This window comes from Lactuca sativa, chromosome 9 (assembly GCF_002870075.4).
Source record: "Lactuca sativa cultivar Salinas chromosome 9, Lsat_Salinas_v11, whole genome shotgun sequence".
NCBI lineage: Eukaryota > Viridiplantae > Streptophyta > Magnoliopsida > Asterales > Asteraceae > Lactuca > Lactuca sativa.
This window is the reverse complement of record NC_056631.2, coordinates 32,612,866-32,684,658: the sequence shown is the minus strand read 5'-3', so window position 1 is coordinate 32,684,658 and position 71,793 is coordinate 32,612,866. Positions and strand designations below refer to the sequence as shown.

The window sequence follows — 71,793 nt, the reverse complement described above, 5'->3', positions numbered from 1 at the left end:
ACCCGGATAAAAAAGTAACAACCCTCGGTGACCCCACTTTAGCCAACAAAATTGTTTGTCTACAAACTCATTAGATGTATTGGTTCCATGTTCCTTATGCTTTGACCTCGGTAGTAAAGCAACAACCTACTTCAAAAGAATTATCATATTAAGAAAATTAAAACATGTGAATTTATATTCTATCTACCATAATATATATATATATATATATATATATATATATATATATATATATATATATATATATATATATATATATTTATAAATATGTTGCTATTATAAGTACAAAGATATAAGTCGCCTCCTCCTCAAGAGTTTAGAACTTTTAAATCAATAGAGCAAATCCTATAGACCTATAATTGAACTTTTTCTACGGATATTTAAATCGAATAATTGAACTTTTCTTTTTTTGGTGAAAGAAAATTAATAACACTTGTCTCTATCACAATCTTGCAAAAGATGCAAAAACATATGTACTTACTTATACGCCATGATAATACTTCATCGTCGATAGAGATTAGAGAGCAAAATACAACACAAATGTAAAAAAAGAAGAAAGAAAGCGATGCATCCATGTCTAACAATATAATCACCAATAATCACTACACGAACATTTCCCATCTTCAAACCGATGAAATCTATTATTATCCCTAACAATAATCACTCTACCACAACATTTTGACATAAACTTTATTGCAGTGTGACAATCACCACAAATCCTCAAATTCTTCATAACCCTAATAGGTCTTTTGTCCTTAAATGTAATTAAAGCAAATGCAATTGCTAATCTTTCACTATGATATCTAATCGCCATACTTTTCTCTTCACCACCAACTTCTCTCAACACATAACTCGTATCAGCAACATAACCAGCTTCCACCATCTCATCTTCTAAATCCTCCAACTTTTCATAAATCTCTTTTGATCTTAAATGTCGCCTGTCCCCTGCAGCAAAAGTATGGACCATATTACCCTCCTCAACCCAGCTTAAACCAGTTTCCTTTTTTACCCCTGTGTCCCTTAACATCTTTCTGGCTCTTGCAGCCTCTTCATATCTTCCAACAGAAGCATAAGCATTAGATAATAAAACATGCATGCCTGAACTAACAGGACCTAATTCAAACACTTTGTCAGCAGCATAAGCTGCTAATTCTGTATTTCCATGGAGTCTACATCCGGTCAATAATGCCCCCCATACACATTCTGTGGGTTTGATTGGCATTTCTTTTATAATCGAGAGTGCTTCATCTAGTTTATTAGCTCTTCCAAATATGTCCACCATTGAAGCATAATGCTGATCAGTTGGCTCAATCTTGTAGTGTTTCATTAGGTTGAAATAATACTTGCCCTTTTCCACTAGTCCTGAATGGCTACATGCATAGAGTGTACAAAGAAAAGTTATGAAATTTGGTTTCATGCCACTTGTTTCCATTTCTTGGAATAATTCAAAGGCTTTATTTGTATGTGAATGTTGAGCACATGCTATGAGCATTGCGTTCCACATTCCTAAGTTCTTGACGGGTGTTTCTTGGAAAATCTGATAAGCTGGTTTGATGATTCCACATTTTGAATACATAGAGATTAGAGCACTTCCTATGAAGCTTGATGAATCGAAGCTCAATTTCAAAGATAGCCCATGTAGCTGCTGACCTAGTCCGAGTAGTGTTGTGTTGCCACAAACTCGAATGACACTTGTGAATGTGAAATCGTTAACCTCCAATTTCTCAAATAAAGCTTGCTTGAAAAGCCATAGAGCTTCTTCATGTTCGCCCAACTGCGCATACCCATAAATCATCCCACTCCAAGAAACTACATTTCTCATAGGCATTTCGTCGAACATGTTACGTGCGTCTTCAATCTTCCCACATTTCGCATACATGTCCACCACCGAACTGGCGACGAACACATCAAAACCATACCCAGTTTTCAAGGCAAGACAGTGCACTGACCTCCCGACGTTATAGTTTGAAAGAATAGCAGAGGCTTTCGTGGCACTCGGGAAAATATGGTCATCTGGTCGAACACCATAATCGACCATCTTCTTAAAATACTCAAGTGCAAGAATAGGGAGCTCATTCTGGGCGAAAGAAGAGATAATGGAACTCCAAGTGGTTGATGATTTGATATGGGTTTCGTTGAAAACTCGCTGGGAGTCGATTGGGAGCTGGGTTTTTGAGTAGAAATTAATTAAATAGTGAGAAACGAGTGGGATTATTTGAAAGCCTAATTTGATAATATGACCATGGAGTTGTAGTCCTTTAGGGAGTGTTCTTGATCGGGTTACAGAAAGAAGGAGGTCACATACGTTTCTGTAATTTTGTTCAAATCTCAACTGGATTCCTTCTTGCAGACATCGTTGGGGAATATGAAGCATATTTTAGAGCAGATATTTAAGCGCCACCCAAAAGTTATGCAACATATACAGTTATACACCGACGAAAGATAGTAAAGGATGATTTTACTTTTAATTTGAACAAGAAGGGTCTTTTGAGAAAGGGTAAATGTCACCGTAATCCAACAAATTTTTCGGTTTTGTTTTAAAAGGTCCCTTACATATTTTTTTGGTAGTACAGGTCCTTAAACTTAGAATTGGCTTATTAAAAAAGGTATTGAATTTCATTTTTTCCGGTTTCACCAGTTAAACTTGGATTAAATGGCATTTTTACTTTTGGAGTAATAAAAAAAAGGAATTAAAACTCTCTCTCTCTCTCTCTCTCTCTCTCTCTCGTATCATCAACACGAAGAAGACAGATCGACAGCCACATCCAAATTCCTCTTGTTTCAGTGAATCCGTATCGTGAAGCCAAAATCTAAAACATGCATTCACCGGTATCGAATTCACCTAAATCGGAGGCTTCATCTGAATCTCCGAATCAGAGGTCCATCGACCCCAATTGAAACCCTTCCCTTTGTTGACCGCTTACCGCCTTCTAAGTTTCATCTTCATCGCCTTCTTTGTTTCAGTTCAGATCCATGTAAGTACAAAAGTAAAAGAAGTCGGTGGATCGTTCAGAACCAGACCATTGTTCTAAAGGCGATGTCTCTCCCTCATCTCTTTCTCACTTTCTCCTTCACTACTAGATCACATGAACCCTACCAATTTCAAATAGGATTCAAGCTCATTAGGCCACATCCCTATAAATATCCTTACCTTACCAAAAGACTATGTTGCCACAGTGACCAGAAATCTCTTCATCGATTTCAACCGCCCTTACCAAACTTCAACATTCGTCTCCCTATCTGCACCTTCACCACCTAATCAATCAAGAAACTTACACCCTCAGAAGACAATTTAGCCACTAACAAACATCATCTCCATTATCAAAATTTCTATACTAACTACACACCCTCAGAAGACGTTGCTGTCAATAATGGGGATACACATGACGATATAGTGATAATGAAGGAAAGTACATCGACTGATGCATCAGGTTCCATCGGAGAAGAAACCATAGTTGTTAGAATGGTTGGAATCTTCGGAATGGAAGGACTCATTGAGCTCGCTTGAGAGTCAATACCCATTTCATTGATTCAATGTAAGAGGTTAAGAAGTTGATACTCGTTGAATTGATTCTCTAGTTTGATCCCCAAAGACTCTATCTTCATAGCCACCACTGAGATTTGTTTTTCATAGATCTGATCAGACCCTGAACAATCACCGAACAATCACTTGCAATGGCAGAGTCGATGAGATGGACTGCCGACAAAACCCAAAAAAATCAAAACTTATAGCCATAGAGTGCATCTGTAGAGTCCAGATGAGGTTCCAATCTTAAGTTGTTTGAGGAAGATGGGTGGTTGGATTCTGTGAATGGGGAGAAACAAAAAACTATGTCGAAGAAGAACAAGATGAATGATTTTAGTTTTATTTCTTTTTTTTTTTTAGTTAAAAAATCATAGTCATTAAGGAAACTTGAAATTACAATGTTGATGTGGGTGACACATCAGCTTCAAACGTAGAGGTGGCATAAGCAACCGGTTTTCAACGGTGAAAGGGACCATTTAAACCGGTCAGCACACACTTTGTGACCCTAAAAAGCAAAAAATTAAGTTTAGGGATCATTTAAACCAAAATCAGTAAGTTGGTTGGGCTACAGTGACATTTACCCTTTGAGAAACTAACAGAAACCCTCCGTTATCCAAGAAATGCTCTGTTTCTTTTCTTTTTTACTTTGTCTTGGAATTGAAATTTATAGAATTTAATAGATTGTTGTATTATCCATTAAACATCTATAGTTATATATAACACCATCCACAACCCATTAAACAAGTATTCAATTCTAATCACCATTTTATTTATTATATTGAACCATTCAATTAACATTCAACTCATCATCCATACTTCATTCAACTCTTATTCAAATATTCAATCCTAATCATGCTATTTAACTTTTATACTACTTGTGGATGCTCTCAAGGCACTTTCTTCTAAGGTTTTTCAGAGAAAAGGGGAGGGTATATGAAGTAAAGTTAAATGAAAGAAAGGGCAAAGTGGTGAAAGAGGAAAAGCTATAAATACAGTTATATGGATTTTTCTTAACGGTGAATTATATGGATTTTTCTTAACGGTGAATGCATACATTTATACGGATGACTGTGTGTTTGTTGATTAAACTTCGAACATGGGAAGTTGAGGGACTATTTCGGTAATTTGGGAAAAAGAATAAAAAATATTAATGCTTAAATAAGAAGTTGGTGAGATTAAGATCCTATTGAACTTCTTATCTCCAAGGACACCTAATAGTGAGAAATCTAGAGAGAGAATGGGTGTTGAAGAAACAGAGAGAGGTAGCTTCTTTTACAAAGATGTATTACCATTTGCAGCAATGGTGTTGGTGGAATTGATGGTTGTTAGTGGCAACACACTCTATAAATCAGCATCTGCTAATGGAATCAACTCTTATGTCTTCACCTTCTATGTCTTCTTCATCGGCTTCATTTTCATCTTACCTCTCCCTTTCATCCTCCACAGGTACCTACCCTGCAATTTTCATCCTAGCTTTCTTCATCAAACCATTAATTGATGATCTATTATAATTTGGGGATTTTGAATTTATCAAACTTTAATGAATTTTGTTGCAGAAGAACAAGCGTTCCAGTTCCACCCATCAATTTCTCGATTGTTGGGAAAATATTCATGCTTAGTGTCCTCATGTAAGCTTCTCTGAATTCACAAATCACAGTTCACACCAGCAATTTGGGTATATCGATCTGCTTAATCTTTGTGAGGTAAATTATACAGGTATTTGTCTCAAATTTTCGGATATATTGGTCTGAAATACAGTTCTCCGACTCTATCCTCGATCATGAGCAACCTCTCACCTGCGTTTACCTTCATTCTTGCCTTCTTCTTCAGGTTCTCATCTTCTTCAACAATACATATGAATCGTTTTAAAGGGAAACTAAGAAACGTGATTGATTCTTTATATATGTTATCTGTATTGGTTATAATAGGATGGAATCGATAGATTTCCGAAGCTATACAAGTCAAGCGAAAATCATAGGAACAATAGTGTCGATATCAGGAGCAATTATAGCGACAGTTTACAGTGGTCCTTCAGTTTTATCAAACCCGATTAGCATAAACTGGATTGTCGGAGGAATTTTACTCGCAAGTCAATATTTTTTACTTGCCTTCGCTCTGGTTGCCCAGGTAGCAAACTAAAGGCCATAAATATTCGAAATTGAAGATGAATCTGTACGCGTATGTTGTTAAGAAGTAAGAAAAAGTGATCAGTGTTGAAAATGAAATGATTGCATAAGCAGGCGAAGATAATGAAAGAGTATCCGGTGGACGTGATGGTGGTGTTCGTATTCGGGATAAGCGGATTGTTTGTAGCAGGGGTTGCGGGATTAGTGATGGCACAAGATTTAGATGCTTGGAAACTACAACCTAATCTTCTTTTGGTCACTATACTATATATGGTAAGATACTAAGATCTACTGTGAAATTCACTCTGCAATTCTGCATAGTGAAATTCATCATGGTTTTTTTAGGAAACTTTTTTAAATTTTTTTTCTTTTTTGTGATGTGAATCTTTAAAAACTATTTTCATAACAAAACATAACTTTATATTTGTTAAAACAAAGTCTTAAATTAAAAAATATTGGTTTTTCCCTGTCAATTTTTTTTTTAATTTATAAATATGCCTCATTTTACATTTAAAAAATATCCCCAAATTATAACATGGTAACACATATGCCAGGGGTTTTCTTCTGGATTCTTGAATGTTGTGATACAAATCTGGACGCTGCGATTGAAAGGCCCTGTGTACGTGGCGATGTTCAAGCCGTTAACGATTGTGATAGCGATTGTTATGGGCGTCTTGTTTCTCGGTGATTTGCTACATCTCGGAAGGTTACATTACATAATCACATTACATCCTCTAATTTCCTTTTATTTTTACATAATACAATTCCAATATCATCATATATATTACTTTTTACACAAATAATACTTCATCAACCGATTCTCCAACAACTAAAGTCTAAAACAGACCTGACGTATATATATAAAAAAAAAGTTTAATGAGTTAAAAAGTGAGATATTAAAATATATTATAATTTAAAAAATTATTGATCTTTTTATTTAACTGTATTGTACTATTTATGGCAAAATTTGTCTTTTGTGTGCTTCCCGTCAATTAAATATTAAAAAAAGTTATAAGTAACTAGGGAAAAATCGTATATTGCGAAATTGTTTTTTATATACTGCATATTATTCATATTATTGCAAAAATTATAAAATTTTATGAAAAAAAAAATGAAGTTTTGTTTATCGTGAGGATTTAAAAAAAACAAAAAAAACCATTTTTGCAGCAAAAATCAAGTTTCCTAGTACGGAGATCTAATGTTAAATTTAGAGAGCTTTACAAAAATAATAATAATAATAAATAAATAAATAAAAAGTATAAAAAAAATGAGAAAAACAGGAGTTATCAATTTCGTAGAAAATATTGAATTTTATAACTATTTATGAGAAATATATTAATGGTTAGTCCTTTTTTTTTTTTATAATTTTTTGTACAAACCCTATTCATATTGATTGATTGATTCATATTAAAATAAAACAGTTAAATCAAATTCGGTTTACCTAACACTAATCATCGGTAAAGTCATAATACGCTTTTTTTCTTACAAATCCTATCATATTCAACATTCATACTAATTGATTCATATTAAAATAAAACATTTAAATCATATTCGGTTTCCCTAACACTAAAAGAATCATCGGTAAAGTCATAATACACAACCTTAAAGGCTTAAACTACATCAAACAATCCCTTAAAATATATATTTTATTTTATGAGGGTATTAATTTGGTCTTTAATTATTATTTTCCAGTTTTATATATAATGTAAACTTTAAAAAGGGGACATGATTTTGAGGTTGTACCTAATTAACGGGGATTAAAATAATAAAAATTTAACATATATTATTATTTGAATTGTTGTGGTGTATGATGCAGTGTTATGGGGGGCATTATAATAACAGTAGGGTTTTATGGAGTGGTATGGGGAAAAGCCAAAGAGGAATCTCCATCGTCCATTCAAATCACCGCTCCTTTGCTCCAACCACATCACAATCTTGAACAGGGTCCATGCATTCATTAACTTCTTATTAAAGAAAAAAAATCAAGATTGCAGTGTATATATTTGTAAAATAATTTAGGGTTTAGATTCCAATCCTGTATTCATTTTAAGCCTTTCAGATATAGTTTTTTTTTTTTTTTTTTTTTTTTTTTTTTTTTTTTTTTTTTTGAATTTAGCGTTTAGATTCCAATCCGGGATATATTTTACTAGTTTGTATCCTTTTGTGAGACGAATGTTAAAAATTAACAATTGACATGAAGACCATCTTCAAGCGACCCGGTTTTGTAATTTAATCGATGAAAGATAAATATGTGAAAGGATAATATTTGATTATATAATAGACAAAATTTCACAAATATCTTTATGATTTTCAGTTTGTCTCTAAAATAGTCGTTATAAAATATTTTTTGCATGGATTATCCATATGAAGTAAACTTTGCACAATAATGATCATTTTAGAGAAAACTTTGCATACAAATGGTCATTATAACTACTTGTTGACTAACTTTGTTAAAATTTGTTGTTAAACCATATAAAATTACATTTTTACCCTTACCATTACCCATATGAAATTATATTGTTATAAATCTTATTTAATATTCATTTTTGTCACACAAACACCACCAAATACCACCCACAACCACCATTCCAGCCACCACCAAACACCTTTATTAGCCATAATTATATCACCATATACATCTCACCTGCTCACTCGAAACCAACACCATCAACCACCATATCAACTTCTCTCTACACCACCTAATACCACTACCCTCAGACCTCTGTTACACATGCAATCCGGGAAAAAAAAGGAGAAAAGGATTAAGGAGGTGGTACTATTCAAATTAGAACAAAGAAGAAGAAAGGGGTGAGATTTTCTTTTCTTAATCAAAGAGAGAGAGAGAGAGAGAGAGAGAGAGAGAGAGAGAGAGGGAGAGGTAGAGAGAGAGAGAGAGTTGTGACATGTGTTGGCGTCAATCGAGGGTGAAGACATAAAGAAAATGGGTTCCACCGTTCGGGTGTTGCTAATATCGGACACGCCAAGTCGAAACCCAACTTAAAATTTAGACCAGAAGCAATCACACAACAAAGGGGTTCAATCGAGCCCTAGAATCGTGTGCAATGGGCGAGGGTTTACTCGATTGATCGATGGTGCAATGTATTTTCAACAGGAGGCAACAAAATGGAGAAAATGACCAAGGGACCTGCTTGAAAACCAAAGTTTGCACCGGTAGGGATTTTACTAGTTGAAAAAGTGATATTGCTTTTTGTTCCTCTCTAAGCTCTAGTTGATCTGGAATTTCAAGCCAACTGACTGGTCTCCATGAAGTGTAATGCCATTACATGTCGTGTAAGACCAACACATCGTGTATAACTATGAACACGTCGTGTTCATCAGGCAGTGTCCAAAAACGATTTTCTTCCAGCTTTGAACAATTCATAAATGCATCAAATATAACAGAAAAAACACTATAGGCTATGATACCACTGATGAGTTTTGAGCATTACAACATTCTAATGGTGCACATGCAACCCAAATGTTTTGGATCTAGGTTTTTCTCAAGTTATACATGCAAATCAACTATCCAAAGCAAAACCCTAGATCTAGTATATACAATTCGAAACTCACATATATATTAGGGTTAGAAGATTACCTCACTTGTTATATTGTAATAACAAGAACAATCCTTGCTAGATCTTGACTTTTGAAAGCCTAGTGCCCCAAGTGTTGCACTTCTAATGGAGTCACAAACACTCAAACAACAAGGATGACTTGGAGAGAAGAAAATCGGCTATCCTTAGGGCTTCAATAGCATTGTCCAAAATTCTCATGTAGAGGGGTTCCTTATATAACTGTGTGGGCTGCTAGGGTTTCTGGAGAAAACCCTAATTCGTGCTTAAGGCTTAAGCTGCACATGGACCTTGTAACATCCCAAGATCAGGTATACCTCGTAACCCTTGGTCTTTTGAGTATTTGGCCATTTAGTCCCTTTATGAGAAAAGGTGGTGAATGAGTACGCGAGGCGTACGCAAGTGTACGCTCAACATACTCATATGCGTATTTTTGATGCGGAAGCCACCTAGTACACTGGGCATACTAAGCTCATAGTAAAAATCCTAATTTAGGGTGAGACCCCCCCTATTTAAAGGATTTGATGGCATCATTCCTGGCCACCATTCTCAGTCACCAACCCTCCTAAACCCTAGTTTTCGTTCTTAGAGCTTGTGAGTGAATTAGAGAGCCTTGGGAGCATTCTTGAGTTTCTTTGGAGTGAAGAAAGAGTCTTGAAGAAGAAGGAGTGGGATTTCAGGCCTTGGATCTGGGCTTATCTTAATGTGGAGCTTCATTTTGAGGTATAAAGCTCAGAGCTTTCTCACTCTTTTGGTTTTTGCATCTTAGTAGAGTATTCTAGCGTTTTGTCCCCAAAGTTGGAGACTTTATGTGATATTGTACTCCAAAGACCATGATCCACCCCCTTTGAGTATATTTAGCGGTGTAGAGTCATAAAAATCCTATCTTGGATGTTGGGATCAAGCCATGCATGAGATATGTGCTTTTTGTCATAAGAGGGTGAGTGTTTTGTGTGTTTGGGATCTTTCTAGCAATGCAAAGGCTTAAAGTCCCTGACTTTATGGGTTAAGAGCTATTATAGAGTCTAGATCTGAGATATGAGCCAAGATCTTCACTGTTTAAGACCAAACAAGTGAGAAGGGTGAAACTGGAGCGTACATAGGGCGTAATTCCAGTACGCATAGCGTAGGGGTCGTATATCCCCGATATCTGCATGGCAACCGAGTATGCCTAGCGTAAGAAGTTGGTACGCGCGACGTACTCCCTGTCGTTGAATTTTGGTGGCTTTTAGGGTTTGGGTCAAATTATGGACATTTAGGGCCATTGAGGGGTAAAATGGTCTTTTGTCCTTCTGTGAGATAGTGTAGCCTCTTTAGATCCGTGATTAATTAGGGATAATTGTTGTGTATGTTAGGCGGAGGCTAGACCGGTGGTTTGAGTTCGAGTTTTGTTGACTTCTTGCAAGGTGAGTCTTCTCACTATACTTGCCTTGAGTGGTACCTTGTGTGATTAAGCTGCTTATTGTGATTATTTGTGTATTTGATATACTGCATTATGTCTTTGTGATTTATGCTAAGTATTGTTATTATGAGCTTGCTGAGTTGGGACCGGAGGGTCCCACTGGGACACATTGACCGAAGGGTCTTATTGAGTTACAGCCTAGAGTGGCTAATGAGTTGTATGTGGTATTTTGGGGAGCACACTAAGCCTCGTGCTTACCGTGTTATGTGTTATGTGTTTCAGGTAGTTCCGATGATCGCGGGAAGGCCCCGACTTGATTGTACACATACTCGCATTGTAGATATGTTTTGGAGGATCCTGGTTTATGTGATAAACAACTTCTGATAAATAAATTGTATTAATGTTGATACTTGAGATTTTCGGGAAATATAACATGTGATTTTTATGTTTAAAAATGAAAAATATTTTATGAAAAATTTCGGTGTTACAGACCTCCACTATAGAGCCCTTAGATGAAATATATAGGGATCTCCCTATAGGATTCGTCCACTCCACTCTATGGAGTCTATCAGCTAGTTTTGCAACTACCAATGATTTGCAAAACCGGTCCCTCTATTATTAATCAGTTCCTTTAATCCCAAAAGTAATATCAAATTAACTTCTGATTAATTACTAATTAGTAATATTGTTTCCAAATAATATATTAAATTTGTAATATATTAATAAAATCATTTTTGAGTACCAATTTATTATTCATATAATAAATCGTACTCTCTCTCCTCAAGTCATCCTATCAAGTTGCATGAGTGAAGGCAACCCAAAAAGACCATGCTCATAATCAAATCAAGTACATGTTGGATTAATGTCTAAGTCCATAACTATAATTGGTAAGACTTGGTCCGACCCGACATGGTCCATTTGGGTTGCATGGCATCGGGACAATTGGATAGACATGATGAGGAAAAAGGATACTAGTGATTTTATATTAATATATTATAAGTTCTAATATATTAATATATAATCATATTATTTAATTAGTATTGATCAAGAATTAATTTATAATTAATTAAGTGATCAAAAGGAAATGGACGCTTAGACATATATGTGTGATGGGCCAAGTTCATTTAAGTTGGGCTAAGCTTTCATGGATAGTCCATGAAGTGTTTAACCCATGGATCATAAGAAATGAAAGGTAATGGTATTAGGGTTTAACCCTAATCTCCACACTATATAAAGAGGTCCTTGGTTGGTGAAATTGGCACTAGTGTGGGTACACTAAGAGGGCTAGCCGATTTCACCAGAGAGAATCAAAGTATCCTTATTCTCAAGGTTATTCCAAGAGTTCATGGTGTTGTGTGAACCATTTGAGGTGTCACACTTGGGGCACTAGGCACTCAAGCTTCATGAAGACAAGCTACATTAAACAAAGGTATGTATTCTATCCATTTGATTACCCAAGTATCAATTATTGTATACTAGATAGGGTAATACCTTGGAAAGTTCATAATTGCGTGTATAATAGAGAAAACATAGATCCAAGGTATTTATGGTTACATGTACACTTAGGAGTGTTAGAATGCTCAAAACCCAACAGTGGAATCAGAGCCTAGGCTTGTTTTCTTGTTATACTTGCAAAATTGGCTTAAAATCAAATTTTGGTGCTGTCAACACAGCAGAATCGCCGAGTCCACTGATGGACTCGTCGAGTCCAAGGCAAAAAACATCCAACTCGTCGAGTTTGTTCATGCACTCGACGAGTTGGACCCCCAGACAACATATTTTCAACTTTTAAGGCTGGAATTGGACTAGAATCATTACCCTAAGCTGTTTTTGGGCTTATAAACTTATTTTTGATGTGGTAATGTTCATGCTAATCCAATTTCAAAGATAATTGTCAATAGATTCATGTTTTGTATTAGTTTACAAGTTATGCTAATTACATGAAAAAGTTTGATGTGAATTATCTTTGTTCATATGAGTTGCTTAGATTAATAGATAAGTTAATTGATTATGTGTTTTCAATCCATTTTAATATAAGAGATGATTCTAAAATGTGTTTGTGTAACTTGTCCTCAAGTTACATGAAAAGTCACATTAAAGTTTCTTAAAACTCATAAAAGTTGGCAATGATTACAAAATGAAGAGTCTTGTCCTCATGAAATGGTTTTATGACTCCATAACTTGTCCTCAAGTTATGGAGATTCAAGAGTCACTTCATTAAATCATTAAAATATGTAACCTTAAGTAGTTCCATAAGTTACAAAGAAGAAGAGTTACATTCTTTAATAGTTTAAAGTCTTCCATAACTTGTCCTCAAGTTATGGACCTTGAAGAGTTTTTAATTAAAACTACTTTAAACAGATAAGTTATGAAATTAATTAGTTTTGATTTTTTTCAAAGTTGCCCTCAAGTTTTGGAATTTGAAAAGTTTTCTCTTATGAATACTTTAATTCCAAGTTTAGCACTTATAATTTTAAAAGTTAAAATTCAACCCTTATACTTTATAATATTATAAGTTTATATATATATATATATATATATATATATATATATGTGTGTGTGTGTGTGTGTGTGTAAGAGCAAGTCAGTCTTACCATTAGTAGGCCTCATTCATGAAGCCGGTCTATAAGGGGGATATAAGGTTACTGCCTACAAAATGGCAGTTTAATGGGTGTCCACTCTCACCCACCGCTTCCTTGACTGGTGGAGGGTCGTTAGCCAAACGGGTAGGACAAAGACTAAAAATTCTCCCTTCATTAAAAGTATTAATGATAAATACTAAGTAACTAAACCTTTTATAAATACCCAATCTTAGTTACTTAGGAAAATGTGAATAAGGTGCTAATCCATGAAATTACACTTTGCACTTTGTTTAAGTCGGTTAGTGGAGCATGTGTGGTTAACCGGCACACTAACTTGTATTTAACAAGGTAGGCATTAATGTTTATCATAGTATCGATGGTACGTGTGTGGTTAACCGACACATCGACTGAGGGGTAAATATTAAGGGTACCAAGTATATTTGCATGGTTACTTCACACCTTGTTTTGTGATCCTCGGCATCCTAGTCACAAAACCTGAAGGGCACACTCGAGATTGAAACATGCCATTGAAAATTTCAATGAATCTCAAAAGAATCTAGGAGTTTCAAAACCAATTAAAACCTAATAATACATTTCGTTTATCTTGGTGGAAATTGGTGAATCGTCATTCACCTACCTTCAAAAAAATTTATAGCTTGGATTACGGCATCCCTCTTCCAAGTTATAAAATAGTTTGTTGGGTCCTAACCGTAATATTTCATATTGGGTGTTATATTAAGGTCTTTAGATCAACTATCTCGAATATCTCCCCAAAGATGTCTAGTTCAGACATCTATGATCCTCCCAAATCTCTTGGAACTTCACTTCCTCCACCTCCTCCAATTATTCTCCCTATCCCACAAGTTCAAGGTCACTCTAGCCCTATTGACAAGCAAGGTCTATGTGTGCACACATCTTGGAGATGAAGTCACATATTGACAAGCCGTGAGAGTTGGGTGTCAAAGTCTTGAGAAAGTTGGATGTCCAATCACTTTCTAAGTCACATAGTGAGTTCCTTTGGGACTCCTATGAAACAGACTATGACAAGACCCTTAATGATCTTATATATTTTCTAAGATCAACTTCCCAAAAACTTTATGGACATTGACAATGATGACACTGGAAATCCAGAAAAAGCATTCTCTTCCCAATGGCAGGGATCAACCATAGTAAATTTAGTTGACCAAATGGTAAAGAGAAATGCTAAGTCTGTGATAGTCCCATGTACCATTATCAAAGAGTCCATATGTTAAATTGCCAAAGGAATGGGCATTGATTGTGAAGCTGCTAAATTTACCTAAGGATGTTAAAGTCAATAAGTTTGACTCTACTTCAGGTAAAGTCCACTATCTAACTCTATTAAGTTTCTACTATGAGATTCCTATTACATGATGTGACTGGGTCACATATTGATGTTTTAAGAATCAAAGAGAAAAAGTGGAGAAGGAAGTATATGCTGATTTTGATCGCGAAGATGGATTTCGATCGCATGGTTCGGTGATCAGAATTTTGAGTAGGTGCTTAAGAGTTATGACAACAAGTTTTCATATACATTTACATTGTAAGGATTAGTTTTTTCGCAAAGTTTTAAAATAAAAGAAAAGTTTTTAATTTTATTTATTTTAAAATATCCTTACAATGACATTTGTGGAAAAAAAAAGATGTTGCTTATATGATTCCATTGATATCAATATTGGAAATATGAATTTGATTCTTTCATTTGTGGTAGTGTCTAAATTTACCAAATAAGGAAAGATTCTCATCACCCAAGTTTCAATTGGACCGAAACTTGGAATCATGCAAGTTGTATAGTATGATGAATGAGAACTTTCGAGCATTGGAAAATTAAGACTAACTACTTGTTCGCATGGATGTGTGAGTCAAATGAAAGGACTAAGGGATCGAGTATACATTCTTGTGTACTGGTCAAGTCCACCACAAAAGATATATAAGATTATTCGTCATAATTTACTAAAGCTCAGTAAATATGGTTATACTTACAAGCTTAAGTGTAATTCTGAGACATTGGAAAAGGTTCCAATGTATGGCAGAGCGAATAAGAAGAATCAACTTAGGCAGAAATATAAAAGTTTCTCAAATCTGAAAAGATGAGAGAGTACTTTAGCATAATGTTTTGTGATCATCTTAATGATTTAAAAATCATGTCATAATTAGTCCTCTAAAGTCATCTTAGTGTATTCTTATGACTAAGATGAGGAATCTTGAATTGTTGAAATGACTAAGATGGGTCATGCTTTGTTCCAAAAACAATTCTTAGAGTCATACTCCAAGATTGTAATTTGAGTGACACATCTTAAAGAAGGTTTATTAACACTAGTCAAATGTAAGAGTAAAAGGTTTTCTACTCTTGTACATTTGAAATTGGAAAGTTGTGATGTTTTGGATAAAACAAAGACCAACTTAGGCCAATTGTGTGAAGTGATTGTCTTGATTAGAATCCACACTATCTTTTGAGTATCTGACAAGAAAGTCTTATATGTCAAGAGGAAAGTGGGAGTCTTTAAGATCTAATCAAGAATTAAACCTGAAGTTCATCACTAGCACACGGCTAGAAGTTTATAATCTATCGTGTTGACATATTTTGTGCCCATTCCAGTTAAAGTTGGCTATACATTTGGAGTTCTGAGAGTTGTCAATTGGTTGCACAACTACTTGGAAGCAATGGCAGACCCTTGAGCTGCCAAATTGCAATAATTTAACATTGCACAAGTTTAATCCATATAAGTGTGGATTTGTCAGTAACCTTGTCCTGCGATTATGGTTTTGACAAATTCATATGGGTAGGAAATCATACACCAGAAAAATCTAAGTGTCATAAGGTTTCTCTTCGATTCATGAAAATGATGGTAAGAAAACACTTTCACTATGTAGATTTTAAGTAGATAGCAATCTTTGCATTCTCAAAGTCGTTAGTAGAGCACACTAACATGGACTTATGAGAAATAGCAAAGGTCTAAACAATTGAGACTATGATTACACCATCCCTTTTCATAGTTCTGAAATTGTTTAGACACACCTGTGAGCAATCTAAGAAAAGGTGTGTTATTTTGATAAAGTCTTATCAATGCAATCTTGTATAAGAAATCTGAACTTTGGTAAGAAAGTCAATAAAGTATTGACTTCTAGAAGTCCAGCTGATTTCTGAGTACATGTCAAAGCTAGTGGGAGCATAAGTGTTATGCTAATAATCATCATGTTAAGTATTGCAAGTTAGCAATGTTAATTATAGAAAACAAAAGTTTCAATTCGTTGAAAAAGGTGTTTTGCTATAATTAAGGGAGAGGAAATTATACTTCATGTCAATTCTAAAAGGCTTAAAGTGAGATTTTAAACTTAAATTGAGATTTTAATCATCTTTAGCCAAGAATATATATATGAATTTCATGTTGGATTGGTTCAACATAAGGAAATTCTATATATTGCGTTCTCAAAATTCGATTATGATTACGACATTCCTCTTCATACTCAAATCTTGAGAACCTGGCAAATAAAAAAATATTGTAGTAAAAGACTGGTCTAGAATCATGTCTTTATACGAAACATCATGAATCGTGTCCCATTTACTTTGGGTACGAGATTGATTACATGTGTTATAATATTTATCCTTTCTGAATTTTCCCAATGCCTTGGGGCATTAAGGGGAACAACGTCTAGAATCGGATATGACTAAAGTGATTAAGCAATTGTCGAGGACAATCTAAGGTTTACCAAAGATTGGTTGCTCAAGGACAGTTGGAAGTATACTGTTAATATTGGAAGGACCATATTGACATAGTCTGAAAAGAGGCAACTCATGTTCAGAAGTGGTAGTCAAAATGGGAATATAGAGTTGTCTTCATAGGTGCAAGCAATCTGTGTAAGGTTAAAGAAACTTAATGCAAGAAGCATGTTCAAAGCAATGCGCTTTTAATCTGAGACATCGTTTCCATGGAATTGCTCTCTATTGGGATACTCTGTAATGATTGTTGCCAAGCCTTTGTGGCTTTGTGCATAATCATTACAAGAGGAACAATGCATATAAGTTTAAAATCTAAACAGATTTCGATAGATGATTGGAATTTGGAATTCTTACATTTAAAACAAGGAATTGGGAGTGTGAAAAGAGAATAATTGAAATTATGTTCAATTGATCTAATTCACAAAGAAAAGAATCATAGACAAACATAGAGTTCATACTTGGTGTATGGCAAAACTATTGTTTAGAAAACATAGTGTACATGCTTGGAGCATGGGACACCTAGTGTTTTTTTTAATTCAAGTATAAAGTTGATAAAACTGAAATAATGAATAATGAGTAATCAGTATGGTGATAAATAAAAAGTGTTTTATTTATATTCATAGGTTTTGATACCATATTAGATTCATTTATTCTTGTGTTTCACTTTGCATGTTTTGACTTCCATAATAACTAAGTTATTCTTTCGGAATGATTAAGTTATTCAAACTATCCACAGTCGGTCATATGTTGGAAGTAGATATGAATCAAGACTGTCATGAGTTGGGATTTGTTACATGCATTTCATGCATTCATTTTGTAGTTTTAATCCATAAAAGTACATTGCATTTAGGTTTAAACTCATGCATTTTGCATATTTTCAGGATTTTTCATGATGCAATTCCATTCACACACTTTTGTAATACTTTAGGGACTTTTAGAGGTTGGATCTTGCTTTAGGAGGTTAAAAAGAGTTGATGGCAAAATTTCGGGACTTGCGGATCATTGAGGAGAGATATAAGAGGAAAATGAAGATTTTAGCCATTCAGACATTTACACGGCCATGTAAATGAAAGTCTTGAGTTTACACGAGCCGTGTAAACGTATATTCAATAGCAATGTACTTGAAAGCAGACAGCCAGTTCTTGGGGAAGTTAAGTCGTATTTGGAGAAAGGAGAAGGCGATTTTGGGAGATTTTGGAAGTGGATTAACACTTGAAAACACTTTAATTTGCATTTCGTAAGTCAATTTGAAGATTAAACTTGTTCAAATTTTAGTTTAACTTAAACAGGTGTGGCTGATTTCTTTATCATTTCTGATTCTGGATTCCTAAGTATTTGTTGTTAGGTTGTAATTTGCACTTGACTTATGTTTAATATCTAGTAATCTTTGATTTGATCTTAATAATGTGTTTGATTGGTTATCTTTTTCACTTGATCAATGAATTAGGGTTCTTATCAATCTAGTTAATCAAATTATGAAATTCGTATATGTTTTATGATTTGATGTTAGTAACACACACTTACATGGTTGTAATTAGATCAAAATTAGTGCAATCAAAGATTAAATGTTGATATTCCCAAGCTTAAGAGGAATGTTAAACATTGTTGGTAATTAGTGCAAGAACTTAATGTCATTTAATGATTTGATGCAAGAACTTATTTGAATTGAGTCAATTAAATGAAGTTTTATTTGAAGAACTTGTTTTGAATAAAATACTTTTGCCAATTTGGATATTAGATTGAACATGAGTTATAATCATATTATATCTTTCAACATAATGCATGTATAGGAATCATAATCGGAAATGTACTTCTTTTACTGATATTAATCTTGCTTATCTATGTAGTTTAATTCGAGTTCAAACACAATCCCCCATTTTAATTTTTGTTTGTATGATGTGTGAGAACATGGCTAAATAAGAAGTCCCGTATTCCTGTGGACTGACCATGCTTACTCTATACTATCTCTAGTGTATGAAGTAACAGTGACTTGAATTTTATTGTTATTATTTTATCCCGTTATTTGTTGGTTTGACAACCAAATAGGCTTGTAGAGGTCTAAGATGTTGGACAAGGTGGTGCTACAACACTCATGAGTGCTCATAAGTTCTGAGTATTGGATTCAACCGACGCTCATTGGAATCACTTCATGGATTTTATCATGAGTGATCATGAGACGATAATATCTTATATTCTTCAAACCTAGAGATATGAGTTGTTACTATGAGTTGGTTTTACATTGATTGCACAAAAACGCATTGGTAACTCGATATAATAAAACGTGCCTTTGTGTATGATTCAACAAGTAGTAGAACAAGCCATATGAGTCGAAGTTTATCCATTCCATTTACCTTCGGGATAAAAGCGATATTTATGGGCCCCTCGATGATTTAATGGTGATACATGTGAGTGCTTGGCCAAGCCAGGACTGATTTGATCTGTTCAATCAGTCAGTCATCATGAATCGGAAATCGGGAAACAACAGATGGACAGAGAGAATGATTTATAATCCATGTCTCAGTCCATATGATATCTAGAATGGAGGAATATATGATCCCTTATCTAATGGACAAGTCATTGACAAAGGTCAGAGTTCATCGGCAAGGTGAGAGTTCGACGTAAGCTTTTGAGAGCAACGATTGCCAATCGGTTCTTGAAGTCATACGCAATCATAGTTTTAGACTTATCCAAGTGGGAGACTGTTGGATTAATGTCTAAGTCCACAACTATAATTGGTAAGACTTGACCCGACCCGGCATGGTCCATTTGGGTTGCATGGCATCGGGACAGTTGGATAGACAAGATGAGGAAAAAGGATACTAGTGATTTTATATTAATATATTATAAGTTCTAATATATTGATATATAATCATATTATTTAATTAGTATTGATCAAGAATTAATTTATAATTAATTAAATGATCAAAAGGAACTAATTATATATGGACTCTTAGACATATATGTGTGATGGACCAAGTTCATTTAAGTTGGGCTAAGCTTTCACGGATAGTCCATGGAGTGTTTAACCCATGGATCATAAGAAATGAAAGGTCATGGGTATTAGGGTTTAACCCTAATCTCCACACTATATAAAGAGGTCCTTGGTTGGTGAAATTGACACTATTGTGGGTACACTAAGAGGGCTAGCCGATTTCACTAGAGAGAATCAAAGTATCCTTATTCTCAAGGTTATTCCAAGAGTTCATGGTGTTGTGTGAACCAATTGAGGTGTCACACTTAGGGCACTAGGCACTCAAGCTTCATGAAGACAAGCTACATCAAACAAAGGTATGTATTATATCCATTTGATTACCCAAGTATCAATTATTGTATGCTAGATAGGGTAATACCTTGGAAAGTTCATAATTGCATGTATAATAGAGAAAAAATAGATCCAAGGTATTTAGGGTTGCATGTACACTTAGGAGTGTTAGAATGCTCAAAACCCAACAGTACATACCAAATATAGTTATGGGCTTAGACACTTAATCCAATAGTTGAATCTCGAGCAAACATGACTTGTTTGCATGTCAACACGACATTTTGGATGAGGATTTCCCGATTATCAGGATGATGGAGGAACACGGCATGTCCATGGGGCAACACGACGTGTTTAGTCAACATGGGTTGTTGACTTTGACTTTAACCAGAAGTTTGATCAGGGTTGACCTTGGGATGTTTTGGGCCATGCTTGGGCCTTTTGGATTGTTGAACTGGGCATTAGCTTTAGGGCCAAGTTATAAAGAGGGTAAATAGTTCTTTTACCCTAGTTTGTGATGGGTTTTGAGCAATACATCATTCCTATGGTGTACATGCAAACCCTAATAACTTTGGATCTAGTTTGTCTAATGAACATGCAATTGATTATCCAAAGCCATAGAACCTAGATCTAATAAAATATAACTGAAATTAGGGTTTAGATCTTACCTTTGATTGTTATATAGAAATAACAATCAATCCTTGGCTTCAGAAAGCTTAGTGCCTCATGTGTTGCACCTCTAATGGAGTCACAAACACCACTAAGCAACTTGGATGAAGAAGGAGGAGAGAGGAGACACCAAAAATGGCTGGAACCCCTAAAGGAAGTATTCACCATGTTTTTGGGGCCATAAGGGTTCCTTATATATGCTGGCTATTAGGGTTTACAGCTAGGAAACCCTAATCTGACTGCTTAAGCCCAAAGCAGCCCATGGACTCCCTCTTTAGAAGCCTTGGACGATTTCTAATGGGTTTCCCCATAGAATTCGTCCACTCCAACTTCTATGGAGTCCATTAGCCCATATATGTAATTATCTTATAATTATACAATAAGTCCCTTAAGTTTAATTAATCTCTTTTAGCCACAAAATTAATTCTTAATTAATTCTTGACTAATATTAATTAAATAATATGATTTCTCCTTTAATATATTATTCTCATAATATATTAATAAATCATAATTAAACCTTTCTCTCCTTAATTCATCCTACATATTGCTATAGTAAAGGCAACCCAAAAGGACCATGCTCATAATCGGGTCAAGTACATACCAAAATAGTTATGGACTTAGACACTAATCCAACAGTTTGGACACTTAGTGTGAGTCAGATCCGATTATTGATGATTGATTAACTTGTGATTGATAGCAGGGATTCTTGCGGGCCAGCAGCCAGAGATTCTTTCTGTGAGATTCAATAGTGCGAGGTGAGTGTCCTCACCATGCTTATCCATTCGAAGGCACCAATGCCAACCCATGGTTTTCTATGTAGGGTGCTAGATGTTTGTGTGACTCTTGCATGTGTATGTGCTTGTATACTTACTGGGCATGGCCCAATGGTTATTCTGTATCTGGTTATGCATATATGATTTGTATGTGGGCGAGGCCCGATGATTGTACATTATGCTATTATCTTTGTGATTTTTGCATATGTTTGAATGGTTATATGATTATATGGTTATGTGAGTGTGGGCGGGGCCTGTATCTCAGTGGGTAGGGCCTGTTATGCAAGAGTGGGCGGGGCCCGTATCTCTGTGGGCGGGGATCGATATGCGAGTGTAGGCGGGGCACGTATCTTAGTGGGCGGGGCTCATTATGTGCTTAGTTATGTATGGTATGAGGTATCTTGGGGAATTCACTAAGCTTTGTGCTTACGGTTTTCAGTTTATGTTTCAGGTACTTCGGTTTTCAAATGGAAGAGCTCGGGATGATTGTAGAGCACACATCACATGTTTCCGCATTCTGTGATTTACTCTGATTTGATGATGTTTTGATAAATCTCAATTAACTTAGTTTTATGGAAATGATATATATTAACGATTTATTAATCTAAAAACGAAAATTTTGTGACATTATTTTTGGGACGTTTCGTTCACCCCCTCCCGAGTCTATTTCAACTCAATCAATATTTTTCAACTATACGGGTCTATTTCATCCTCAGGTCTATTGCACCCCACATACATATAGAAAATAGGCATACAACAAGAGTCACAAAGACAACAAGCACATACAACTATAGTGTCCTACAATATAGTGAACAAACTCACCTCGATCTGCTGATAAACAAATAGATGCTCAAGTTACTGAACAAAAGAATCCCTGTACTAACTAATCAAATAAAACCATAATTAATAATTCGGTTATAAACCTTAACCGTGAATCTGATTCATTAAACCTGACTCTTAGGGTAAAAGACCATTTTACTCTTTCCCCTTAACTGACCCAAATAACCGTGGCCCAATCCAAAAGCACCCGAAACCCAAAATGGCCCAAAACATTCTAAACCCATTGTTAAGAGTACGCTGAGCATATCCAACTTGTATGCCATGCATACTCACACTGACCAGGACACGAGATTCGAACCCAGTACGCACAGCGTACTCAGAAGTATGCCTAGCGTACTAGTCTGTGAATAATTCCTTATATAGATGGCTTAATCCATTAAGACCCTAACGTCCAAACTTTAGATCTACTCCAAAACAAGGTCTTAATCCATAAATTCGGAAGCTTTAATCTTTTGCATGGCTTAATAAGTCACAATACCCTATTTTAACATTCTAACCCCATGAATGAACATCAACCCTAGCATGGTTGAGTTAAATCCATCAAGATACCATTTTTATACACAAAGGACCTCAGAAACACTAAGATCTACCATCTTAAGCTTTTGGAGTAGCTTATACTCACATGAAACAACTCAATGGACCAAAACATGCCAAGAACCCTAAGCTAACTATATATAAGAGATGAATCAACAAGGTTGAAACTTTGTACCTTATGAGACTCGCCAAGATGATGAAGATTATGGATCTTCAAGATCCACTCCAACCAATGCTTGATCACCAAGTTCTTTCTTCTTCAAGATGCACAAAACACCAAGAGTTTACCACAAAAGCTCAAGAATACACAAGGAAAAGCTAGGGTTTCGTGGGGAGTCTTTAGAAGGAAGGAGGCTGATAAGGGGAAGCCTCAAGGTCCATAATGACACTTAAATAGGGGCCAAACCCTAAAAATAAGGGTTTATGGTTTGCTCACGTACGCCCGACGTACGTATGGGTACGCCCAGGGTACGCGTCAACCCCGCGCCTAACTTAAGGGAGTATGCCGAACGTACTCCAAGTTACGCCCAACGTAACAAGGAACAAAATGCAAGATTTTAAGACTTAATCAAGGTATTGAAGAGGACCTAAAACTCGAGCGTTACATAAAGCTTGGCAGTTGTAGATCTCTACTTTCATTTACCTTTTGGACCTTTGTATGTCATAAAGTTACAAGATTTATTGCATTTCATCCTTGGATCTAGGTGTATTTAGTGTTTTGGTCCATTTTATTGAGTTTTGATCCCATTTGAGGTTTGTTCCATAGAGTTTGGAGAACTCTTGATCTTTTTAGTAATGTTTGAGTTCATATCTGGTCACTTGGTGGAATAGAGAGAGCATTCAATATCTCTCTTTACTTTATGAATGTAGAAAAGTGTGTTTTGGACAACTTATGATCTAAGATTTTAGATCTTTGCTTGTTTGGAGCTTCTTAATGGATAAAGTTATAAACTTCATCCGTTTAGACATTAAGTTGAGAAAGATGCATTTTGTTCCCTTTGTGACTTAATGTTTAGAGCTTGGTTGTTTGGACCATCCTAATGGATAAAATTAGAAACTTTATCCATTATGAAGCTATTAAGTACTAGATTTGATGTTATGAGCATTGGTCTTTAGGAATTGAGTTCTTAAAGAAGAAAAAGGGGTATTCTTCCAGAGACCACAACGTGGCCAAGGAAGGCCCACGATGTGGTGGTGCTCTAAATTTTGATTGTTTTGTCTTGTAGTCCCCACAACGTGGCAGAAGCTTGGCCACGTCGTGGTGACCGGATGAGTGACCTTTAACCGTTAATTTTGAATCTGACCATTGACTTTGGACCAAGCTGGCAACCCAAAAAGAACTTTGTTTTTAACTATAAGAATATATCAATTTGGTAACTGTCTTAGACACATTATTCAATAATAGCAACATGTGTTTGTGTAATCGAAGTTCTTGATTTCTTGCGTATCACAATACCGCCACCGTCACTGTTTTCCATGTATTTGGGTTTCCGTCGATGGTTTCCAACGATTGAGCAAACCTTCGACTGTGGGTGGTTTAATGTGGAAGGATGAAGATCAATATCTAGGGTGGTGGTGATGGCGGAAGCATGTGGTAGTCACTAGTATGATGGTGGGGTTGGGGCAATGGAATCAATTAGAGAAATAAACATATTTTATCAGATTCCCATATGTAACAACAATTTAAGAGAAAGAGACAAAAAAAAATTTCACATACGGCTGAAGCTTAGGTTTGAGCTGTGATTGAAGAGAGAGGGAGAAAGAGAGAGAGAGAGAGAGAGAGAGAGAGAGAGAGAGAGAGAGAGGTGGGGTTTAATTATTTTTTAATTATTAAAATAGATAAGGGTATTGCAGTAATTTTAATTTTCAGAGAGATCAAAACCACATAAAAACATGGTCAAGAGGATATGAAAAAAAAAATTAAGTTTGGAAAAAATCCAAAAGAAAATACATATTATATGGACAATTTTGTCTTCAATTAAATGTTGTATAGTAACCCTTTTATATAAAATATTACGTGATCTTTATTAACTGGGTAAATTAAGAATATGGAAAGTGTACTTGGATTTGGATCGGACGATAATTAATGGCCGAAACCGTCATTTAGTTGGAGACATTTATTCATGGGATTTGTTGATGACGTGCAATCTAAAAACTTCCATATATAAAATCACTCCATTTATTATTCCTATTTAACACTCCTCACTCACCACATCCCTTCTGTGCCCATCAACACTCACCGTCTTGTTCTGGAACTTCACCATTGACGACCATCTTCTTTTTCTTCTTCTTCTCCTTCTGCAACTTCTTTTGTTTCCATGGATGTCGATCTTGATACGCTTCCCCCAATCTTGTTGTACCTCGATGACACCCCTATACGTGCCTATATTTTCTACCATATTGATTTTGTAGAACTTGAAGACCATTCTGTACCCGATCATGATACTGTCCTTCGAGGCTTGCAAAATTATCATCCTATTCACTACCCGTATGAATGGTTACTATATGAAAACGGGGCTGTTATTGTTAACTATGACGACATCAATGAGTATTATATTCGTCAACCACAATCATCTTCCTCCACCGCTGCCTTCCAAACCATGTCTGAAACTGAAAGACATATCGACGAGTATGATGAAGTTTCTTTTATACAAGTAGCCATCAACGAGAGCTTTGAACAAGCAGCAAATAACGTGCCATGCAGTGGATTGACCAAGAAACTCATCTCCGAGAACCTACAAGTAACCAAGTATTGTGAAGAAGAAGAAGAGGAAGAAGGTGAGCTTTGTGTAGTATGCCAAGTTGAATTCGAGAGCAATGAGAGAGTAGCGGTGCTTCCATGCAAACATCGATATCACCCAAGATGCATCACACAATGGTTGGTTCGGCAAAATGTGTGCCCTGTTTGTAAGGGTCAAGGTTTATCTGTATAGAGATTTTTTTTCTTGACATAGGGATTGTTTGGAATATATTACAAATTTAGGGTTATGACTAACATTAAATTGATTATTTTTGCAAATATTTTGAATATATAGGCCTGAGCCTAATTGCTGTTTTGAATATTTTTTCACATACTTTACCATTCGAATTTTGACGACTCCATGACAATTTTCTTATTTTCTAAACACTATTAATTATTTTCTAGGAAGATATATTGCTCGTCTTCTTTAGCATTAAACTTCTCAATGTGCTCTCCGTCCCTTTTAGAGCATAACCAACTTCATAAAAATAGTTTATAATATTTTGATTCTTAATTAGAATATGGGATGTCGGTGTTGGAGGCACATCAGTTCGCCACCTAAATCGTGGCCCACACTGTCCTGGTCTACGGTTTTCATCGTGGTAGAGTCAAACTCTATTATTCTTTAGCAAGTCTATCTTCTCATTTATTCCACTTTCTTTCTTCCAAATGGCTACTTTCATTTAATTTTTAATTATTTTTTTCAAAGTTTATGTTCTATAAATACTCACAACCCTTATTATTTTACCCGCTCTTTCTTCTCATTTAAAAATGTCTTCATCTTCGTCCTCTGAAGAATTTCAAATTATAATTGAAGTTGTTATCGGGGTTTGTAAAATATTGCAGTAAACGTACAACATTTTAAACAATGACGAAGCCGAAAGTTCGCATCGAAAGTTCTAAGTTTTTATTTGGTGACCACTCTTTTTGTGTGGCACAAAACCATGAATCATGGTAAAATTGAGATGACAATGAGATGAATATGACACTTATATAACATATAACACAATGATAGGATCTTTAAAAAATTGTCTTAAATTCAGAGAGAATAGTGGGGGCTATAAAATCTTTGATATATGTGTGGATTAAACATGGGGAGCCAATTATAGTATAGATTAGAGAGTATGGAACTCTTCCCTTTTATTCTATTGATGTATTATAACTATATTCTCTACTAGACGCTTGCTAGTGGGGTTATCCTTCCTAATAAATGAATTTTGTCACATGTCACTTTCTTATTAACTTGGACAAATGATATTTTTTGGTATTTTTGGTTAAATGTTTTTTCCATTTGTCATTTTTATTTATTTTTTTAATCTTTTTTAAATAACACATCATATTTACACCTCAATTAATAATTACCTTAATTGAAAATAACCAATAAATTACATATTATTATTTATATATGTTTCCTTTTATATTTAAATTTTAAAATTTAAATTTCAAATCTAAAATTTCAAATTTAAATAAAATTTTATTTAAACTTTTATATTTAATTTTTGTTTTTATCAAACTCGTATAACATACGGGTCTCACACCTAATTTTCATTAATATATATATCACATATTGCCGGTTCAAAAGAAAACTTATAACACTTATAACAGAAGAAAAAGTATAATAAATGTGACATCACACGCTCGAGCATACATTTTCACATCTTATATTTCAGTAATGTTGTTTTTAATGTAGTTCAATAATTTAACATACCCTGTTTAAAGTTGCCTAGAATTTTGTTGTAATCCCCTTGTCATGGCTCTTTGTAGTTCTTGTATATAGTAATTCAAATTTTTAATTTTTGAATGGACTTTTAAATGATTCAATTAATTTTAATGTTGTTTGCCTTTTAAAAAGTTGTTAAATAATTTTTAACGATGAAAAAGAAAACATTATGCAAAATGTATGCTTAGTATATAAAGTCAACCTCGATATTTATATATTTTTTATGGAAATGGAGGAAGAATAGAAAAGAAGGTCAAGCCAGCAGAGGGAACGGCGGAAAAACACTTCCCACCTTTGTGTGGGACCAGAGGATGCGGGTTTCCTCCCTCGACCTTGCTTCAACCGTTTAATGCATTCACCACCTCTCTAACGGCTTTAAACGTTAAGATTTTTTATTTTTTTAAACAATTATGAATACTAACATAAACCTCTCAATTTATCACACCAGAAACTTCTTCTAACTCTTTCATTATCTCATTTTAAACACCATATGGATCCACAACGAGTTAAAGGTAAATTCAATCTATGCTAATAAAAAACTATTAACATATTTTAAATAATTGTGTTGAATACTAAGATGTAAACATTAACAATTATTTAAAGTAAAGTTTCGAAATAAATGTTAATCATAAATTTCCAAAGACTTTTTTAATACAACATTATATGTCTTATTACAAAGTTTAGCGTTACTGTTTAAAACTTATTTTTTTATTAAGTAAACCTTTTGTTTGTAGAAAGTCTTGATAAACTTTATATTAGTAGCCTTAGGTGCCATCTTTCAGAAATTTAAAATCTTCTAAAATATTTAAACAAATACATCTCTATTAATTAAATAATTTACCCCTCAAGAATGTACATATGTACACTTATAAAAACTTAACTATACATGCGTATAGCATATCCTTATGCCACGTATAATATATCTCCAAATTTCCATTAGAACGTTTATTTTGAATAAGTCATCAAGTCTCTTTTAAAATATATATATAGTTATAATTGATGTGTAACACTCGATTCAATGTACTTTTCATTTGACCCTTGGTGTGTAAATGTTTTGCAGATTTGATTCCTAGGGGGCAATTTTTCCAATTCTAAAAAAGCTAGAGTACGTTGGACGTACTCCTCGTACGCTAGGCGTATGCACTTAGAGGGCAAACCCTAAATTTTAGGGTTTTGACCCTATTTAAACAACATTATGACCCACGACCCTCTCATTCCTCAGCCTCCATTGCCCTTTTGGTCCTATTTCGAAACCCTCGCCATTCTTGAAGAGATTTGACCTTCTTGTGTGTGTTTCTAGTGTGTGGTGGTGGGATTTGAAGAAGAAGAGCTTAGAAAAAGGAGCTTTGTCCAAAGGAGAGTTGTAGATCTAGATTTCTTTCATCATTTCCAACTTCATTGAGGTATAAAATTTTGAACTTGCTCCTTGTTTGCTTAGATCTAGTCTTTATGAAGTTTTGGTCCCATTTTGGTCATATAATGAAATCTAGTGGATTCCTTCCACTCTAGAAGTTAGGGGTTGCTTCTCTTGATGTTTCTGAGGTCCTTAGTCCATAAAGTTAGCATCTTGATGGTTGTGGATCAACCATGCATGTGTTTAGGTCATTATGGTGAAAGTAGAATGCTAAAAGTGAGGTTTGGGTCCTTTTGAGCCACACAAAGGCTCAATAAAGACGTTTTTAATAAGACTTGGATATGAAGTTTAGGCTTTTGGTTGCAAGTATTAAGCACTTAATGGGCACGTACGCTAGGCGTACTTATGTCTATGATGCGTGTATGCTGCCTGATCCCCGATCTTGCACACTTAGTAGAATGTTGGGTGTACCTAGCTCGTACGCAACGCATAGTGATTATTGTGTGTAGGGCGTAAGCCTGAGTACGCAAGGTGTACTCAGCTACCGTTGACTTCGGTTGACTTTCTTAGTTTGGGCCACTTTTGGGATAGAAGAGTTTTGGGGCCCATTGGGCCATTAGCCTTCTGATTTTTGGGTCATTGCTAGGCCTAGGGCCTTCTTGGATTTAGGCCCATGATGGGTTTTGGGCCCATTTAGGAAGTTGGTCCATATTGGGCTTTTTGGTGCTTTTGGAATGTGCCTCGGATTTAGGCCAAGTGAAGAAAGGGTAAAATGGACTTTTACCCTAAGTGTTGGATATCAGAATAGGATTCTAGTATGAGTGGTGGACCAATTATTAATTGGGTATTATTTGATGATGTTAGCGAGGGGATTTCCCAGATCAACAGTCTGAGCTTTTATCTGAGATATTCAGCAGCTTGAGGTGGGTTTCCTCACTGTGCTTGGTGGGTCGAAGACACCAATGTCGGCCCATGGTATACAATGATTAGGATGCTAGTTGTCTTCGTGACTCTTGCATGTATGATATTTGATACGTATATCGGGTGGGGCCTGATGAGTATATTGTTTGTTATTTGTCTTTGTGATTCTTACATGTGTTTATATGTATACCGGGCGGGGCCTGATGAATGTGATGAGGCAGGGCCCATCTCATATTTCTAACAGATCTATTCCGAGCGGGGCTCGATGCTAGGTAGGGCCCGTTATATGTTTGATATCTATGGTATGTGGTGTTTTGGAGAACTCACTAAACTTCGTGCTTACAGTTTTTAGTTTATGTTTCAGATACTTCCGGATCCAAGAGGAATAGCTCGGGTTGATCGCATCGCGCACACCACATTGTTCTGCATTTTTTTGATGTATTCGAATGTTTTGGTTATAGTTTGATATTATTATGGTTTTATGAACATGTTTTGAAAGATTGTTTTATTATTCTAAAAATTGAAGTTTTTAGCCTTAATTTTTGAGACGTTACAAAATGTGTATATAGACATAATTTTATGAAATAAATTGAGGAAAAAATGTTTTTTTAGAAAGTCTTAATAAGCTTTGTTATGTTTATCGCCAAAAATGTATTGTTATTACATTATGAAAGAAAGTTAATTGTAGAACGACTTATTAAGTTTATATTAGTAGTATTAAATGACATTTTATAAAAACTGAAAAACACCACATAATGATGAGTGGAAAATAAGTAAATCAAAATTACAAGAAAATGATATGTCAACATGAAGGATAATATGACAAGCGGCAAAATGATCTTTATTTATTAAGTTAGAAGAGAAAATGACATCATTTTTTAATTTAATGGTTTAAAAGGTAAAAAAATCATTTAAATCAAGGTTGTTAAGATCGGAATCTTATATATGATTGTTTTCTGTTTCGCAAGATCGTGATCGTAAGATTGAATCAGATCATAAGATCGCACAAAAAACATTTTAAAACATAAAAATATGCATTCATCTATCAATTGACCATCTAGTTAACAATAAATATTTTAAAACATAAAAAAAACCATTTTTAATACGTTATTTTACAATAAACAATTTAAAATGGGTATTCTACGTAGTTAGTCTAAAAAATATTTGATATATATATATATATATATATATATATATATATATATATATATATATATATATATATATATATATATATTGTAAATTATTGAATGACACCAATAATTGGTGAATTGGTAAAAGATATCATGTCATACTATTTATATTAGGTATGATAGGTAGTATATATATAACATGCTCTTGTAAGAAGAATGGTAGACAATTTTCACGAAAGATAAAATATCTGATATCTTTCTAAATCTTCTCCATCAAGTTTCTTTAAGTATGTTATTTTAGTTTATTTTTAACATATCTTAATCACGTTGAATTTATAACACGTTATCAGCACGAAAGCTCTTATCAAGGTTATTAAACAAGTGAAAATCACATCTATCTTAATCAAGGTATGTATTACTTAGTAAAAACAATATTAATTATAAAAACCTCCATCATCTTAAATTAACAATAATACTAATGAATTAATAAAATTATACATTATGGACATTATGGACTACTAACCATTTTTTTATTTTCTTATACTAACATTTCTTTATGTACTCTAATTTTTATGCATACTGACATTTACATTATGCAACTAATTTTTATTTATGCAAACTAACATTTACATTATGCAACTAACTTTTATTTATGCAAACTAACATTTACATTATGCAACTAACTTTTATTTATGCATACTAACATTTAAATTATATTTATACATGTCAATGTTTATTTATATTTTAGATACTCTTATTAATTTTATTTAAACATTTACTAATATTTATTTATGTTTCTAATTATTAAAATTATACCAAGTAAGGTTATTTATTGGTTATAAGTGTTATTAGATGATTTATAGAATACATATACACACAACGAATAATATATATATGTAACGGTTATAAACAGCAAAAACAACGGCTATATTCTTTTTTTTTTTACTATAAATAAACATCTTTACCCTGTTTATTTTACCCACAACAAATATTTTCTCTTTTCTATCAAACAAATCAATTTCAAGAAATCAAGCTTCAAGATGATTCACCCTTTTGTGATAATCATGACTATGATAGTCATGTTACTTCTCATCCCAATTCTTAACATCGAAGATAATATGGAATTTCATCTACTTTTAGGCTTGTATACAATGTTAGCTTTACCGCTTCTTTTTTGTGTAATATTTATTGAAATAAATGGATTTTAATTTTAATTTTTTTTTATTTTGTTTAAAATTTATAGTTACATTATGTCCAACATTGCAAAGCTCGAGTTTGCAGCACTTGAAGTTAGTGGGAAAAACTATGTGCCATGGATGATAGATGTAAAAATGCATCTTGAGTCCATGGGAATCTCAAATACTATATACGAATTTAATAATTGCTTGGCACAAGACAAAGCAAAAGCACAAGTTTTCCTTCGTAAGCATATTGATGAAATGTTGAGATTTGAATATCTTGATGTTACTGATCCAAGTATTCTCTGGAATCTTTTGAAAGAAAGATTTGACCATCAAAAGGAAGTTATACTTCCAAATGCTAGAGATGAATGGAGAACACTGAGGTTTCAAGACTTCAAGAAAGTGAATGAATACAACTCAGCTTTGTTCAGAATATGTTCACAACTCAAGTATTGTGGACAAGAAGTTACTGATGAAGATATGCTGGAGAAAACTTACTCCACATTTCATGCAACAAACATTACCTTGATGCAACAATATCGAATGCAAAAGTTCACAAGATATTCTGAACTAAATGCATGCCTGCTTGTTGCAGAGCAAAACAACGAGCTCTTGATGAAAAACCATGAATCTCGTCCAACAGAATCAGTAGCACTTCCTGAAGCAAATGCTACAAATACTGATGGTAATCAAAACAATACACGTGGACGAGGGCGCGGTCGTGGCCGAGGTCGAGGACGAGGTTGTGGCTATTTTAATCGAAACCAAAGCCATAATCAGAACCATAATTCTGGTCGTGGACAAGGTAATAATCGTGGTCGTGGCCAGAAAAGGAATAATTACCAAAATTCACAAAGAAACAATGTCCACACACAAGATAAGGCCAGAGTGGCAAGGCATGACACTGGGACATCACAAAAATCTGATGGTTCATGTTATAGATGTGGTAGCACAGGCCATTGGTCAAGGACCTGTCGCACACCTGCACATCTTTGTCAACTTTATCAAGAGTCCATTAAAGGAAAAGGAAAAGAAGCAAACCTCATTGATAATGTTGAATTCACTCCGCTAAATGTTGCTGATTTCTGCAATGACATGGAAGACATAAACTAAAAAGAAAATCTATTATTGTTCTAGTAAAACTGTTTTTCCTTCGTTTGTTTGGTTTTTTTTGTGTAATGCTTTTCCTTCAATAAATGAACTTTCTTTTTAATAATAATTATTATTATGTTTATTCACTTATTATTCCTTTCATATGTGAAGTTTAATATGAATCCAACTGGAGCGCAACACCAAGAAAAGATTGGAGATCTTTGTATAGCAGATAGTGGTAGTACACATACTATTCTGAAATCAAAGAAATATTTTTCAAAATTAGTATCAACAAAAACAATCATACATACAATATCAGGTCCTGCAGACATGATAGAGGGAACCGGGAAAGCCCATTTTATATTACCAAATGGTACAAGCTTTTGTATAGAAAATGCCTTATTTTCTCCAAAGTCTAATAGAAACTTATTAAGTTTCAATGATATATATTTCAAAGGATATGACACAAAGACTGTGACCATTGAAAATAAGAAATATATGTACATTATAGACAAAAATCGTGTGCTTGAAAAACTACCAACACTTGATTCTGGTCTGCATTATACATATATACATATGATTGAATCAAATATGGTAATCGAAAGAAAACATTGTGATCCTGGGACATTCGGTTTATGGCATGATAGGTTGGGCCACCCAGGATTAACAATGATGCGAAGGATAATTGAGAATACACATGGGCATCCATTGAAGGACCAAAAGTTCCCTCAATCCAATAGCATAAAACCATGTACATCTTGTTCCCTTGGAAAGTTAATTATAAAACACTCTCCAATGAAAGTTGAAAGGGAATCGCCTAGATTTCTAGAAAGAATTCAAGGTGATATATGTGGACCGATTCACCCTCCATCTGGACCATTTAGATACTTTATGGTCTTAATAGATGCATCCAGCAAATGGTCTCATGTTTGCCTATTATCAACTCGTAATATGGCATTTGCAAAGTTTCTTGCCCAAATTATTAAATTAAGGGCACATTTCCCTGATTATACTATCAAAAGAGTGAGACTTGATAATGCTGGTGAATTTACTTCACAAGCATTTAATGAATATTGTATGTCTGTCGGAATTGTTGTTGAGCATCCAGTTGCTCATGTACACACACAGAATGGTTTAGCTGAATCACTAATTAAACGTCTCCAGCTAATAGCTAGACCATTGATAATGAGGACTAAACTTCCTGTTTCTGTTTGGGGCCATGCAATCTTACATGCTGGATCATTGATACGCATGAGACCAAGTTCATATCATGTATATTCTCCACTACAACTTGCTTTCGGTCAAGAACCAAATATATCCCATTTGCGAATTTTTGGGTGTGCAGTATATGTCCCTATTGCACCACCTCAACGGACAAAAATGGGTCCTCAAAGAAGGTTGGGAATATATGTTGGTTATGAGTCAGTCTCTATTATAAGATATCTTGAACCATTAACAGGTGATGTTTTCACAGCACGCCTAGCAGATTGTCAATTTGATGAGGCAAATTTCCCATCATTAGGTGGAGAAAAGAAGATTATGGAAAAGGATGTGTCATGGCATGAGCCTTCTTTATCATATCTTGACCCTCGCACAAGGCAATGTGACATGGAAGTTCAAAAGATAATGCATTTCCAAGAAATGGCAAATCAATTACCTGATGCATTTACTGACACAAAAAGGGTGACTAAATCATATATACCAGCTGTCAATGTTCCAGCTCGAATTGACATTCCACAAGGACAATCTGATGATAAAGTCACTCAAGAGTCTAAAACACGCCTGAAGCGTGGAAGGCCATTTGGTTCTAAGGATAAGAACCCACGAAAAAGAAGAGGAGTAGAAAATGCACTAGATCATGAGGAAAGTGTTCCTGGAGAAACACGAATTATTCAAATTCCCCCAGGAAAAGAGAATGATGCACAAAATTATGGTCAACCAAATAGAATATGTGACCAAAATGAAACTGATAGTATAAGTGCAATATTTTCTTATTCAGTTGCATGTGATATTATGAATGATGATCCTGAACCACAATCTGTCATTGAATGTCAAAGAAGAAATGATTGGGCTAAATGGAAGGAAGCTATGCAAGTTGAATTAAATTCTCTTAACAAGAGAAAGGTTTTTGGGAACATTATCCTCACACCAGAAGTTGTGAAACCATTAGGATATAGATGGATCTTCGTACGAAAAAGAAATGAGAAAGACGAAATTGTAAGATACAAGGCCAGACTTGTTGCTCAAGGTTTCTCTCAAAGACCTGGAATTGATTATGAAGAAACTTATTCACCGGTAATGGATGCAACCACTTTCAGATATTTAATCAGTTTGGCAGTATCTAAAAATTTAGAGATGCGTCTTATGGATGTTGTTACAGCTTACCTGTATGGATCACTTGATAGTGATATCTATATGAAAATCCCTGAAGGATTTAAAATGCCTGAAGCGTTAAGTACAAACCCCAAAGAAATGTATTCTATAAAATTACAAAGATCTTTGTATGGTTTAAAGCAATCTGGGCGCATGTGGTACAATCGTTTAAGCGATTATCTGACAAGTAAAGGTTATAAAAATAACACTATTTGTCCATGTGTATTTATTAAGAAAACAACATCTGGATATGTGATCATAGCAGTCTATGTTGATGATCTGAACATCATTGGAACGAATAAAGAAATCCTTGAAGTGATTGAACTTTTAAAGAAAGAATTTGAAATGAAAGATCTTGGAAAAACCAAATATTGTCTTGGTTTACAGATTGAGCATATGCCTAACGGAATACTTGTGCATCAATCAAATTTCACAGAAAGGGTCTTGAAACGTTTCAATATGGACAATGCAAATCCTTTAAGCACTCCAATGGTTGTTAGATCATTAAATATTGACAAGGATCCATTTCGTCCATGCGAAGAAAATGAAGAAGTCCTTGGTTCAGAAGTGCCATATCTAAATGCAATTGGAGCTCTTATGTATCTTACTAATTGTACTAGACCTGACATTTCTTTCGCTGTAAACTTGCTAGCAAGATTTAGTTCAGCCCCAACAAAAAGACATTGGAATGGAATCAAACATATTTTTCGATACCTTCGAGGAACTAGTGATTTAGGGTTATTTTACCCTAACAATTCAAAACAAGGCTTAATTGGTTATGCAGATGCAGGTTATTTGTCCGATCCTCATAAAGCTAGATCTCAAACTGGATACGTATTCATGAATGGAGGTACTGCAATTTCCTGGCGTTCTCAAAAGCAAACACTTGTTGCCACATCCTCAAATCATGCTGAAGTGATTGCACTAAATGAAGCTAGTAGAGAATGTACATGGTTGAGATCGATGACACAACTAGTTTTAACTTCATGTGGACTTGAAAAAGACATAGGTCCAACTTTGATATATGAAGATAACTCAGCATGCGTCACTCAAATGAAAGAAGGATATATCAAGAGCGACAGGACAAAACATATACCTCCAAAGTTTTTTGAGTACACTCAAGAGCTTATAAAGAATCATCAAGTTGAAATCAAATATGTTCAATCCAGCAACAATGTAGCAGACCTTTTTACGAAGGCACTTCCTACTGCAACCTTCAGGAAACATGTACATGGCATTGGAATGCGACATGTGCATAGAATATAATGTAACAGATGTCTAAATAAGGGGAAGTCAACTATACACTGCACTCTTTTTTCCTTCGCTAAAGTTTTTTTTCCCACTGGGTTTTCTTTAGCAAGGTTTTTAATGAGGCAGTACTTCAAAACTGAACTCTAAATTAGAAATGGTGTCATCCAAGGGGGAGTGTTGTAAATTATTGAATGACACCAATAATTGGTGAATTGGTAAAAGATATCATGTCATACTATTTATATTACGTATGATAGGTAGTTTTGTTGTATATATATAACATGCTCTTGTAAAAAGAATGGTAGACAATTTTCACGAAAGATAAAATATCTGATATCTTTCTAAATCTTCTCCATCAAGTTTCTTTAAGTATGTTATTTTAGTTTATTTTTAACATATCTTAATCACGTTGAATTTATAACAATATATATATATATATATATATATATATATATATATATATATATATATATATATATATATATATATATATAAAAGTTTATAGTGTTTTGGTGCCAGTAACTCTTTATATTATATAATAAAAAAAAGATTTCAATATTTTTTTATTAAAAATTAAAATGTATATTTTCCTTTCAAAAAATTAAATATCCTTATATTTTTATTTTTATATATCTTTCTAACCATCTAAAATTATTAAGATATAAATTAAAATATTATTAATTATACAAAAGAAGAGCATGTCACAATTGTATAAGGTACAGGGTCAAAAGAAAAGGAGTAAATTACACAAATGGTCCCTATGGTTTGGGGTAATTTGCGTGTTTGGTCCCTAATTTATTTTTTTAACGCGTTTGGTCCCTACTGTTTATTTTTGTTACACACTCGGTCCCTATCTTACCTAAAAATACTATTATTTAAATATGAAAAAATAACGAGGTAGATAAGGTAAGGTGAGGGGGGTGAGGTTGAGAATATGTTTATTTAAATATATTAAAAAAATCAATGACAAAATAGTCTTTTTATGTAAGACAGGGACCAAGGACGTAACACAAATAAACAGTAGAGACCTTCCGAGTTAAAAAAAACAAGTGAGAAACCAAACACTTAAATTACCTAAACCATAGTAACCACTCGTCTAATTTACTCAAAGAAAACAAAGAAGAAAAAAAACGTATCTAATTTCTCTTTTCTGTTTATGTTTTCAATATTTGACTGGATCCGAACAAAATGTCAACAAAACAAGTAGTATTTTGATGTTTGCTCTGGTTTGAACTTGGAAACGCCCAATAAAAACGAGAATTATTAAAATCCTGAAGGCTTACCACAGAAGCATCTCCTGTCTGTATTCACTGTTCGCTTCCTAGTAGCAACCCTAAATTCTCGATCTTCCTTCGTTACACTACCAGAAAGAATAAACCTTTGGATGATGGTTTCTTGACTGTGGGGGTATCTTATCTTTCAATAATCTCCAATGCAAAATAGGTTACATTTCTAACCCTATCGATATTCCCTGCAATTGCTCCATTATTCTTTTATCTTATTAATTTTAGAATCGAATTCATGTTTTTGTTAGATTCATATGATTTCTGTATGGCTTCATGTGCTATTTGCTTTTGTTTTGCTAAATTGTTCCTGCGCAACACTTTTCTGTAAGTTACATGTTGCTGATTAGGATTAGCTCTCCTAGGATTTTGTTGGATAATTATAGGATCGCATTATTGTTTTCGACATATATTGGAAGCAACTTTTGTAAATTATTGACGATTTATGTGAATCATCTATCTTTTTTGCCTTGCAATGATTGTTCCAGCAGAATGGATTTTTTTTTAACTGTTAATTATTACTTCATATATGCTCCGAAACAATTAAACCCCATAGGGAATGAATGACTATCCAAGAAATTCTGTTACCTTAATGCATGAAACAAGCTCAACAAGTAGGCAAAATAGTGATATACATGTAAAAGAATTCATGTAAACATGAATTTGTTACCTTAATGGATGTTTGGGGAAACTTTTGCAGTTATGGTGTAGAACTCAGTCATCCAATCATAGAGAAAGAACACACCATTGAAACTTTGAAACAGTGATTTTCATGTCCACCAAGTCTTCAATTGCATCAGTAATGGCATGGAATTGGGTTGTTCAATCCCTTGCAATGTTTAAGCAAGTCGATCCATCTATTTTAATTGGTATGGTTTTTATCTCCTTCCATATGTTCTCTAGACTTCTCCTGTAATATATTCATCAAAAAAATGGATTTAGTATAATAGTCATACTTCAATGTTTTAGGTGTGGTAAAAAAGGCTCTTGCAATTTCTGATGATTTAGGAAAAGATTCAAGGGAGGTGGTCTCCTTGAGAATGTTAGAGAGCATGTTTACTCATGGCAATGAAGCTACAATTGATACTCATTCTACTCAAAATGCTAAAATCTCTTTCGATCCATCAGAGCAATGTGAAGATGTTTTGCACAGGATATTAGAGGAGGTAATGTGACTATTTTTTAGAAAAGTAAAAACAAGTCTAATAAAATAATTTCTCTTGGAAACTATATATTCAACTTATTTTATCATATCATAAATGTAACAGACATCTGAACCGATGACAGAGTCAGAAAGGCAAAAATGGAATGTTCATCCTTTTGTAATTCATAAAAGGGCTTCTCTCCCCAAAAGCCCCTTGGAAAAGGTCGGAAATAGTTTCTTTTTTTATGCATTTTGTCATAAATTATCAAAAAAGTTTATCTTATGTATAATTAAACAGCTTAAAGAAGAAATTCTTGAAGGCAGTCATCCGCTTCTTGCATCATTGAAAAAGAGGAGTTATTTAGAAAACATAAATATACCTGAAAATAGTCTAAATACATTCCCTGAGGTCAATGTCCATTTTAATGACCAAACTACAGTATCTAAAGATGATTTGGCATCAATGAATCTTAGAAACGAAAACAACAAATTACCAAAAAGCCCGTTGCAGAATCCTGATGATGTAGACAATGCCACTAGAGGAAATACAGAGCATATTCAAAGAAAAGAAAATGAAATACCTAAAGAACCCCCTGCAAAAGGCTTAGAGGAGAACACATTGATGGATCACAATGACCAGACTCCATCAAAGAATCTTGAACAGAATTGTGATGATCTAAATGCTGACCATGGTCAACAAGAGTTGACCGATGAGAAATGTGATGATGAAATGACTAACATTGCTGCCATGAAAGAAGCTTTCTTGAACTCTCAACATACACTGAGTCAAGATTCCATGGCTACAATTGACTCTACTGAAATATGTCTTTGTATGAAGTGTAACAATGGTGGTGAGTTGTTAGTTTGTAGTTCTGACACCTGTCAGTTAAGAGTTCACGAGAGCTGTTTGGGATCTACTACTACCACACTTGACAAAAATGGAAAGTTTTTATGCCCATTTTGTGCATATTCTCATGCAATATCAATGTATCTTGAAGCTAAGAAAAAAACTTCCTTGGCTAGAAAAGACTTACAAGCCTTTATGAGTTCAGCAGTCAAACATAGACCAAATAAGTCAACACAAACTGAAGCTCTGGGTCAAAAAGTCAAAGGGAATGTCAATGGGCATACTGTGAGGAGAGATACAGAAGATCGCACACCAAATGAGCATAAACAGAAATGCAATGAAAACGAAAGCCATGTGTCAAAAACTCACTCAAGAAGATGCCGTGACCAAAAACCACAGTAGTAAGTTTTTCACCTTGAAAATTTGCAAAAAATAGCATCCTACTTTACTATTTTGTAGATTAGATTGACTTTGTGGTTGACTTTTATGAACCTTGATTCTAATTTGTAGCACATCTCCAACAATTCCTTTAATACGGCGAAACAAACTCCAATGGACAATGTCAGAGGTGGAGATATTAAAGGTTTTTTTTTTAAACAAAAGAATATTATAAAACTTTAATCAGAGTTTATTTAGTTGATGTGATTTTTTTAAAAAACTTTTATCAGGAAGGGGTGCAGAGATTTTCGAGTAATAATAATAGCAAAGGATTTCCATGGAAGGATATTTTGGATTTTGGAGGGGATGTGTTCCACAAAAGTCGTACTACAATTGACTTAAAAGATAAATGGAGAAACTTATGCAAAGGAAGCCCTGCCAAAAAGAAGCAAAGACTGTAAAATTGTGCAAAGCTCAGGGGTTGCTAGAAGAATAATATTTTTTGTAGCAGACTATATGTAAATATTTTTTTGGGTCTTTTTTGTTTGTTGTGAAAGATTGTGCTGTATGTTGTAAATATGATGAGACATGTGATGTATAGATCCACTTGAATAGTTTATTTAGGGGAGTATTGATTGGTAAAAAAAATGGTAATGTTAGTTAATTTAATTTGTGCATGGAAATGCATGGGAAAAAAGTGATGTGGATTGGGATTGAAACCGTGAGTGGTCAGGGGAACATGTGAATCACTAGAGCTCGTGATTCTTTCCAATGTTTTGAGGTGCTTCTTCTACATCATATATACATATTATTATTCTCTCGATAGATATACATAGTGTGTGTTGTGTGTGTGTGAGATAGCGAATGAAGTCCACAAGTAGAGTATCCAATGACACAGCTGAGTGAGTATGCATTCATTCATACGAGACAAATTAGTCAACTACTTGCCTAACTTCATTCAAGTCCTAGACATGCCCTTGAGGTTCCCAAAAATGAACACAATAAATTTTTATTTTTCGTACACAGACGAAAGATCAAAGAATGAATTCATGTTCCATTTGATACCATTTTTTCGGTGGGAGTAAAAATGTTGAATTTGTTTTATTAGCATTGATCCGAGTTGGTTTATGTATATTAATTGAAATATTATAATCAATAAAGGCTGACTCATAAACTAGTAACAAAAACAAAGTGGATAACTTGATATACAAATGTAATAACCAAGGGAATTAAATATTTTATTCTTCAGTTTAATAATCCTATTGTTGCCGACTCGAGGAGCGAGAGTATATATGTAATTAGAATATTAGATAGAAAAAAAATATTATTATTAAATAACATATCACGAAAACGTTGTATGGTAATGAAGTTTTATTATTTATTCTTATTAGCTTATTTATCTTTTTATTGTGTTATCATACGTTTATACATATGATCTGAGTTGATTTATGTATATTAATTGAAATACTATAATCGATAAATGTTGACTCATAAACTAGAAACAAAAACAAACTCAGATACATACGTTTATACAAAGGTTTGTTTTGGTAATATGTCGGGCAACTAAATATTATTAAACTTACCATCAAAGAATAATTTGATGTGACAGCGTAAAATGATAGCGATTTTTATCTTCTATTATAATCAACCATTTTATTTTTTATCAACTAATTAATTCCGGTTAAGAGGTGTTAAACCGACATAATTTTTCATTAACTTGTTTGGCAACATATGTACTTCACAAAAATAGCGTTCAACTTTCTAAAATGACTTTTGTGCATAACATGTTGAACTCGTAAAGGAATCATTTAAGAAACAATATAATATACTAATGCATATAGTAGATACCATGTCATTGTCATATAGGTAACTGAAAAACCATGATAGTTTTAACAGTTGTTAAATCGGAAATAAGGTATTACAATGTATGTGGTGGAAATTTCTTAAAAACCGAACTTCATTTACCAAAATAAAATACAAAAATCTAATTACATTTAAAATCAAAATATAATAATTTCTATCTATACATAATATTGGCTATAAATTTAAGCAAAAAAAGTAGTATTAGTAGTATTTTTGGGCTAGGAAGTTGGTATAGTGAAACAACAGGCTACTAAATCCAACGGTCACATGGGCTTCAAAAAGCAAAAAAAAAAAAAAAGAAAACAGCTTTGTGAAACGTGATAACATTTAAGCCCCAAGAGCCAAGAGCCAACACTCACACTCCATCTCTATACATAATAACCCCCGCGCCCTTTCACTCCCATCATCTATCTCACTTCACTCACCTCCGATCTCCTTCTTCATTCAAATTATCCACCATGGACAACTGCCGTCGAACAACAGCTCCCTTCAAACCATGGAAGAAAGGCCCCACCAGAGGCAAAGGAGGACCCCAGAACGCCGCCTGTGAGTTCCGCGGCGTCCGTCAAAGAACTTGGGGCAAATGGGTGGCGGAAATCAGAGAACCCAAGAAACGAACCAGACTATGGTTGGGCTCTTTTGCTACAGCGGAAGAAGCTGCCATGGCTTACGATGAAGCTGCCAGAAGACTTTATGGACCTGATGCTTACCTCAACTTACCCCATCTTCGATCCAACTTCAATCCTCTTAACAAATCACACAAATTCAAATGGTTTTCTTCCAACAAGTTCATGTCTATCTTTCCAGCAACCGGTTTGCTTAATCTTAATGCGCAACCGAGTGTTCATGTAATCCATCAGAGACTTGAAGAACTGAAGAGAACTCAGGTATCGTCGTCTTCTTCATCCAGCTCCAACAGTTCTTCGATTGTTGATCAGATCAGCCATGATCAAGTTCAAGTTACTAGCGAGAATTCGAAAACCCATCTCAAAGAAAGCGTCCAGAAGCCTCAGATCGATCTCAATGAGTTCCTTCAGCAACTCGGAGTGCTGAAAAAAGATGAGCAAACGGATAAAGTTACCAGTGACGAAAGTTATTGTGGATTTAAGGAGATTGAATTGTCATCGTCTTCAAAAGCAGTTGTTGAAGAATCAGATTTGGGAGAGGAAGATTTCAACTGGGATGTGTTGAGTGAGATACATGGATCTCATGATGATTATAATAATCAGATTTTTGATGTTCATGATCATGATCAGGAACTTGTTTTGCCGACCACTATCTGGAATTTTTGAAGATCTTTCTCACTTTCATAGAGCTTTAATTCGGTGTAGTATGATGAAATCTATGGATGTAGAAATGGTTTCTTGAGATGCATGCATGCTGGCTGCATTAGGTATTGGCTCTCGATCGATGCATACATGTACATGCATGGTGTTATGCGTCATGCATGGGAGATCATGCTCATGCATGTCTTTAAATTCATGTCGTTGTATAAGGCCATATATATTATCGTTTTCGATTAATAGTTTTTTTTTTATCTATGTCCATTTGTCGTACTAGAAACTAGACTACTAGCAAATCATCCAAATACCAAAAGTGATACCAACATGTAGATGTGCTTGTAATCAGCTATGAACCTCGCATAAACCGGTTTGGGCCAAAACAAAACCGGGCCTGATCATAAAATATATACCCGTTACATTTGGTCCTAGCCTCCTAGGTAAACAACTTATAGGCAAGCCATGTAAACCGAATTGTTTTTTTTTTTTTTTTTTTTTTTTTTTTTTTTTTTTTTGTGAAACCAAATAGTAAAAATATAGATAGTTACAATTTTTTTACCTCCTCCAACTGAATTCTTATCTATAAGGTTATCTTGCAAAGTAATATTTCACTAGGTGTAAGACCCATGTATTACATGGGTTAATTTAAAAAAATTAAACATAAATGTCTAAATATTTAGAACTTTGGATTAATTTATAGGAAAATTCAAAAAATGATGAATAATTAAAGTTGATTTTTTTATCTTTTAAATTTAAATAAATAAACAAAATAAACTAATGAGGTTTAATTTTGAAATTTTAAAATAAGAAGATAAGTCTATTAATGAAATTGATATTTATTTATTACTACATTTATTGTAATTACTACATTAAAATGTATTATGTGAAATTTATTAAAATAGAAAAACCCATAAAATTACATGTTGAAAAGAAATTAATTCAAAATAACCACAAAATGACATTTGACAAATTGAATGAGAGTGTTACATGTGGCAAAAAAAAAACCTTCATTTATTAAAATAGATTTGTTTCCAAGTTGTCCACGAATATAATTTATTTTTTAAAGAGGTAATAACTAATTTTTTTTTTATTAATCTACAAAAGTTATAAACACTTAGTTAAACACATAAAAAAGTTGTAATGTTTTTAAAACATTTACAAAATATTTTAGTTTAAAAGAAGGTGTATTATAATTGTATAAAAGTGTAAAAAAATTATAACTCAAGTTTTAAACGTTGTATAAAAAAATATAAAGCAATTGTATATTTTTTTTTTGTAAGTCAGGTTAATCGGTAGTAAACATTTCTATAAAAAATTATAAAGATGTCGTAAAAGAATTTAAAAGAACCTATAAAAAATTAAGAAAAATTCCGTTAAAAAGGTTGTAAAAGATCTTTGAAAGTCTTTAAAGTTTGTTAAGAAGGATAGTTTGTAAATTGAAAAGTCTTTAAAGTTTGTTAAGAAAGATACAACCTTTAAATTACACGTTAGAAAAAACTGTATGTTAATCCGACTTAAAAACAAATGAGATATGATTGTTTAAAGAATTTCATAAAATACAAAAGTTTAAATTTCTTGCTGAAAACTGAAATATTTCAACTTTGATATCTCATCTTTGAAAAAAGGTAACTCATCAATTGTAACACCCAAAACAACAAAATTATAGTCTAAAATCATCTACAAACTTTAAATTACGTGTTGGAAAAAACCACATGTTAATCCGACTTCAAACGAATGAGATATGTTTGTTTAAAGAACTTTACAAAATACAATTTTTTTTTAAAAAATAAGCCGGTCTTAAACCGGTTTTTACCCGGAAGCGGACGGACCGGACCGATAAAAAACCAGACCGATTTAGTTGAAATCCTAGAAACAAGAACCGACTTGGGGGTCCAAAAAAACGGTCTGATCCGATCCACAGTCCAAATGCTCACCCCTGGTTAGGTGCATGTTATTTTCTAATTTTAAAATTAAAAAGAAATAAAAATTTGTTAAAAATAACATAGCGGTGAGGTGGCGCTTATGTGGCTACGAGGGAGTATGGTAAAGATAAAACAAAACCCTCCGGACTAAAGTAACAGAAACCGAAGGACCATCCATATAAAAATTAAAAAAATAAAAAAATAAAGGGTAAATTACTGTTAGGCGTGTCAAACCCAACAAATGATAGGGGTACAATAGACTCCAGATACACTGCTTTAATGCACTAAAAAGTAGTACAAGGCAAGCAGGGTCGAACCACAGAGACGCGGGACAAAAGTCTATACCTTTTTTTTTTGCACAAGGTACTTTGGTCACAACTCACAAATGGGGGTTTTGTTTGCAAAAGTCAAATAATAAAAAATTAACAATCAATTTTGAAACATGCAGAAAATGAAATAGATTTGTAAACAAGTTGTAAAAGTGCTTCTAGTTCTAGTTCTTAATGTTGTCATTTAACCTGATTATGACTTAATGTAATTTGTGATTGCTATTCTAAGTTAATACTGAAAGATATTAACACGCTCTAATACCTCTCGCTTGCCAAATTATCTAACCAAAACACGCTCTTTGATTAGACCTAGCTTTACTAATTCAACCTAAACACGCTCTTAGATTGTATTGAAAAACTGCATTAAGTTTTGTACAAGTTTCCCAACAATGTTCATTTCTTCTTGAAAGGTCAAGCCTTGAAATATGATAATGTTTAAAACAGATTCAGCGTCAGCACGTATCTCAGCATCAGCGCCAGCTCGTCAGCAGTTCAGTTTGTAATAGTTTAGTTTATTCAGTGCTTTGTAACAAATCTTGTATTTATCCTGTTTCCTTAGTTATCTTGATTTATTAGCTGGCGTATCCCTGAATTGTAGGGATCGTCTAGAATAGCAGTATATATTATTCTGTATAGGTTTGTGAATTAAAAACGCTTTTCACAAACCCTAATTGTCGCTTTGTGCACACGATAATCACTTTGTGAGATTATCTTTCTTAGTGAAAGTTTTTCTTCGTGAATTTCTCTTGTTCTTATTCATAGTCATTGTTTGATATTTCGATTGATCTAAAGGCCTCTTCAATTGGTATCAGAGCAGGTTTCTTTTATCAAACAAATGGCTTCATCTTCTTCTTCATCAAACTCGTCAAATCATCCTTCTGCTAAAATCCCTCCTTTTGATGAAACTAACTTTGCTATGTGGAAAATAAAGGCTCTATATGCCTTGGAATCTGTTGATGAAGACATGTTGGACATCGTTGAAAAAGGTCCTTATGTTCCGATGTATCAGCCTCTTAAAAACAATGTTCCTGATGGCACTATGAAGAAAACTCCAAAAGAAAACTGGACGGCAGACGACAAGAGAAAACATGGTTTGGATGTTCGTGCTCGTGCCGCTATTAGCTACTCATTGCCATACAACATCTTTGGGCTGGTTCAAAATTGCATCTCAGCAAAAGAGATGATGGATACGCTGACTGTATCTTTTGAAGGAACTGAAGAAGTCAAGGCTACTCAAATAAATGATCTTAACCGAAGGTATGAACATTTTTTTGCAAAGAAAGGTGAAACCTTGACTCAAACTTTTAACAGATTCAATACTCTTGTTAACGATCTTCGGAGACTAGATCAGTTGAAGCATAGAACTGTTCTAGTGCAAAAGTTTTTGGATTCTCTAGGTGCAGGTTGGGAGAATCATGTTGATGTGCTGAAAAACAGCGAGAAGATCAACTCTATGGACTTACAAAGTCTATATGGAAATCTTCGATACTATGAAGAATACAAGCTTCAAAGAAAGGAACTGATGAAGGATTCTCAGCGTGAATCTTTTGTAGCTTTTTTCTCCAACAAAAAGCTTGTGGCAGACTCAGACATTGAAAGTGATTCAGACACTGATTCATCTAAAACTGACACTGATAAGAAAGAGAAGGCTCAGTGCTTTAACTGTGGGAGCACTGATCATTTTGCAAAGGATTGTAAACAAAAGAAACAAGGCACAGATGAATACTGGAAGCAGAAGTACAACAAGCTGATTGAGAAGCTGAAAGCTGAAAATTTGGAACATAAAGTGCTTGTAGCTGAAGAAGAAAAATGGAAAACTGATGAAGAGTCATCAGATGATGAAGTCAAGTGTCTCATGGTCAAAATAAAGGACCCGGATAGTCCCGATAAAGACAAAAGTACTTTTGACACTGATATGTCTGATGCTGAAAATTCCAGGAAGCACAACATTGACTCTTCTTCAATGTACCAGGTTAAGAACTTTGTTTCTTATTCAATGAATAAAATAAATCAAAATGTTTGAGTATTTGGGTGTCATTAATTCTAAGAAGAATCAAATCATAAGAAATTTGCAAAATCAAATTGATCTTCTTGAAACTGATATATCCATAAAAAATAGCATTATTGAGTCCACTCAGGAAAATCTTAGAATTACCAGTTTGTCAAATTCATCCTTGTCTGCTGAAATTGACGATGTTAAAAATCTTTTGATTAAAGAACAAACTGTGCTCCATACTTGGGCAAAATATCATAAGAATGCCAATTATATTATTTCAGCTCAAATTCCTCATTCTTGTGAAAAAATTCTTGGGGGTAATTTTGCAGAAGCTGAAAAGGTTTTTAACTCACAAGAAAAGGAATCTGAGGTCTATTCCATGAAAGAGATGAAAAATAATTTCAAAAATAAGTTTGTCAGTAACTCTTTTATTAATCAAAGTTTAATTGATGAATATTGATAGTTCATTTTATTTACTTCTTTTTATAGTTTATTTTAACATATTTCATTCATAATTTAGATAATTTCCATGCATATTTTCCTTTTTGTTATTTTATGTCCAATTTCGGGTACTTTCCAGTTTTGTGAGCTTTATTGCAGATTTCATGGAGACTAGTGGAGCGGGAATGTTCGGGACGTATGGAAAGCGATGGGAATTGGTGGAAAACAAGGATCTTAGGCTTGATGGGTGGCGGAGATGATGCATGGAGCGAGCTTGATGATTATTTGAAGGCTTGGAGAGAAATAAACATTTAAATTTGCAAGATGCGGGAGTATATTCAAGCATGCATAGATTATTAATCGGGCGAGTTTGCGAGCTATGAATCATTTGGAGAAGCCAAATTGGGCTTAAATTGAAGAAAACTTGAAGAAAAATGGGCTAGGAGCTGATTGGACTCGAACTGGACCAAGTGGGCTAAGCTATGGAGGCCCAAACCTCAAAGATGCTACATCCAGGGACCACTCGCGCAACCCACCCGCGCAGCAGCACGTGGGTCGCGCAACCTCCTGCAGGGGCAATTTCGGAAATCCATTTGGAAGGCTATTTGAGGAAGGTTGGTGCCCATCTTTTGGAGACTCTTGGACATCCGATTTTTGGAGATTCTCTCTGGAGTTTTGAAGACTTTTGAAGGCCAAGAACACTTGAAGAACATCATATTTTTACCTCTTGATTCTTGCTTAATGTTTGGTACAATTTTCTCTAACTTTGTTTCTTTGGGTTTAGCCATGCTTGGCTAAACTAATCTTGGTTGACTTTTGGTTAATCCTTTGAACTTTTGTTGAATGTTGAAAAATCCATGAACATGTTCTTAAATCTTTATGGGAATGTTTTGTGTTTTAACATCTTATCACTACTTGTATGTTTTAGTTCATGAGTTTAAATGTGTTTGTGGTGATTAGTTGGCTAATTTCTTGATTAAGTAAAGGATCCTCAAATTAGCAAGCAACAAATGATTTTTGTGTTGTTTTTGCTTCACACAATCATAAAAACATTTCCTCCAACATGGTGGTGAAAGCATTTGACCCCTCTTGGATTTGGTGACTTTTTGGTTCTTAATGCTAGTTGACTTTCACTAATTACATGCTATTTGGAATTAGTGACTTTGACTAAGGAAATTGTTATGAGCTTCTCTAGCCATTTCAACAATTAAGAAAAGTCTAGGTAATCTCAAGCTCCTTGGATTACTATAGCCAAATTAATGATTTAAATCAAAGTATTGCACCATTGGATTCTAATGATATGTTCATCAAAAGTCAAAGCGAGGAAACTTTAAGTCAACCATCTCTCCCTTATTGATTTTACATCAAACTCTTATTTTTTTTGCATTTGTCTATTTAAATCATAGTTAATTCTATTTTGTTTCAAGTATTTCAAAACATCAAAACCCCCCATTTTATTTTTATTGTCATTTTACAAGTATTTTTACAAAGAGATTTTTCATAGAGTTATAAACTGAACCAATCACTGTGGATTCGATCCCTTTACCATTATACACTATTTTAGTGTGTAATATTTAGGGTTATTATTTGTGTTAGCCTCGACAACCACCAAATATTGTACTATTAATTCTGATGGTATCACTGAGTGTAATGTTGAAATTACTGGAATTGATCCTACCTCTTATCCTACACATCTTGTTAGACCAACCCCTCTAACTGAGAATATTATTGCTTTTCCTATCTCTAATGGAGTGTTTCATGCTGTTCATGAACAACTCAAGCACTTCCCTGATTGCAATCCATCTGTGAATGAGTCAAAATCAGATACTGATATTTCTTCCTCTAATACTGATCAAATTCATTCTGACACTGAACTCAGTCGTGACTCAGTGATAAACAAAAAGACTCAAAGCTCTATTGGTGAATCTTACATATCAAAATGTGTTAAATCAAAAAATTTGCTCACCAAGAAGAACTTTGGAACTAGAGTTTGTTACAGATGTGGTGACTCCTCTCACAAGATCAGTGAATGTTCTTTTGATAAATCATCCTCAAGAGCTGAAAATATTAAAGTTAGGAATGAAAAATGGACTCTTAAGTCAAACTCTTTAAATTGTCTTCCTAAGGAGTGTTATAATTTATTATCAAATAACTTTGTGAATGACCCATCTTCGAATGGGTCAGTGTGTTCTAACTAGTTTCTCAGCACTGCAGGGTCAGGAGCATCTTTGGTACTTAGATAGTGGTTGCTCAAGGCATATGACAGGATCAAAGTCTCTCCTGGAAGATTATGTTAAGAAAACTGGTCCTGCAGTTACTTATGAAGACAATGGAAAGGGGTTCACTAAGGGATATGGAAACATCAAATGCAATAACGTGGTTTTACAAAACGTTTCATATGTTAAGGGTCTCAAACACAAACTTATTTCTATCAGTCAATTGTGTGATGCTGACTATGAAGTTCACTTTACAAAGAAAGAAGGCAGAGTTGTAAACACTGACAAGAACATCGTACTCTCAGCAAGTAGAAAAGATGATATATATGTTCTTGACATGTTCTCAAGTGACAAGGCACTGGATTCTCAATCAACTGCTTACATTATTGGAGAACTGGGAATGATTTCCTTGTAATTGATTTTGATGATTAATTGTACTAATGTTTGATTTTGTCTTATAAGCTGATGTACATTGTGCTGATGATGACATACTGATGATATTTGCTACTGAGCACTTTGGTTTGATTTCTTATCTCTATCTCTTCCTCAAATCTTATAAATAAAAGTTGAATGATTCACTGTATTAAACCATACACTGATAACGACTTGAAACTCTTTGCTGATGGTTAGATCAAAACACCAAGATCTATCACACGCAACTACCCCTTCTTACCAATCTTACACTGACTCTGTGATTCAGTGTGCCAAAACACACACTAATGAGAATCTAAAATCTTTGCCGATGGTTAGATCAAAACACCAAGATCTATCACACGCAACTATCCCTTCTTACCAATCTTACACTGATTCTGTGATTCAGTGTGCAAAAACACACGCTGATGAGAGTCTAAAAATCTTTGCCAATGGTTAGACCAAAACACCAAGGTTTATCACACGCAAAAATCCATTCTTTACCCTCCTCTTATTCAGTGTCTAATGATTCAGTAAGATACACCACTCACTGATGAAGTCACAAAACTCAGTGCCGATGGTTAGATAATGTAACTAGTATCTATCACACGCACCACTCTCCTTGCTAGCCCTGAATAAGCAAGCTGTACCTTGAATTGACGGAGAAATATCTTCAGCATGTAACTTTTGTGACACTGAGCTCAGCGCTTCCGCAAACACTGATTGACGCTTCACATTCAGTCAACGGCTCTTTTATCCAACGGCTATATTCTACTCTGACAGGTTGTTACGATGTGCCGTTATCCTTAATGACGATAATCAAGCAGATCAGAAGATAATCATTACCTTTTAAAAACCTTTTTTTTCCATATTTAAACCTCTTTCTCCCTTGGTTTAATTTTTCCTTCCAAAAACCTTGAACTTCTCTAAGAAACCCCAGAATTCTCAAATACTCTCCAATGGCGGCATCTCTGTTCACATACTCCTCAACTTCTCGAAGGGTCTTTCCTGCCCCAAACTCTCCTCCTCTTCCCATTCACATCAAGGCCACCAATGTAGTCTTCAACCCAGACATTCCAGAGGTTCATCGAGGTCTTGGACTCGATGATTTCGTAAATTTCTTGGCTTCTTGTCGCCTTCGATATGCAATCAGCGATGTACCATCCGAGTTCTTCCCAGAACAAGTATGTGAGTTCTACTACACTGCAACCGTTAATGAAGAAAACAACGCCATCACCGGAACCATTGGCCATGGAAGACACTCCGTCTTCATCACCGCAGAACTTCTCAGTGCTGCTTTAAGGTTACCAATTTTCGAACCCTTCTCTGAACCTCCATCTATTGAAAGATGTAAACGCATGTTTGATCAACTGGGCTATGATCACTCAAAGGCTGGTACTTGATCAGCTCTTATTTTGCGTCAGTGCATGACCCCAGGCTGGAAGTTTTTCACTGGAGCTCTATGCAAGTGTGTGGGTCACAAGTCTCGTAGTGGTGACCAACTGAGCAATTATGAGCAACAAGCTGTCTGCTCCCTTCTTCTCAACAAAAGGCTGGATTATGGGGCACTTTTCTTTGATCAGCTTGTTCAGCTTCTACGTGCAAATGTGCGTGCTGATCATGTTCCCTTTCCACGCTGGATTGCCCTGGTATTCGACAAGTTCTTCGCTGCTGACTACTTTTCTCACTCTGGGAATCCAATCCAATGTCCTCGAATGTCAGTTCGTATGTATCAGGATGATCCTTTAGATACCGACATTGGAATCTCCGATCGGATGAGAGAATGGATTGTCAATCCATACACTGTGCCTTCTCTCACCGCTGACACTGATGAAGGAGGTGCTGATGGTAATCATATGGATCATGTTGATCAAGAGGTGGAGCATCTTGATGGCGATCATTTCTCCCCTCAACTGTCTCATCACATCATCTCGGACTCTGGTAAAGCCTTCTCAGCACCACAGGATTCGATGCCTCAGGGGGAGCATCCATCTCAGGGGGAGCATCCCTCACAGGGGGAGCATCAGTCTCAGGGGGAGCATCCGTCACCAGCAGCTCACCATTTCTCTCCAAGGATGCCTCCTAGCTCTCCAATTGTCCCAGGTACCTCAATGGTTCAAATTCCCGCTTCAGCATTTTCTGAACTGCTGTCACTGACTCGGGACATGAGTCAGCGTCTGCTTCGCATTGAGGCTGATGTTCAACAAATCAAGGAGGTTCTCCTACTTACTCCTCCCGCTAGTCCCAACTTTGATGATGTTAAAAAAGGGGGAGATACTGATGATGATGCTGATGCTGATGATCATGCTGATGGTGAACCAAATGCTCATGCTGATGGTGAACCAAATGAGAAAGACACAGAACCTGATGCTGACAACACTATCATTCAGCATGTATCTCCCAACCCAGTTCGTGAATCTGATTCTGCGGGGCATAATAGTCCAGAAGCTACTGAAAAATTGTTTGAAGACAGTGAGCATGATGAACCTGATGACGAATGTCAAATTCTTGACATGAACTTCATTGATCCTCTCATTCCAGTTCAGCAAGAAAGCTCAGATGACCTTGAAGAATCTCATCCAATACTAGCTGATGATATTGATGATCCCATCATTCTGGTCCAAGGAGAGGATTCAGACGTTGCAAGTGAAGAATCTCATCTGCTGTCTCGAAAGCGGAAGGCAGTAGATACTGACTTGGATCATTCTCAAACTGATAATTCTTCGTCTGTGAAGAAACCCAAGTCCATTGTCAGTATTTCAAACCTTGCCATTGAATGGAACATGTCCCCTGACCAAGTCAAGCAAATTCTTGATGAAGCCAATCGAGCTCAGCTTCTAAAGAACATTGCTCAAGCTGATGAATCCCTTATTCAACACAAACTTCAGGCCAAGGGATCGTTTGAAGCTCAGATGCAGAAGTTCCTGGAATTTCAGTCCAAGGCTCAGTCTTCTCAACCTCCTACTGGCTCTAGTAAGCCTAAGGCTGACAGTGTTCTTGACCGGATTGATCGAAAGAGATTTGAAGATGTTTTCAATCGGCGAATGTGTGGTGACAAGATCATCAAGGTCAAAGCTTCCAAACCTCGAAACGAGAAAATCCTTTCGTTGTTGATTACTCGTCAAGGTCCTCAGCATTCATATACTGAGGTTGTCAAAAGAGAGCTGATCAGATATGGGTTTTCGGAATGGATGGAACTGCTTGATCTGGCATCCAAGCAAACCTCAACTCATTCTTCCGAACTGACTTGTGCTCTTCATCTACTGATCAAGAAGGTTCAGCATTTGGATCTTGTTCCCAAAGAACGACCTCAGCATCAAGGCCAAAGGTCGTCAGTTTCTAGATCTCGAAGGACCAAGTTTCATGTTGATGGTGAAGATGTATTGGTTCTAGACTTCGGTGCTGAAGTGATTAATAATTCTCTTCCTCTCGGTGTTGATCCGATTCAGCATCAATTCATCTCAGCTCCTGAACACGGGATGTTCTACCTTGATAAAAACAGGAGAATGTGTTTTCAGCGCACTTCTGAGATTCCAAAAGCTCCAACCACTCACCTTGTTGGCTTAAGGCAAATGTGCATGAGTCATCAAGATCTATCCGGAGAATTTCACATTCTTATCGCCATGGAGCTGCTGAACAGAAGACAGGAATTGCTGGACAGTCCTTACTGGCCAGTTAAAATTGAAGCTGAAGCTGAGTATGAAGCATTCCTTTCCAGGGGTGTCTTAATTTAGTTTGTTTTGAACATCATCATATTGGGGGAGATTGAAAGGTCAAGCCTTGAAATATGATAATGTTTAAAACAGATTCAGCGTCAGCACATATCTCAGCATCAGCGCCAGCTCGTCAGCAGTTCAGTTTGTAATAGTTTAGTTTATTCAGTGCTTTGTAACAAATCTTGTATTTATCCTGTTTCCTTAGTTATCTTGATTTATTAGCTGGCGTATCCCTGAATTGTAGGGATCGTCTAGAATAGCAGTATATATTATTCTGTATAGGTTTGTGAATTAAAAACGCTTTTCACAAACCCTAATTGTCGCTTTGTGCACACGATAATCACTTTGTGAGATTATCTTTCTTAGTGAAAGTTTTTCTTCGTGAATTTCTCTTGTTCTTATTCATAGTCACTGTTTGATATTTCGATTGATCTAAAGGCCTCTTCATTTCTCATACGCTCGGAAGTGTGAAAACATGTGATATATGTTTTACAATAAGAAAACTTATTGCTTGTTACCAATTATTAACTCAATAGAACGATTAGGTGCCCTAAAAGTTAATTAACTGCACAAAAATTCAATTCATGAAAGTGGCCAATCAAACACAAATCAAATTCAAGGATTCTAGTTTAAACAAAAACATAATCACTAGAATAGATCGAATCATAAATCGAACATCAAATCATATGCTTCAAGTCAAGCAATCAACATGTTTTGAACAAGAACTAAAAAATAGGGTTTCTTAGCCACACATGGCTAAGAACAAATCAAAAAGAATAAAGATGGAATTGAAATGTTTAATGCTTACTAAAATGAAATTAAAAATGTTTGCAATGATTTGGTCTTCTCAAAAGCTCCAAGAATTCTCCTAGAATCGCCCAAACTGCTCCCAAAAACCGTTCTCTCTCTCAAAAATGACGTCTCCTCCTATTTTAATTAATGTTCACGTGCATGCCATGAGGCCATGTGTTTTTGGCATGGCCATGCCTTTTGCCCATGTGTTTTTGGCATGGCCCACACTTTTTGCTAAAACACAAATAAGTCTTCAATGTTGGCTCTAGCTTCAGTCAAACTTCACTATGAGTCATGTTGCTCAACTATGAGATGATAAAGGACAAACAAGACCCGTGTCGATACGACAAGAACTGCGTTTCAAATGTAGTCCTTTGCTATGATGATAATGCACAATGACTCGGATTCCATCTTCATGTTTTCTGCAATGGAATAACCGATTCATCTTCTCCTCATGCTCCAAATTAAGCTCCAAGCATCCAAGCTCCACGTTCCATGCTCCATAATGCCTGGAAAATAAATAAAAAATGGTGAAGTACCAGGAATTCTTAATGAACTATGAAATTGCCTAAATAATTAACTAAATGCAAGAATTGTGAAGTAGAATGCTATGAGAAGATAGAAATAACATGCAAAATAGCTACATAAAATGCACCTATCAATTACACAAATTGTAGCACCTGGTTCCTGGTACGTAAAAATTTATCTAAGTATTTTACATTTATAGCCTTGGACTCGGCGAGTTGTAGGCCCGACTCGCCGAGTGGAGACGGGTTTGGGAGCACGTTTAAGTTGGCGACTCGGTGAGTCCCTGCTGTTTGATGAAACCGTAAATTTCAAGGGTTTGCACCCTATTTAAACCAACCTTATGCACCCCAACCTCGCCCCCTTCACCCTCAGAGCTCCCAACATCGTTCAAACCCTTATTCCTTGTGAGATTGAAGTGCTTTGGTGTATTTCTTGAAGATTTTGAAAAGAAAGAAGAGTAGATCAAGAAGAGAAGAAGGAGGCCAGACATCCTTGTGTTATCTCAGTGATTTCCTTGAGGTATAACTCAGTTTCCCCCTGTTTTCATGCTTATAGTCCCTTATAGATCCATTAAAGTCCTCCTTGAGCCATTTCCAAGCTTGATCACGAATTAGGGTTTGTAATAATTTGATTAACTCTTAGATCTAGGCATGATTGAGCTCCAGGAGCTCAAATCTACTGCCTTTACGGAGCCATATTGCATGAAAACCCTAGATCTACTCTTTTAGTGCATTTTGAGCCTTAAACCCTTCATTGGTGTTTATTTACACGTAAAGTTGGAAACTTTACGTGTTAAGCAGGCCCTAGAAACCCAGATCTATGTATGGCATGAGCTGCATTCGAGCAAAATCGAGTATATAGTGTTTGCATGCGAAAGACTCGGTGAGTCGAGTCGCGAGTCCCCGAGTTCTCCCCCTTTTTGTGTTTGCGGAGTGGAGTAGTGAGTCATGGGGTGTGACTCAGTGAGTCGGAAGCCAGACTCACCCATGAAGAAACTCGGCGAGTCAATGCCTTGACTCGGCGAGTCCAAGGCAATCTTCTTGCCTCAAGAACAGACTCGGCGAGTTGTTCATACAACTCGGCGAGTCTCAGCATAGAGTGTTCTTTGGATGAAGACGAACTAGATGAGTTGTTCATACAACTCGGCCAGTAGGATGAAGGACGTTTGGACATCAGTTTAGAAGGAAAACTCGTCGATTCGATGCCAAAATCGACGAGTAGAGACGGCGCTATGGTCAGACAAAGGGATAGGGACTCGGCGAGTTGGCAGGCCAACTCAGCGAGTCGGGTCAACTGGAAGTTGACTTTGACTTTGACTTTGACTCTTGGCTTGGTTAGGGGTAAATGGTCATTTTACCCTGGGGTCGATTAGCAGTATTTGACTGAGTGTTTTGTGGGGATTATTGCCGCGGGGCAGCAGCGGCAGAAGGCAGTCAGTTCCCACGCAGATCAGCAGCTACTTTGAGGTGAGTTACCTTCCAGTAGCGGTGGGTCTACGGCCACAATGCCGGCCCATCAGTAGGAGTTGTATGTTGGATGATTTTCTTTGTGATATCATCTAGGTTTGCTACTACCTGATGTGTTATATGCTGGCATGATATGTATATGTGATAGTAGTAGAGTTCAGTTGTTAGGACCGAAGGGTAGGTCAGACACCCCAGATATGCCTGACAGTATGTGATGATATGTTTATATGCTGGCTTGGTATGTTATATGTGATAGTGGTAGTAAGAGGGGAATAGTCCCCAAGTTCGGTCGTTAGGACCGAAGGGTAGACCGGACACCCCAGATATGACTGGTAATATGTTATGTTATGATATATGTAATAGTAGCAGTAGGGGTGAAATAGTCCCCGAGAATCGGTTGTTATGACCGATGGTTAGTCAGCATCCCAGAATAGCTTGACATGGGTAGTCAGCACCCCAGAACGGCTTGACACGGGTAGGTCGACACCCCAGAATGGTCGTACCGGGTAGGTCGGGCACCCCAGAATTGCCCGACAGTATGTATGATATGTGATTGTATGGTATGTGGTAAGATGGGGGAACTCACTAAGCTTCGTGCTTACAGTTTTCAGTTTTGGTTTCAGGTACCTCTTCTTCGAAGGGGAAGGAGCCGGCACGGTAACGGCACATCACACACACGTTTTGTATTTCACACTATGAGATCTTCCTGGGGATTTGCACTCTGACAGTATTATGTTTTATAAAATGGTTTCCAAACACGTAACATCTTTTATGAAATGATATGATTCATGAATGTTTTATTTCTAATGTTTTGCAAAGTGTATGTTTTAAAAATGTAATTTTTGGCTCATATTTTTGGGACGTTACACAAATGGTCCCTATGTTTTTGGGTAATCTACGTGTTTAGTCCTTAATATTTTTTGTTACTCGGATCATCTCTATGGTTTAGTTTTATTTCGTGTTTAGTCTCTACCACACCTGAAATGACTCTTTTGTCCTTTTAATTTATATATTACTTTTTTTTTAAAATGATTTAATGATTTATTTTTCTTTTTTCATTAATATTTAAAGTTAATGGTCCCATTACCACCCCACCCACCTGCACCCTTCCTTCTCCGACAAGACTGTCGCCTTCCCCGCTCCAACTCATTCGTCATGATGAACTTAGAAAACATTTTGAAACCCTTCGATTCAAACAAAGCCTTTCGATGATTGAATGATAGTGAAGAACATGTTAATTATAGTGCACTGGCACTAGAAAGAATTGGTAGATTCGGGTGAAAAGATATTCGCAGACAAAACCCTTCAATCAGTTACTCGAATCTTGTTTTATCTAATACTAAATCTGTTCTTTCCACCTCAAAATATTATCTACAACATGCTGAAGAAAATGTAAATGCATTGTCATGCCAAAATGGTGAATTATGTCATAAAAAGTCGGAAACCAAATTGGGATTAAAACTTCTGAGATTCTCCAAATTAAACCCTAACGAGTAAGGTTGTTTTACCCACACCCTAAGAAATAGAAGGCATACAAACCCGATTCAAAGAAATTTTGCCTCAATTTGATTTTTAAACCAAACATTTAGATCAAACCCGATTCAAAGAAATTTTGCTTAGGAGTCAACCTCCCTTTCCCTAATCGATTTTTGATTCTCTGTCAATAATTTTCTTTCTCATGTACCACTAACCCATCTTACGATGCATAAAGAGGAACAAGAGACAGCCACCTTAAGATTGAATAGGGTAGGGTTGATTCAGATAGTGGAGGATGACAGATCAAGGTTTCATATAGGGTGTGTGGCAGAGTGACGATGGTGATTGACTTCGACAGAGTGCAGTTGCTCTCAAGCCGTTGGTTCTCTGACAACGACTAAGAGAGAGAGAATGAGAGATGAGAGAGAGATGGCGAGAGAACGAATTGAACGTTTCTTGTGGAGACGGCATGGGATCTTTTCTTTAACCGGGATTATTATTAAATTAAAAAAAAGCAATATGTAAATTTAAAAAAGAGTAAAAGGGTCATTTTAGATGTAAGAGGGATTAAACACGAAATAAAACCAAACTATAAGGACAGTCCGAGTTAAAAAAAAAGTTTTTAAGGACCAAACATGCAGATTACCCTGAACCACAAGGACCATCCTTGTAATTTACCTAAAAATAAAAAACTTGCTGCATAAAAATAAAAAAAAATAAAAAAAATTAGAAGTTAAAAACTGACCACACCACTTTCTGTAAACTTCAAGAATCAATCCCGTAATTTTTTTTTTTAATTTGAATATATAAACAATTTAGACAAAACTGTAAGATTGGTCCCTGTGGTATTCAAAAAACTTTAGATAGGGTCCAAAAAGTTTCCAACTTGCACCGAATGTCCAAAATCAAGGTTTTTCTGGGTTTTTGGTCCTTGATACACTTGAAAAGTCAATTTTACCCTTTTCATTTCTTTTTTCTATTTTATTTATTTATTTTGGTATTTAAATAATTAAAAATCAAAAATAAAATCTCTTTATCTCTCTCTCTCACACACAAATATGAATATGAATCTCAAGAACACTCTTTTGTTTTTTCCTGAGTTCAAGAACAAGAGCATCACATTCACGAACCCAGAAATCATTTCTTTCAGATCTGATGAATTCCCTTCACCACCACTTGAATCAATTTCTGTTATGAAATCCAAACCTAAACTTGATCTGAAGCGATTTCTTATCTGTAACTGTTGCGCAAACTTGATCTTAAACACCAGATGAAGATATCAGGTACTGATTTGTGTGTACGTGTGGGTTTTTAAATTATTCCCTAGATGATTAGACAACCATCGAGATGATCAGAGGGGGTATGGGAAAGGAGAAATAGAGGTGGCGACAGATAAGGATTCGAGAGCAAAACCAACGCCCTGAATCACCCATTTCTGCCTCTGTTGGTAGTGAATGTATACCCCTCCGTCAATCTCTTTCCACAACCAAATTCAACAACAAATGAACCATCGATAGGTCTTCCGCTCATGTCCCTATAACTGATTTTGGGCTGAATCAGATTTTAGAACCTCTAATTGTGAGAAAGCGTGAGATTGCTTTTTAGGGTTCTTAAGAAGAAAGGGGTGAGAGTTTGACTAGAAATATGTGGAGAGAGAGAGAATGAGGGACCAATTTCACCAATGATTCTCTATTTTCAATCGACAATTCGCAAAACTAACAATACTTGATAGCGTACCTAACAACAGGAGTTGTGGTTGTGTATGTTCCTTACTTCTCAATTTCTTTAAGGAATCGAAGACGAGATGGTTGTTGAATGAGGCGTGTGATGCTACACTGAGGAGATAAGAATCAGACCATACACAAATGAGACGGTGAAGTGTGAGGTTTGGGACGATATCGGTGGATCGAAGGACTTGCATGGTGGCGGGACATGTATTATGGCTGGAATCGAGCAATTCCTGGATGCTGGCACCATCATAGGTGAAGAACACACATAAAATTGTTTGGAGAGAGAGAGAGGGTAGGTGAGATTTTATTTTTTATTTTTAATTATTTAAATACCAAAATAAATAAAGAAAATAGAAAAAAGAAATGAAAAGGGTAAAATCGACTTTTCAAGTGTATCAGGACCAAAAACCCAGAAAAAACCTTGATTTTGGACCTTCGGTGCAAGTTGAAAACTTTTTGGACCCTATCCAAAGTTTTTTGAATACCACAGGGACGAATCTTACAGTTTTGTCAACAATTTATTAACAAAAGACAAAATTGTAAAAATGGTCCCTGTGGTATGCAATTTTTTGGGGTTTTAGTCCAAACAGTGACTTTTTTGGATTGATGGTCCTTTTGGACTATTTTCATTGTAGAATTGGTCCCAGATAATCTTGAAAAGACTATATTGCCCTTTTATTTTTTTTTCCATTTACTTAAATATTTTTTTCTTTTATTTAATTATAAATATTAAATCAAATCAAGAATGGGACCCACCTCTCTCTTTCTTTCTCTCTCTCTCTCTCTCTCGTTTTTCCCCTTCTTCCTGACGAACACCAACTCTTTCTTTGTGTTCTACTGCTGAAGACAAGAAAGGAAATCACGAGGACTCCCCAGAGATCAGCTATACATCTCTACCTCTGCTTATTGATCCATCTTTTTGAAATGGTTGCTTCTGCTCATCTTCTTCCCTTTGGTCAGTCAAGGAATCGAAGACCCATTTTCTTCTTCTTTCGATTGAGTAAACACCACCGAGATCCGCTGCAGCCCCCGTCTAACCCTTCACCCTCGCATATCACTTCCGAGGCAGAAGAAACAATGGATTAGGAACTGCGCGAGCAGCCTTTCTGCATCGCTCATCTCCTTCCTCAAACCAATCAATCATTGAAGAGGGTTGCTTGTTTGCTATCGATTTCGTGCCTCTTTTTCTTTCGATCAGCCATCGCCAAATCCCCACCAAAAACGAAATCCACATTCTTCATCTTCTCTATCTCTCGTTCATCTGAAAAGGTATCGACTTCAACGATTCTTCCTTAGATGATCTAATCTGGTGGTTGATGTTTATGTAGGGATTCAGAAAAGTGGATCCGGATCGATAGGAGTTTGCGAATGAGTGGTTTGTGATCGATGTTTATGAGGCAAATGAATAGTAGTATGGGGGAAATATCCAGGGAATATGCGAAGAGATGATGAAGAGGAAGAAGAAGATCTGGAGATTGTGGGGTTAAAATAGGAGCAGGAGATTGTGGGGTTAAAATAGGAGCAGAAGGCACTAGAAGATGAGCTTTTCTATCTTGGATTTGAGTTCAATACGACAGCAAATGCAGGTCTTTGTGACCCACATCGAACAGAGCAAGAAGTTCTCTCATCTGTTATCCAAGTTTGTGGGTAAAGGTGGAAGTCGATCTGAGTCCATCTACCGGCAAGAGGAAGATGATGAATGTCGATGATCTGGAGTGTGTGTTTGCTTGAGAGAGAGAGAGAGAGAGAGAGAGAGAGAGAGAGAGAGAGAGAGAGAGAGAGGTCCTCCATTATTTTTTAATTGTTAAAATAAATAAATAAATATTTAATTTCAAAAAATGAAAGAAAAATGAAAAATAAATACCCCAAGGGTATTATAATCATTTCAATTTTCGGAGGGACTATTTTCACATACAAACTACCTCAAAAGAACCATCAATCCAAAAAAGTCACTGTTTAGACTAAAACCCCAAAAAAATACATACCACAGGACCATTTTTGCAATTTTGTCTTAACAAAATACTCCCTTCAGGTTTTGCTATCATTTTAACATTATCAGCAATTATTTAATTTGCATTTTTGGTCCTCCAACTTGTAATTTCCTTGCAAACCTTTCCTAGTCGTTTCCTCAAATAAGTTTACAAGTTTTTCATTGGATAAAAGCCTGAATTGATTTGCTTCCTTTGAACGTATCCCCCAACCATCAGAACAATCCAAATCCACACAGCTTGAAACTCGATACAACTACACAAACTTTCTTGTGTTATCCTTCTAGAGGATAAGGGTATTCACGTCTTTTGCACACAAGAGATCAAGAACGAGTCCATGTCCCAAAAAATTGCAATTATACCATGTTAACAAAACTCTTGTTCTCAATCCAATGCACGTGAGATGTAATACAACATATGTTTTGCCATGCCCTATTTGAGCACAAATGTAGCATCCCATAACTCTTGATACATCTCTCAAGGGAGAATAAATACATCAAACAATACAAAACCAAACAAACAACTTATTAATCTTATAAATCCTGCTTGCTCACTTGTATATAAGAGCATCACGTCCGGGCCCCACACCGATGTAATGAATAGGCACACCAACCAGCTCTTCTATTCTTTCAACATACTGACGCGCGGTCTTTGGCAAATCAGAGTAGTTTCTTATAGATGAAATATCAGTCTGCCACCCTGGCATCGTTTCATACTCCACCTAAAAACACACACACACACACGAAATCAGTTGTTATAACTTATAATTAATTCCACAACACGTGTAAAGAAAATTATAAGAATCAAAACTTGCCTTTGACTGTTCGAGGACGTATAAGTCAGCAGGGAATGAATTGATGGGGGTATTATCGGGATTTTTGTAAGAAACACCCAATTGGATTTCGGGAAGATCAGATAAAACATCAAGTTTTGTGAGATTTAAAGAAGAAAATCCATTTATTTGACAAACATATTTAAGAGCAACAATATCAAGCCAACCACATCTACGTGGACGACCCGTGGTTGTGCCAAATTCCTGCCCGGAAAACCGGAGAAGGTCGCCCGCTTTGTCTAATAATTCGGTTGGAAATGGACCGGACCCCACTCTAGTTGTGTATGCCTTTACCTGTATCAAAAAATCAATAATTGGGTAGAGTTTTCAAAGCACAATGCTGCAGTAAAATGAAAAGAGGTAAATTTACCACTCCAATGATATCCCCAAGGGCTCTAGGAGCAATCCCTAAGCCAGTGCATATTCCACCAGCTGAAGGGCTAGAAGAGGTTACAAAAGGGTATGTCCCAAAATCAATATCCAACATGGTAGCTTGACCACCTTCCACCAAGATCTTCTTCTTCTGTGATATAGATTCATTCATGAAATGGACTGTATCACAGATGAATGGTTCCAATCTCTCAGCAAACTTTTTGTACCTTTCAACTTCTTCCCGAAGCATATCAGGGGTGTATTTAAAATCCTTGAATCTTGAAGCTGCATCTGATAACAAAAGATCGAGCTTTTGAGGGAAAGTATCCATTCGCCTTAGGTCGCTTACTCTTATACCATTTCGAATGACTTTGCTTGAGTAACAAGGTCCGATTCCTCTTTTGGTAGTGCCAATAAAGGACTTGGCTAATTCAGCTTCTCTAAGCCCATCTACCTCTTGATGGAAATCAAATAGCAAGTGAGCACGATCAGATACCAGAATCCTTCCTTTGCAGGAGATCCCATTGGATTCAAGGCCATCAATTTCTTTGAAGAATCCAGGAAGATGGACTACAACTCCATTTCCAACAACACACATGGTTTCTTCATTGAGAATCCCTGAGGGAACAAGATGAAGTGCAAACTTCTTGCCTTCAGAATTGTAGATGGTGTGCCCAGCATTTGCTCCGCCCTGGAGTTAAAATAGACATCTTATTTCGGAACTCGTGGGATTAATGTGAAGATGTTATGTACACTTGAAACAAGGAAACTAGGTTTAAAATGAAATCAAGCAATAATCGTGTAAAGATCATGGAATGGCATCCGTAAATTTCACTGTTAAAACTGATAGACATTGAAAAAAACCTAAATGTAGCACTGAGAGTGATAGGAAGGACTAACCTGACACCGAGCGACAACGTCGAAATGCTTCGCTAAGATGTCAACTAGTTTTCCCTTGCCTTCATCGCCCCACTGACAACCCAACACTCCGGATACCTGACTCAGAGCTTCGATTCGACTCGAATTGTTGCTAGTTTGTTCTTCCACAGCGACTGGCGGAGATGCTGAACACGAAATCGGACCGGATTTCCTCCACTGATGGTGGTTGAGAACAGCAATGCGCCGAGGTAGCGTGTTGAGACAGCTTCCACCAGCGCCATTGAAGGCCCTCCGCGGAGCAGTGATAGGGTTTGTATCTAGCCGAAGAGAGGTGATATTCATGGCTGTATGAGAGAGCGACAGCAAGGGTTTCCACTTTCCACAGAAAAGAACGCGCAGTCAGAGAGATGTTAAAAAATGGTTAATTACATTAAAAGCCCTCTAAGTATATTAATGTTTTCAAAAATATCCCTCCTTTGGTAATGAGGAATATTGAGGATTCCCATTACAATTACATGGTCGAAAGAAAAGAAAAATCGAAACTAAAACTATTAAAATATGAAAAATAATTTTGACACGTGTCATTATCTTATTAATTTGGACACATGTCATTTTTTGATATTTTTAGATAATTATTTTTTTCATTTGTCATTTTCTCATTTGTTTATATCTTTTTAATTAACACATCATATTTATAACTCCATTAATAATTGCCTTAATTGAAAATAACAAATATATTACAATATTAGTATTAATATAGTATTTAATATGTTTCCTTTTAAATTCAAATTTTAAAATTTAAATTTTAAATTTCAAATCTAAAATTTCAAAATTAAATAAAATTTTATCTAAACTTTTATATTTAATTTTTTGTTTTATCAAACCCGTATAATATACGGGTACCACACCTAGTTATTTACAATTTACCATGCCACAGAAGATATTAAATCGCTTCGGTTTTGAGTTTTAATTGAGAATGAGTTGATTATCAAAGTATAATAGATAAATAGCTTATAAAAATATTCAAATAGATATTTAGAAAATAGTAATGTACTGATTATTTATCTTTTTTTAGAAAATTTCATTTAGCAATTTTAATTAATAACTAATGAGTGAAGACTGACATATGATGCTCGTGTGTGTGTATCAAGGTTGCAGAAAACTCTCGACGTAGGCTCGGCAGTGGTCTGGGTCAAGGGATTAATCGGGGACCATTAATTATTAAAAAAATTATTAAAAAATTAATAAATATAACTAAAAGTAAAAACTATAAAAAGTATTTTTGTAATTTTCTCTGGATTTATTTTACAACTAGTGGTATTTAAATTTTATATATCAAAATATGGTAATATGATTAGGACTCCATCTTTTTATATTAAAAAATTAAAAAAAAAAAGTAAATAAAGAAAAATGGATTCGATTTCCTCCTCAGCCCTCCAAGGCTCCCATAGCATCTCCGACTTCTGCCTGATCGCAAAAGGCTAGGACCGCTAACCATCGTCGTCACCGAGTCTTCATCGTTTTCCAATCCACTTCGACCGATGACCAGAACCTGTAGCTCCTGACTTCTTCTCATGGCGACTGGTACGATGGTATGGATCAAACTTGAAATCGGTGACTGGTACAAATTAAACTTAAAAAAATTTGTTTGGAACATCGAATTGAAGGTGATTGGGTCGATTAGGAGTAGCGATTGAATGAATTTAAAAGACATCAATCACCATCACCGAACATTTCAACCTACAAACACCTATGCGCTCTGATCGTTCTTTTTCTTATTTCTTTTTGGTTCAAAGGTATGTAAAGGTTAGTGGTTTAATTTGGATTAAGATGTGATGGTTGTGGTGATTTTCATTGATGATTTTGACGGTGAACAATGATGGTATAAAAAGTAGATTCGACTGAAACTGTGGGTTGGTGGTAGTATAAGGAGATGAAAACTGATGTTGGTATCGATGGTAGTGGTTGTGGAAGTTCGATATTAGCTTCAATGGCTATGGAATTTCGATGGTGAACAATGGTGGCATAAAGAGGAGGTTCGACTGTAACAGTGGTTTATGTGGGTGTTTGAGTTTTCTTTTTAACAGGTGGTCGAAGGAGGTCGCGATAGTGGCTTCAATAGATGTGGATGTTCAAATCTGGTATCTTTAGTGAGATGGTGCGGTTGTAGATGAGACAGTCGCTAAACACGAACTGAATTTGGTGTTTCTAGTGAAGAAGGAGGGTTGTATAAATGTTGTTCAATAGAGTTGTGAACCAAGTGACAACCATGTGTAAAGATGTATAGAACTGTTAAAAGTTTGGCATCCCACATCGTTGGTGGGATAATAAATAAAGGCACACATAGCTTATAAAAGGAAAGCTGTCTCCTTTGAAAATCAAACCCAACTATGTATTGGGCTAGCTGGCTCCATTGAGCTGGTGGTTAACTTGACCGACTTGGCCCGATTTGGATCAATTTGGGCCGATTTGTACCGAATTGAGCCGACTTTGACCGATATTGACCAAGGTCGATTAGTTAACCCTCTAACACCTATTCGTAGGCGGTTGGAGGCCGCCAAGCGCCTAGGTGCCGATTAATCGGCCGCCTAGACCGATTTTTACAACACTGATATATATATATATATATATATATATATATATATATATATATATATATATATATATATATATATATATATATATATATATATCACTATTGTAAAAATCTCGACTTGCTCCCGATTAATCCCTAGGCGCCTAGCGATTAATCATTGCATAGATAATGAGTGGAACATTATAAAACGATGAAATTTTAACATTTTGAAGAAGTTTTATTTCAATGAAAACTATTTAAGGCATGATTAAAGCTGTATTGATCATATTAACCTATTTTGTTATCATATTAGTGGTATTTATGAACTTTGATATGATATTAGTCATATTAATTTTTTAAAATTCAGCAAATTAACAATTAATGGTCCCCGATAAATCTACGCCTAGCCGATTAATCCCTTGACCCCAGTCCACCGACTAGGTAACGTCGAACGTTTTTTACAACCTTGATATATATATAGACTTAGGTTATTGTATTCAAAGTAATTATTATGTTATCGTATGCATAAATGTAGGCCAATCATTTTACATATTTTAAGAAAGTGATTAATACATATTATTTAATTAAATATAATTGAAAAATATCATCTAATTTAACTAGAAGAGTATTTTAGTCGGTTAACATAGATTTAATAAAGGAAATTTGCATATTTTAAGCTATCAAAGATTCTATTAATTTTAAAAATCTGATTTTACAAATTATAAGGTTTTTAGTTCGGACATTCTGACAGAATATGCTTGAGTATGTTCAAAAATAACAAAAATTCTTGTAGAATAACAAAGCTCTCTAATCATTAGTTGAATAATTAAAACAAAAATTACATTAATTCTTATAGAATACATGTAAGATTTGCTAAGAATTACATTTATTTTTAAAGAATAAAACTAAAAAAACTTTCAAATCGGGAAAAAAACATCAAAATCTAACAAAGGCGCTAATACATTCTAAAGAATAATGTTGCTAAGAATCACTTTCAATTTCATGGCCCATTCTTCAAGCATCAGCTGCTTCTGTAGAAACAAATCCAATGCATAAATCAATGAGAAAAATATTCATATTCCATTCCAACAGAATTGGAATTCGTGATTCCATTATGATAGAATGGGAATTCAAGATTTAGTTACGGTATGCATTTTGTTGGAGCAGGTTGATTTTTCCGGGGAGAATCTGAATCATTTGGTTGTTGCTATTGTTGTTGCAATGGGAAGTTGTACCCTTAGACCATAACATACACTCAATGGATCACCTGTATAGATACACAATTCAGTTTTGATTTTAAGTTAAATAAAAAAATACAATCAATTTTGTCCCAATTTTCTAATTTAGTTATGCAGAATTGACAACAATCAAGAATATACTTATAATTTGTAAGGTTCTTCTAAATTTCAAACCAAGACTTCTCACAAACACTTGGAATGCAAAAATCAAAACTTCATTTGAAGCTAGACCCATTACATTAGAAAGAGACATACAAGGATTCGAGGAGGGATTTGATGAGTATGTTTCTCCAATCACAATATGCCGATTTCATTCATCATCACATTAACTATAGCAAACATTTTGGATCTAAAGTCATGGTTTTGATCTAAGGATTTGAGTTTCTAAATCTAATCCAATCATAAAATTACGAACACGCAAATTAACAAGTCCCACTACTTCTAATCACAATAGAGCAGTAATACATGAATATTTCACTAGAAGAAACTTAAAATCACAATTAATTAAATCAGTGATTACTCACATAAGTTATTAAGGGATATGATGAAGCGAAGACTTGTAAACAACCGTGTTCAATCGAGCAAACTTGCACAGAAACCAATTTCAGAATACAAAGAATTCATGAATCCTGTTTGTTGAAAATCCGTATGAACAGATCGAAGAACGAAGAAACATAGAAAGGAAGAAAGAGTTATGCATCAATTGATAGAACAACAAATAAATATAACAGAAACCGTGGAAAAGAAGAAACAGTGAAAGCTAGTAAAAAATCAACATCAGGGAGGACAATGGTTCGCATGAAACCTGTTGGCTAGGTTTCGCATCGAGTCTGTAACCGTTTGGCTCGGGTTCGTTGTGGTGAACTGCATTGCAATCAACTACGAATGACTCGGATTCGTAACTCCATCTGTAAGCGAATATCTGTGAAATTGACTCGAAACAAATAGGTTGACCAACGAAAAGTCAAAATTGGTTCACCTGCGAACATTTGCTTTGGGTGTACAACAACAAAAATTGGACAAAAACGACACTTACCTATTGAGTGCGACAACATGGGCGACCGATTAAAGATGATCGAATCAGGGTAGGGTTTTGATTGGGCGGTTGCAGAAGCCCTTGCTTTCGCGACTTTGTTGGTGGAAGGAAATCATGTGAGGTTGAGTGGTCAGGATGTTGAGAGAGGTACTGTCCCAGAGCTTCCACCATAGCTCCTTCCTACTGAGACTCCCGATCTCAACGCTAAACACGAGAACAAGTATCGAAGTCGCTTTCTCAACTCCCCTTGCGATTGATTGAAATGTCCCGCTGTATGAAGAAGACGATGAAGGGCATCCCAACAAAAGGGTCGCTGGTGGTGTCGATTTGTTCAATTTAGGGTTTTCAGAATTGGTTTTTAGATAAAGAGGGGAATGAGATTTAGACTGGAGAGATACCATGATTCTAGGGATTATTTTTAGAATTTATTAAACAAATGACTAAATTACCCTTATTTGTCTATTTAATTATTTAATTTTTTATTTAATTTTGATTGACCCACATTTATGCATACAATAACACAATACTTAGTTTAAACACCTGAACCTAGCTCTCTCTCTCTCTCTCTCTCTCTATATATATATATATATATATATATATATATATATATATATATGTGTGTGTGTGTGTGTGTGTGTGTGTGTTTGTTATCAATTTTAAGTTTTGAATTTAACAGTAGGGAATTACTTAATAAAATTTTACTATAAACTTTTTAGGGCCTTAATTTAATTTTCGCACAAGGCCTCTAGTCGGGACCTGCAAATGGATGACTACAAACTAATATGTTACTTTGATTTAGGGTTTATTTGAATAATATTGTAATCTTTCTTGATAGTTAGTAGACAACAATCCAAGAAAAGTTGTGTTGCATTGCGCCAAACAAATTACACAATTTAATGATCACTATATGTTCGATAAAATGACCAAGTAAGTGAATGAGTGTGAACTAATATGTTAATAAGGTTAATGGGTTGGTGGGTGGCTCTGCAATCTTTCATGATGGTCAAGCAAAATCATATAACTATTTTCATATGGTGCATTTGCACATCTCTTGTTTTAATGATGACCAAACGAAACATTCATTGTATTTTGTAAAGGGTTTTTGACACTGTAGCACAACTAAGTTTGACGAATTTACACATGTAGTCACTCAAGTATTTTTTGTGCTCAATTAGTCCTTAAAGTAAGAAATCACATATCAATTACACCATTATGCAGCTGGAAACTGGAACAACCGGTTCCATCACTGATGAGGCATTTAAATAAATTTAATAAAAGTGTTTTTGTAGTCCACGTATGCAACAAGTCGCATTTAAGTAAATTAGACAAAAAAATGGCTTTAGATCGTTGATCAATGCAGCCAAGTCTAGTTACTTTCTTCTTCCATTCACTTTTTCTTTCTCTGGATGTCGGCGATGCTCTGGCGACCAAACCCAACCAGTCGTGGTGAAGGTGTCTGAGAATGAAACAACCCAACCAGCCAAGAGTACATTTCAAATTAACAAAGATGATGATCAGATCGGTTAAGATAAAACATGAAATCAGATCAATTTATGTACCATATGAGATTATGCTTCAATCCCAATCTATGCTTTCCACGAACACATCCAGGCTTGTTGAACTGATTAGCGATCCATGAGGATTTTTTTCATCTTTAGATACGCCCTTTTCCTCAAATCACCATGATCATTATCATCGATTTCATATCGGTGACTGAAACGCACTAAATGGGTAAATCATGGGCGATGAACGATGGATGGAAGAGGCAGATGCTGCATAGATAGGGTGTTGGAGTAACAACAATCCATTGAGAATAGATCGGATCAAAGGAAAAGAGATGGAGTGTCGAATTTTGACCTAAGGAGGTGTGGGTAGCAAAAGTAAGAGTGTACAGAGAGTGAAACGACAGGAAATTGGCGGATTCGACGAATTGCCACCATGAACGGTAAACGTAATAGAGGACGGATCGATGAACATAACAAAGACATAGTTGCACAAAGATATGTCAGACGATGGAGATCTATAAGCATGTTGAAGTATATCATCGACATCCACCACCATTGCGTCTTCATCGGAGGCAACGACACCATAAACGAGACCATTATGTGTGTGTATGAGAGAGAGAGAAAGATGCCCTCGCCGGAAACCTGCAAATATATGCAATTTTTTTACCTCCAAATCGTAAAGCAAAACCCTTAAATCATATATTTCTCTAAAATATGTCTGCTTTGAAGTGTAGCTTGGTTTATCAAATACAAGTATGTAGTG

The 71,793-nt window shown here is 35.3% G+C and overlaps 7 protein-coding genes and 1 long non-coding RNA gene across 13 annotated transcripts; 5 read left to right on the top strand and 3 right to left on the bottom strand.

Moving 5' to 3' along the window:
- Window positions 1-385: 385 nt before the first annotated feature.
- On the bottom strand, window positions 386-2,452 carry LOC111878700 (putative pentatricopeptide repeat-containing protein At5g52630). The gene has a single exon (XM_023875210.3). The coding sequence runs from the start codon at window positions 2,372-2,374 to the stop codon at window positions 590-592; it is 1,785 nt and encodes a 594-aa protein (XP_023730978.1). The 5' UTR covers window positions 2,375-2,452; the 3' UTR covers window positions 386-589.
- Window positions 2,453-4,712: 2,260 nt separating this feature from the next.
- LOC111878651 (WAT1-related protein At4g15540) lies at window positions 4,713-7,948 on the top strand. Of its 2 annotated transcripts, none has more exons than XM_023875164.3 (7): window positions 4,713-4,972; window positions 5,083-5,154; window positions 5,285-5,356; window positions 5,455-5,653; window positions 5,767-5,925; window positions 6,207-6,358; window positions 7,469-7,948. In XM_023875164.3, exons 1-7 carry the CDS (start codon window positions 4,764-4,766, stop codon window positions 7,611-7,613), a joined length of 1,008 nt encoding a protein of 335 aa, XP_023730932.1. In that variant the 5' UTR covers window positions 4,713-4,763; the 3' UTR covers window positions 7,614-7,948. The 2 variants fall into 2 exon arrangements, with proteins under 2 accessions (XP_023730932.1, XP_023730931.1); XM_023875163.3 differs by having other exon boundaries at window positions 5,243-5,356.
- A 17,392-nt stretch (window positions 7,949-25,340) lies between these two features.
- On the top strand, window positions 25,341-25,955 carry LOC111878699 (probable E3 ubiquitin-protein ligase ZFP1). The gene has a single exon (XM_023875209.2). It carries the CDS (start codon window positions 25,341-25,343, stop codon window positions 25,953-25,955), a length of 615 nt encoding a protein of 204 aa, XP_023730977.1.
- A 5,999-nt stretch (window positions 25,956-31,954) lies between these two features.
- On the top strand, window positions 31,955-33,184 carry LOC111885952 (uncharacterized). The gene is made up of 2 exons (XM_023882194.2): window positions 31,955-32,034; window positions 32,134-33,184. Exons 1-2 carry the CDS (start codon window positions 31,955-31,957, stop codon window positions 33,182-33,184), a joined length of 1,131 nt encoding a protein of 376 aa, XP_023737962.2.
- A 4,816-nt stretch (window positions 33,185-38,000) lies between these two features.
- LOC111878643 (uncharacterized) lies at window positions 38,001-41,122 on the top strand. Of its 4 annotated transcripts, XM_023875153.3 has the most exons (7): window positions 38,004-38,230; window positions 38,771-38,939; window positions 39,040-39,236; window positions 39,339-39,437; window positions 39,513-40,462; window positions 40,572-40,644; window positions 40,730-41,122. In XM_023875153.3, the coding sequence occupies exons 2-7, from the start codon at window positions 38,843-38,845 to the stop codon at window positions 40,898-40,900; spliced, it is 1,587 nt and encodes a 528-aa protein (XP_023730921.1). In that variant the 5' UTR covers window positions 38,004-38,230; window positions 38,771-38,842; the 3' UTR covers window positions 40,901-41,122. The 4 variants fall into 4 exon arrangements, with proteins under 4 accessions (XP_042753989.1, XP_042753988.1, XP_042753987.1 ...); XM_042898055.2 differs by having other exon boundaries at window positions 38,001-38,230; window positions 39,079-39,236; window positions 39,339-40,462; XM_042898054.2 differs by having other exon boundaries at window positions 38,001-38,230; window positions 39,339-40,462; window positions 40,572-40,629.
- Window positions 41,123-42,692: 1,570 nt separating this feature from the next.
- LOC111878648 (dehydration-responsive element-binding protein 2F) lies at window positions 42,693-43,825 on the top strand. The gene has a single exon (XM_023875158.3). It carries the CDS (start codon window positions 42,761-42,763, stop codon window positions 43,592-43,594), a length of 834 nt encoding a protein of 277 aa, XP_023730926.1. The 5' UTR covers window positions 42,693-42,760; the 3' UTR covers window positions 43,595-43,825.
- Window positions 43,826-62,931: 19,106 nt separating this feature from the next.
- On the bottom strand, window positions 62,932-65,083 carry LOC111878624 (adenylosuccinate synthetase 2, chloroplastic). The gene is made up of 4 exons (XM_023875133.3): window positions 64,698-65,083; window positions 63,796-64,488; window positions 63,408-63,719; window positions 62,932-63,314 (listed from the first exon to the last, which is right to left on the bottom strand). Exons 1-4 carry the CDS (start codon window positions 65,016-65,018, stop codon window positions 63,144-63,146), a joined length of 1,497 nt encoding a protein of 498 aa, XP_023730901.1. The 5' UTR covers window positions 65,019-65,083; the 3' UTR covers window positions 62,932-63,143.
- A 2,952-nt stretch (window positions 65,084-68,035) lies between these two features.
- Window positions 68,036-69,905, bottom strand: LOC111878687 (uncharacterized). 2 transcript variants are annotated; one of them, XR_002845849.3, is made up of 5 exons: window positions 69,526-69,904; window positions 69,295-69,411; window positions 69,014-69,118; window positions 68,397-68,518; window positions 68,036-68,282 (listed from the first exon to the last, which is right to left on the bottom strand). It is a non-coding gene; the product is annotated as an uncharacterized LOC111878687 (long non-coding RNA). The 2 variants fall into 2 exon arrangements; XR_002845848.3 differs by having other exon boundaries at window positions 69,014-69,411; window positions 69,526-69,905.
- Window positions 69,906-71,793: the final 1,888 nt, after the last annotated feature.

Bases quoted from the DNA above. Each gene is read 5' to 3' on its own strand.
- LOC111878699 (XM_023875209.2), top strand. From the start codon at position 25,341: ATGGATGTCGATCTTGATACGCTTCCCCCAATCTTGTTGTACCTCGAT.
- LOC111878624 (XM_023875133.3), bottom strand. From the start codon at position 65,018: ATGAATATCACCTCTCTTCGGCTAGATACAAACCCTATCACTGCTCCG. The intron at 64,489-64,697 runs GTTAGTCCTTCC...TTTTAACTCCAG, and splicing joins ACGTTGTCGCTCGGTGTCAG to GGCGGAGCAAATGCTGGGCA. The intron at 63,720-63,795 runs GTAAATTTACCT...TTTTTGATACAG, and splicing joins TTGGGGATATCATTGGAGTG to GTAAAGGCATACACAACTAG.
- LOC111885952 (XM_023882194.2), top strand. From the start codon at position 31,955: ATGACTATGATAGTCATGTTACTTCTCATCCCAATTCTTAACATCGAA. The intron at 32,035-32,133 runs GTATACAATGTT...TAAAATTTATAG, and splicing joins TTTCATCTACTTTTAGGCTT to TTACATTATGTCCAACATTG.
- LOC111878643 (XM_042898053.2), top strand. From the start codon at position 38,843: ATGTCCACCAAGTCTTCAATTGCATCAGTAATGGCATGGAATTGGGTT. The intron at 39,237-39,338 runs GTAATGTGACTA...TAAATGTAACAG, and splicing joins TGCACAGGATATTAGAGGAG to ACATCTGAACCGATGACAGA. The intron at 40,463-40,571 runs GTAAGTTTTTCA...TCTAATTTGTAG, and splicing joins CGTGACCAAAAACCACAGTA to CACATCTCCAACAATTCCTT.
- LOC111878651 (XM_023875163.3), top strand. From the start codon at position 4,764: ATGGGTGTTGAAGAAACAGAGAGAGGTAGCTTCTTTTACAAAGATGTA. The intron at 5,357-5,454 runs GTTCTCATCTTC...TGGTTATAATAG, and splicing joins ATTCTTGCCTTCTTCTTCAG to GATGGAATCGATAGATTTCC. The intron at 6,359-7,468 runs GTTACATTACAT...TGTATGATGCAG, and splicing joins GATTTGCTACATCTCGGAAG to TGTTATGGGGGGCATTATAA.
- LOC111878700 (XM_023875210.3), bottom strand. From the start codon at position 2,374: ATGCTTCATATTCCCCAACGATGTCTGCAAGAAGGAATCCAGTTGAGA.
- LOC111878648 (XM_023875158.3), top strand. From the start codon at position 42,761: ATGGACAACTGCCGTCGAACAACAGCTCCCTTCAAACCATGGAAGAAA.